Raw genomic sequence first — 60948 nt, 5'->3', positions numbered from 1 at the left:
TTTATTATTTAACCTTAGAGTTTAACCTGAAGGTCCCTTGAGATAGAAATGTATTTTCCTGGCCAAGACGCACATCAGATTCAGTTTAAACTTCCCCGTATTTAATAAATGATCAGGCAGAGATGCTAACACAAGTCTGGCTCGTTTTTCCACCCTGAAAAAAATACGATATATTTGACGTGTGAGCTGTTAAATGGGCTTTTTAACGTGTAACTTTGAAGTCCATAAGCCGTGTACTCAGTTTAGGATGTGACTCTTGGCCTTTGGAAAAATCATTGTTTCCTACTGAATGTGTAAACATGTTATTGTTTTATTTGATACCCAATAAAATATTGGCCTCTGGCACAGACCTGTTTCTTGCAAAATATCTTAAATTTCTTATCTCACATACATGTCATATTTAAATAAGGAAACACTTTTTTTTTACAACAACCAATTGAGATATGGAATATGGATCTGATTACCAGAATAATACATCATTAAAAGAGATTGAGCATTTAAAATGTTGTGTCCAATGCGAGTAACTTTATATTCTTGTCTTTAATTTCTGAGTTGTAAACAGAGCGGCTGTGAGCAAGTCAAACTTTATCTGCCTCTAAAGTCCTGCCAACCAACCAAGCAACTGATTAGTTAATAAACCAACCAACACTTAGGGTGCTAGCCTGACATGGAATGACCAATTCCCAAACATTAATTATTCTGGAACTTCTAACTTCAATTTTATTTTGTTTTTGGATTTTACCAACAGGGGCCGACCAAAATATCAGAAAAACAAAATATGTCACGTGGCAGTGGGTAGCTATAGTTCAAACATCAGTTTTGTATGAGTAAGAGTGCACAACTTCCTGATTATAACTAATGCAATAACTGGCAGCGATCTTGTTTGTTTCTGAACCGACTTGCAATAATGACACTGCCCATATTTGATTAATGGTTCTGATGGGCCCAACTTGTATGAGTCTATGGACGTTTGTCTGGGTGGGGGACAAATGCAACTGCCAGGGCAAATAAAAAAGAACATCTTGTGAATTCCTCTGGTTCCAAGAAAAATTATATAATCTTATGGTAGAGTCAATGTTGAGCCGGTTTATTCCTCACACCTTTCTTTTTGTTAGTTGCAGGAGTTTTAGGAAAGGCTATAAAAGACACCATCCAAACACTCTAAAAAGGAAAACAAGTAACTCCCTTATTCAATTTAACCACTAATCTATGTCACTTCAGCATGGGACAAAATCCAAGCTTCACAGAGCTGCTGTGCCTGGTAATGGTTTTAAAGCTATGATTGGATAATTGGTATCTGGGTAGAGATTTTAGTGAATGTTTAAGAAGCATAAATGACTTCTTTTCCATCCTATAGGCGGCGTTATGTAACATCTGTGTTAAAAGGCTGCCAACTGTTACCATATAGCTGTTATTCTCTAAATTTGGACATTTGGCAATTAAATGTTAAACGCTGTCTTAACCATCTGTGCTCCAGCCTCAGAGCACACTTCAAAATGTGCCCATTGTGCCCACACTTAGTTTAAACCATTTTTACTGTTTGGTCATTCAGTCATTTTATTCCAGTCTTCGTCTCCCAGCCCCCATGTTATATAATAAACTTAGCATGTAGCAGTTTTATATGCTTTGGTCAGATTTATTGATGCTGGGGTTTTCTGGTCTTGTAATTTGTTTCCTTTTTTGTTTTTTTTGGGAGGTATTTTCCTTCCTCTGTTATGTAAAAATACCTTTTTTAACATCAGTCGTAAACACTCTTTGAAGCTCAAACTGCCATAAAGTCACACACCGCACAGCTCAATGATGTGGACTAGGGTTTCTACGGTAACAATAAAAAAGGAGCACATGGAATAAACATTGTGGCTTTGGTGTTATTAAACAAAGCATTTCAATTTTTTTTTTTTGCTCCTATAATGCAAAGGTGCTGAATACGCAACTCTTTCCTTGTGTCACCGAAACATTCAAAGACTCCAGGTTTTTAACCTTTGGGACGCTTCCTGGACACATAAAATGTATCTGGGCATGTCAAAAGCTCATTTATGGAGGATTATCTAATCACCGGGCAAATATTCCTTGAAGTGAACATTGTGGTATCCAGGGGGAAGATTAAAGATTTTGTAGAGGTAAGCCAGTGGCTTCTCTGTTCCACATCGCCGTAAATCTGCAAAGTCTGGCAATGAGAGTAATCCTGAGTTTCTGACACCTATTAAATCTTACTTTTGGCTCAAATTTACAAAAAATCCATGATCTCAAAAAAGTTGCTTTGGGGAAGTGACAGATGTTCCTATTTACCCAAAGGATTACATTACGCTGGTAGCAAACATACTAAGCCACAGAAAGCCTTTATGATGTTGTTGTAACATTATAGGGTTGTTTAAATAAACATATTCAAGTTTCTTCTTTATTTAAATAGCAGTGACCACATTTTTTAAATATTGTTTTCTTTTATGTATAGATTATTTTAACCACTTTCCTTTGACATCCTCTTTGGATAAGGTTTGTATTTTTTGGGCCTTTTCCTGACATTTCTGGATATAAAGACGTCAGCTTTGTTTTTCGATGTTTCTTTAAAGGATGATGCATTATAAGCTTTCAGATTTGAGTCATACGAGTTTTTCTCCCAACATGCAACCTCCAATGAGGTATGTGTGAAAAGTTACTTTTCAACCTGCAAAAACCTGCTTTTAAGTTGGTCCAGATCAGATTTTTTTTCTGTGTATAAACTTTTTTAATTCACTCTGAAACTTGCTTTGGATTACTGTGGATGGAAAGTCTCCTCAGCAGTGATTGCGTTTGGCGCAAAACTTTTTTCATAAAGATTGTAGACGCTGAGATCCAAATGTTTCGACATTGCATTATGTCACCAAAAAACAAAATGCCATGATAAATTAATGATGATAGTAAATGTATTGAATTGAATTCATTTTTGTGGGTAATTCAAAACAGATGTGAGACGGTTTGTGCTCTTTAATTTAGGAGTTTTCCTGATAAGGTAAGATAAGAAGTTATGATGAACTCTTGAACATTTCCAGAACATTTCAGAGCAGCTAATATCCCTGAAATCCTTGTGAGTTGCTTATTAAAATAAGTATGTCTCTAACTCACAGCATGAAGGTTTCACTGTCAGGATGTGGGGGGTCAAAAGAGCCTTTATAGTAGAGATAGGACAGTGGACAGAGTCTGAAACCAGGGAAAGACAGAGTCGGGAATGAGATGAAGGAGAGGAGGCACAGGTCAGATTTGAACCTGGGCTGCCCTCCTGGAGGTCTACAGCCGCTGAACATAGGGAGTGCGAGCATAACCACAAGGCCACCGGAGCCCCACAGGACACGTGATCTAACACTAAAATGACAGGTTTTTTTTTTAGCTTTATATAAGTGCTAGGTAATTGTACATGCTCACAGTATAACTAAACAGGAGCAAAAGAACATACTGGTGAATAGAAAAACTGCTTTTTTACATGCATGACAATTGCACCAGCCGCTCTCTGGTCATGCAAAATGAAAGTAATCAACTGCTTACTTGTGGGGAATTTTTCCTGACATCTACCTGCTACGTTCACACCAGCTCACCCCGAGTTCACACGGAAAGTTTAACATGGAGCCTGCAAAATTTTGGGTAAAGTCAGGGTGAAAAATGTGTCCTGTGTGTTCATACATGCAGCTGAACTCTTATTTGTGTGATTGTGAAAACATTTATGATACTTACAAGTCTTGATGGAAATACTGGATTTGGTTAAAGATGAGAAATAACTTTTTTTCATATTTAAAATTGTGACAGAACAGGGCTTTTCAGTTAAGAGAATGCCTTTGGCACATGTTAAAGACCGTGTAAGGCTTTCTGCCACCAAACGCAATGCAGTCCAAAAAATTAAATGTTATATTTTGTTGCTAATTTGTCAGATTGTTAAGAGGGAAAACGTCATGTACTTGTACTTTTTTTACACAGAGGAAATCAGACAATGACGTATTTGAACACAGTGAATAATGTCACGGATTACACCGAGAAGCTCATTCCAGAGAATCGTTTCCAACACAGATTGAACATACTCAACGTCCAAGAAATGTCAAAGGAGCAATGCTATTAAATCAATGAATTCCATTGTGCATCTTTCAGGATGTTTTTCTCACAGGTCGGATTTTTCTCGTGAGTGATGTGTTTCTGTGCCTGTTTCCTCTTCACTGTCTGTGGGAGTCTGGATTTTAGAGCAGCAGACATTTCTGCTCATGACTGGAGGGTGAAGTCATCTCTGAGGAAGTCTTCAGTTTCTCTGCTCTGCTCCAACAAGGACTGTACTGTCTGCAATACATTATTGAAAAGTCTGAGTCCAAATGATATTTGTCAAATAGAACAACAGAGAGATTGTGAGAAATAAACAGATTGATGTCAGTCCACTGTCAAAAACTCTGCAACAGTATTTATTCATTCAGAGTTTCTGGTGTTGAATATTGTAAGTCATAGATTCATAAATGCGTTTTCTTCCATGATTAAGTTAAAGTAACATGTTGTTAAAACAAAGTTCAACGTCAGCACAGTTTTGCCAAAGACATCCTTTTCCACCTTCAGTCAGACGTGTTTTATTAGGTCAGGATCTGGGAGAAGAGCAAACTAAACACGCTGTAATGTTTCTGGAGTTGTAAGGAGAATCACAACATTGACTCGCGTTGAAAAGTGTGAAGCAGGCTGCACAAAGAGACACTGTTACCTGCAGAAAAAAAAAGAAGGTGTTGGAAAAAATCTGCTCGTCATCCTTCGACACAAGACACACTCAGCTTTAGAAGGAGCGCTGACCTACTTCATATGCTTGTGACATAACTGTAACACAGTCTCAGACTTGCACAGGAGAGCTCTGTCATCATTAGGCACCAAATAGAGTAGAAAAAGCTGTGTTTGTATTTCATTCATTTTCAACAATAACGAGCTGATCTTGACCTCAGATCTAATTTCTTTTTTATGATTTCTTCATCTGTATTTGTCTCAGAATGAATAATGTGCAGTGTATGTTGTTTGGGGATTTTACTGTTATGTGCTTCGGTCTACATTAAAACGGGTTGCTTTTATTGCTTTTCTCTATTAGGCTCAATGTGTGCAGCACAAGTTTGTAGAAATTGTTTATAGCACTGTACCGTATCTTATAGTATCTTATACTTATTTGATGTATCGTAACATGTTGTGCACGTACCCTACAGTAGTGTTGTAGTCAGGACCACATTAACTAAGACTAAGACATGCCAGAGACCAGAGTTCTCCGAGACCAAGACAAGACCAAAACATTTAGGGAACGAGATCTAGTCAAAAATAAGACCAAGGCACATACAGTAGTGTTGCAGTCAAGACCTAACCGAGACCAAGACATACCCAAGACCTGAATGCCCCAAGACAACCGACGGGATTGAGACAAAGTTATCTTGATCATTAAGTCAAAATTCATTTTTAAATAAAGACTTATTTTACCCATCAAACCACTGTGGAAGAACTGTGATTTAAATATTTTTCCTTACTAATCTCTCAATCGACAATTAATTATCTATATACCCCTTTTGTAATTCGTCACCACTATCAATGAGTTCATTTTTTAAATTCTTCTGCCATTCTTTTCCTAAACATTTATGGTAAAATATTTGGCTCACTGCATACTGTGCCCCAACACGCAGCGAGGGTAGAAAAAACTATATTTGTCAAGGGAATATGTGTGAAAACAAAACCTATTTGTGATTTGCCCTCTTTGCTGCTACAGTCACTTTTGGAATATCGGCCATGTTTTATTTATACTCAGAATCCCCTGTGGTAAAGTTTATTTTGACCCTGCTACCCTGCAGTTTTTTAGTCCTTGTATCATATTTCTGTCATTTTATTTCTAGTGCATTGCAGAGCAGCCACTCTGCAGTTCTTTCCAAACTGTCTTTTTCCCCTGCTCCTCTTCCTGATTAAAGTCTTTTCCCAGTAATTTATTTGTCAGTGATTTAGTCATGGTCACTGCCATGCCATTGTGATTTTCAGAAGACCAGTCTATCCTTATCAAACATCTACACGCTGTGATCACAGGTGAAGGTGCTGGTTGATGCTGCCATCTAGTGGTGGAAAACACATCAGCACTGTGTGTTCACTGCTGCAGGGGAAAACAATCACCAAAATAAACAAATTAGTGCTCATAATTGACACAAGATTAGGCAAATGAATCTTAGCTATGTTTTCCTACTCTCCCTGAACTAGTCATTATGTCTCTGGTACCACAGGTGACCGTGAGTCACCTTCAAAATAAAGCCTCCTGTGTTTGTCCTGTCTTTGAATTGAAACATAAAGACAGGAATCTGCATTATTTATGTTTCATTTAGTTAGTGTGACAGTTTATCAAGAACCACAACTTAATTGATTTGACATTTAGACACGGTCATATTTTATTGTAAAACCACAGAGGGCTAAATTAACTTAACATTTGGAAATAAGATTACACATTTATTTGGAAAAAAGAAGACGAGAGTGCCATCCTGAAACCGTTTAAAAAAAAAATCTTGTATGCTTCAAGTTAAGCTATTTCAAGCAAAGTATGTTGCACCAAAATCCCACATTATATTCAATATGGATAAAAAACTTAGTCAAAACAACCGACACCCACCTCTCCTACAGGGAACTGTACACAAGGTAAAAAGCAGGAGCAAAACAAATATAAAGAAAGATCCAGCAGAAGAAGAAGGGGAAACTGCAACAAGAGGAAGTTGCATCATGAAGTCATTAAAAACAGATATAAAACGGACAATAACAAGGTAATTTGTGTCATTTTAGCGAATGTATAAAACAAGAGTTAAAGATGTGCGAATTTGACCCTGCCATAACAACGAGTGTGGGAATGCCTTTTCGTTAAGGATGTTACAGAAAAATATAGAGCAAGAGAGACATTAATCCGTTATAAAGATTCTTCTTTTAAAAGACAAGTTCTCTGTCTTTCTGAGTTTATTGGTTGGGACAGCTGAAGAGAGATGGGAAGAGCAGGCCTGAGAACAATTTGATCAAAAGGAGGATTTGGACAGAGCATGAGCAATGTAGAGACTGCTGAGAGTCTGCAGCAACATAACCAACCAGGCAATCCAACGTTGTATTGTAAAGATTCAGATGAAAGCTATTAAATTATGGTACATTGTATTGTTTTAAAGACTATATTGTCTTTGTAGGAAGCCAGGGCTCTGTTTGCTTTAGATACAAGCTAGTGGGGAAAAAAAAAGGTTTGGAACCACTATTTGAAACCAAATAACTTAAACATTATTATTAATGAGCAGATAATACATTTTCCTGAACTCCAACTTTCACAGTATGTTCTCAAAGGGAATTTTGTTTTTTTCCTCAGTCTGATTTGTCAGATGTTAATAACCCACTTGTTCCCGTGATTTGTTTCCTCATCTTTTTTTTTTTTTTGTCACATCAAAGCCACACAAGTGACAGAAAGCACTTTCAGTTCTCCGCTTCAGAAACTCTGCGGATGGCTTTTTAGATGGTGACAGCTCAATAACTTTAAAGTATCTTTCAACTGTCCTGGGTGTCTCCTTGATAATTCCTCTTTTTGAATTGTGGTTCAAACGCTGTTTGCCTCCATCAGTCAGGGTGAAGATTGCTGTTTGGGGGAAGAATCTACAGATATATGGACTGTAGCCTGTCAAAGTGCAGGTTGGCACCGTGATTCAAAGCCATTATGTTTGCTGTCGGCCGTTTTTCAGAGTCTCAAAGGACAACGGACGATAATCAAACATCACATAATAGCACTGATGTTTTTTTTTAGCCACAGTCACTCAGCGCTCCATGAAACAAATCGCTGAACACGTAATGTAAGGTGTGTCTTTTCTGGCACAGTTGTTCTGGAATTAATTTCGTAGTCAGTGTAAATTCACTTCAGAGGTGCTACTGTAAAGAACATGGGACATGATGTGTGTTTGTGCAAACAAAATCTGCCTCTTATACAGCAGCCATAAATGTGTAGGATATGAGGGCCGATAACAGATATCTAACTGAAAGTTAGCGAAGCTGTCCTGAGACAAAGGTCGACTTTTTATCTCATGAACAGACTGTTTCTGTTTGGTGAAGCTTTTTGAACTCTTGTTGTGATCAAGTTTTCAGCGTGAGCTCCGACATTACCTGGAAGTTTTCCTTCCAGCCCCCCTGGTACATTTTTTTTTTCACGTCAAGTCAAGGTGAGATTTTGTGAGAATGCAGCAGGGAAGATGAACCGTGAACGAGTGGGTGGAGGTGATGATGTTTATGAAATATGACAGGTGCACGACTATGCACACAACCATTGTGATCTTCATGCACTTAATGACACTGTTTCATCATGTTCCCAGTTCCAGTGTCATCTTCTCTGTGTTGATACTCTGACTCTGGTGGACCACATGTAGCACTGATATATTTGTGGCTTTGTTCATCACTTCACTGTCGTTCTCTTTATTTCATGAACTGCCTCCTGAAACCTAAACATTTTTTTAGGGCCATTTTGCCTTTTTTTAGAGAGGACAGCTGAAGAGAGAAAGGAAAGGTTGGGAGGGGAGAGTGCAGCATTACATGCAGCCGCGGTTGGATTTAAATCTGGGTCGCTGTGTTTAAGACTAAAGCCTCTGTGTATGGGACGGACAACATAACCACTAAATGAAGAATGAGAGGACACACGATGTCGGAAGAACGATTTCCCAACTCGGAAACTTGGACCACCCAAGCAGCACCTGAATGCAGCATTATTAGACATTAACTACAATGCACGGCCATTCAAAAATACTACCAGGTTTCTTATGATACAACACTTAATGCAAATGCATTAAGTATCCCTTAAAGATGCTGTTTGAATTCAACCCCGCTTTTATTTTGAAATAAAGTAAGGACCTTCTGCGAGATCCTAAACTGAACAGCTATAAGTAAGGTTACAAATGTTATCCTTATTTCATAGTGATTAACTAGATGAAGAAACACGGCCATTTAAAGGCGCAGCAGCGTGTTTATTTTAATTAAAGGCGATTAACCAGTCAATGCTGACAGCCCTTGATTATTATTTTTTGGAACAATGCCTCATCTCTGGTTACCAATAGAAACAGGTTTTGACTTCAGCTCCTTAAATACTATAGCATGTCATCAGTCAATTAGCTGTAAGAGCTGTCTGTCAGTGTACACATCTGTTTGCACACAGGCTCACACCTGTCACACATCCTGCACTTAAAGTGAAAGAGAACACATGAATGAACAGATGTAGTATTCAGTATTCTGAATTAAAAGTGTAAAAACAAACTTCTGAATAAAATGTAAATAACAACCAAATGTGATGATTTTCAAAACATTAAAACTCCAAAAGCTCTCACATTACCAAGAATGGTAAAACATAAAATTACATGAACTGGTCTCCTCAGCCGCTAAAACACTCAGACTATTTATTTAACAAAATAAATAAAGTGAGGTCATAGAGGGGTACTTTTCACCCAGTCCCAAGTTTTTTAAAAGCATCTTTGGCATCAAAATCATTTTAAACAATGACCTAACTTTTTAGAAACTGGGGATTAACAACATTAATACATGATTAAAGGTCCAATCTGTAAAATATCGACAGAATCCCAAAAATAAAGACGACCACTATATCCTCAGACATTAAGGAAACGTGCTGTGTTAAAGCGCTGACTTCTCTGTCAACAATGCAGCAGCCAGTTTGTGCTCCTCATAAGTTTCGATTCTGGTCATCAACAGGTGTTACAGCGATAGAAGTGGGCAACGAAATTGGTTAAGATATAACTGATTACCTGAAAAGCCTTTTAATTTTTATAATAATCTCCATGAACAGAAAAATAATTAAACTACGATAAATAATGGAGATGCTTCTCATGCAGAGTTGATTCAAGCATCCTCAACAAGGCCCCCACATGCACATCGACTCGAGGGAGGAGGGGGCGATTTAATCAGACTTGGTTGAAATGTTTTGTTTGACACTGACAATGAACACATCACATACACGCACATCAGGAAGCAGCAAAACAGTTAAATAAACTCTGAACGCGCTGATGGCTGAACAAGGAGGAAGAGTCTTACTGTACTTATATTCATCTGGTGAGGTCAAATAAGGCTCTTAAAGAAATGTCTCTGTGTCTTCTGGATGTGTAAAGAAACACTTTTTAGCTAACACATTATCCAAAGCAGATTTATAAATAGATGTGTTTGCAGCTTGTTGAGAAGTTCTGCTCCCTATGGGCAGAGCAAATAAATAAAGGAACAAATGATTCTTTAATAATACATGATCTGACTGCAGGAAAATAACAATTATTCTGAGATGTTTACATGATCATTTCTTGTTCAGTGTTAATGCAAACATGTCCTTTGGCTGCGTGCATGAGATTAACCTCGCTAATCTGGCTGTTCTCCCATTAAGCTGTTTACTTGAACCACGACATCCTTTAACCGAGTCTTTCTAAATAAAACTAGATTATTCTTCTGCCACCTGAAGGACACACCTGCCCACAAGAGGAAAATATGAAATACGCTTTATAATAAGAAGAAATGATTGTTGTCAAGAGAGGCTGTAACTAAGAAAAGCTATCTTACTAAATGAAAGAACATAACATAACATAACGTAAGTGTAAGATGTTTCTGTATCACAACAAATGGGACAGCTAAACCAAATCTGTCAGTACAACTGAGGATCATAACAGCTCTGCACCTGAAATTTGGTAGCAGAGCTGAAAATATTTTCTTCTTTCCACTGAAATTGTAAAAAAAAAATCAAAAAAAAATCTTTCTACTAAAACCTAGAGAAGTTTTTTTTTATTTAATAAAAAATAATAAAAAGAAAGTTACTGAGATTAAAGATCTCTTTTTCAAGAGTGTCCTGGTCAAGACAGACAGCAGCACAATGAACAGAGTTTCACACAACCAACGAGCAGCCAAACATTCAAGTACAAAAACACATCATTAGACATTAAAATACACAAATAACACATCTGAACAGCAAATGTTTGTCAAAATCATCCACCAACACATCAGGGAGAACCGCTACAGCCAGATGTATCCGCCTCCAAGCCATTTAACATCCTCTTAAAAGCATCCAGCAACAAGCCTGTTATGTCTCAGCTCTTTTTGTAAGGCGTTCCAAGTAAAGGGAGCAGCAAACTTTAATTTCTTTTTCCCCCAATTCTGATTTTTGGAACAGATAGTAAGAAAAGCTTGTGAGTGTTTTGCTGATATTAAAGATATTCATAAGTTAAAAAAAAAGAAGCCCAGGAAACTCTGAAGTCGGCTCATAAAGCCTTTATTGACTATTCATAATGAAAAGCTAATAAGCTGCAGCCAATGGGGTTTAAGCCTGTTTCCCTTATGAGCACCATGGGACTTATATATGTGGATCCAAATATAGAAAAAGCGAAAAGAAAGACACTGAGGATGTTGGCCACTGGGAAGTCATTTTGAGTTGATTTGATAACACTGTGTGAAACTTTCTGACCTGCTGAAAGACCAGTGTGCAAAACACAACAAACTCCTGCAATGCAACTTTAAGTCCACATGATCAATCTCCTCTAACACAGTCAGTACCAGGACTGCTTTTCAGGGATACATTAAAATCCAACAATTCAAACGAGTGAAACAGTTGTAAGAGATGCAGATTCAATGTCAAGTTGTCCACATTTACATTTGAAAGAGTCTTTATTCCCTTGTAGATCTGTCAAACAGATAGTGATGCTTGATATTATACTGCAGGCTGCTTTTGAAAGCAGCATTGTCGGTGGAAATTTGGTAAATATGAAATAAATCTTCAACTGTGTACAGCCGGTTTGTGAACGTCCCAATTGATTCCTTTAGTTCACTATAAAGATTGTTTAAAAATGTTCTGCTAGCGAAAATGACCTTATTTGGACAAGAGGGTGGAGAACCATCATTAAATCTTTATTTTTCTTGATCGGCTGAAACAACACCCAAAGCACGCCCTGCTTTGTTACCTTTTTTCACTCTGAATGAGGCTATATTTGACAAAATGAACACCATGCTGTATCTACAAATCATAAAGCTGCTGATAAAAAAAATCATACAATTACCAGGAAAAGGTTTGCTGATGTTAAAAATCAACCAAGAAGTAAGCCTATTTTACCACCTGGTTCTATTCAGTCAGACCCACGTGGATCATTGTGGATTTATTTGGATAAATAATAGTGTTGTGGTACTCGAAATCTTGGTTTTCGTCTCGGAATCGTATTTTTTAAGGGTCTCATCTTGGTCTCAGACTGAACCAGGGGGGACAGAGTGACCTTGTCCATAGGTCCATGTCCATGTCCCCTTCCTCTGGAACTCACTTCCCTTTACATAATCAAGACTCGACTGACCTGTCCACATTCAAATCACAGCTTGAGACCATTTTTAAGCAAGCTCTTATTGTGTGATTATGTTCTTTCTTAAGTGTACTTTATGTTATTCTTTATCTGACCTGTGTGTAGTGTGGCCATGTATGTTATGTTAACGCTCATGTTGTTTTTATCCAACTATTTATTTTCTAATGTACAGTGTCTTGTGAACTTCTAGAGCGCTTTATAAATAAAATGCATTATTATAATAATTTCACAGTAGATGTTCGTGTCAGGTGGGTAAGGAAAGATAAAACATGCCAGCCTGTGGTTTAAAAATAGGAAACATCAGATTGTGTTCAGTTTGTATCTCAGGGTTAAAGCTGACAGATATCAAGCCAGAGCCATTCAGCTCTCTCTCCTGCCTTCTGGGTCTCGCAGGTTTCTGCCAGACAGACAAGAAGATAATTCAACTCTGACAGTGAAGTATCCTCTCCAGACCTGCACAAGAGCATCCTCACATACACAGAGGCTCTCACACACACACACCTACACACACACACACACACACACACACACACACACACACACACACATACACACGCACAAATCACACGCTCCTTTTGGGCTTTAAGCGGGCATCATTAGTCCTTTTTGTGGGAACGCAGTAACGTGACAGTTGGACGTATTCAGTAATCAAGCCCAGAGAGAAAGCTTCAAGCACAGGAATATATAAAGACACAACCTGGCTGTGTCTGAAAACCAGCTTTGAAACATTTATTTTCATGGCTAACCTGCAGCCATGTTCTTCAGTTTGAAGCGCAGGGACTACCTTTTTGTTTTTTTTAATGGAAGCTGACACTCTGCTGCTGAAGTAAACACCCCTGAAAGCCGGCTGAATCAGTGTGCAGGGCTGACCTCTCACTCACAAGCATGTTGTGAAACAGAGAACATCTGGAGTGTGGTAATATGTTGTTTACCTCAGATACAGTAGATGGGCCTTCTGGAGGCTTTTAACTGCTAGATTTCATTTTTACTGACTCTCAGTCAAAAACCATCAAAACCTCCAGAGGCAAATCACAAAGGATACGACTTTACAGGAATGATCTACTTTTTTTATAATCAACGGAGGAAATAAGCAAGGGTTTGCGCAGTTTGGGTTTTTCATTATCTCTCAAAAGATTTGCAAAGTGTTTTCTGCTCAGACTAAGCTGCAGCGTCTTTAGCATACTGGGAAAACAGTCATCAAATCTAATGTTTATGCAGAGCGTCTGAGAGCTTCATTTTAGAGAATTTACTACACTGAGAAAAAAAAATCATTTCAGTTCTTGGCATGAGACTTTAATTCAAAATCATAATTGTGAGTTGGAAAAGTCAATTAAAACAACTGGATACGCTGTTTAAATAATTAAAAAAAAGAATAAAAAATGTCTCGATATTAATAATTCCCAAACAAGATGCTCACAAACTTCCACATTGTGATCTAATTTTATGCTTGTTTGAATCCAATGAGAGGGAAATTACCTTAGATACATAATAGCTCAAAGTGGGCTTCATAAGAGCCACATACTGTATCTACTACCCCCCATTATGGCTGTTATATGTTCCCTCTTGCAGCCATTTTCCAAATAGTCCCCATCATACAGTCATGACGGCAGTAGATCTCTGCTCAGGCTCGCCCATGTTATTAACTCTCATTTTCCTCAATGTCCTGTTGGGGATATTTCACAAGATATCAGAGTGTGCATATCTTAATTTCAATAAATCATTAAGCTTACATGGCAAATCTTATCCCTGGACCCTGAAAATGAGTATAGAGTTGTTGAGTAGTGATTTAAACACTTCTTTGTTATCGGTTTCATCAGTGAGTCACTCAGTCAGGAAGAAATAGTCAAGGGATAAGAATAGTCAAAAGGAATTTCAAGCATCACCGACTAACATTTTAGATTCATTTTGTTGGCATATATTTAAAAAAGAACTGTTTTAGTTATATATAGATGCCATCATTTTGATTTTCTGTAAACTGTGTCAATATTAAAGCAATGTTTATGCATTTTGTTGCTGTTGGATATCACAAAGAACTCACGTGAGCCCTACGTGCATGGATGAAGGAGTAATTTAAGTGCTGTATGTAAGGAGCCAGTGTGCATGGCTGCACAACACATAAAGCATGGACCAGATTTATTAGATAACGTCCTCTCCACACACCCCTCATTATTCACACGACCAAGGTTGTTCTTGACATGTCTTTTTTTTTATGAACAAGGATCGTCACATGCATGTATTTACCTGCATTATATGTATGTATGCACGCTGTGAGGCTGCTTATATACAACCTTAGTGTTTCCTTCATTTCATTAAGAAAACACATTACACCTACATACGTAGAGGAGGTGGGGTTTGCAATGGATGATTAGAAACTTTGATTGTTTTCAGCAAATTAAAATGTTGAACAAACAGATTCTTTATCCTCCTGCTGATTTAATTAAGATTTAATTAATGTGTTTGGATGGATAATAAAACACTCGTATTTGTTTGTGCTTAATAAATCAACTCTATGTTAAAAACGTCCAAGCTTCAAGCTTTTGATACAATAATTAGAATAAACAAAGGCAACATTTAAATGAGCATTATATCATAGGGCTTAAGAATCCCTTTGTAAAATGTAACAGGATTAAATGTCAAATATGGATTAACATTCACAAGAGCTGTTTTATCTTAAATATCAGCTCACAGTATGTATTTTTTTGTGCTGTTGTTGCCTTAACTGAGCTCCCTCCCTCTCTATCTATGCACAGTATACATATATAGAAGGAGAATATTATTCGTTCTACTGAGAGGAGGAGCAGGCAAAACATTTGATGGAGAGAGGGACTTCCAGAAGTTTTCTTCAAGTTTCAGAGCCAGTATAGTTTTTCCTACTCCTGTTAATGACCTGAAAATGTTCTTTGTTTCTGCATGTTGTCTCTGAAAAAGGAAAAGCAGACGTAGAGCTGGCGTTGATACTTCTATTGTCAAATTTGAAGTGAAGGCTGACGTCAAAACTCGATTCAGTGTTCATGAATGTGACATGCTGTTGTTATGAAGCTTTTCATTATGTATTTCCCAGGTTCCAAAGTGCCACACCTTTGTACTTGTTATGCCTCTTGTACACTTCTGTCTGTTCACCAACTGTTCAAGGTTTAAGACGTTTCTATTATTCACGTCCCCAATGAAGCAACGCAATCCCATTGGTCTCAAACGCTGGTGAGCCAAGTGAGATGTCAGAGACTCTGTGAGCTCAGAACAGGGAGAAACAGATCGCTGGTTTATGGCTGCATATCAACAAATCACCTGCAGACTGTGGTACCATTACTGCAATACTTTGAATAAAGGTCATTTAGATAGGACTTCAGAGCACATGGGCACACTACACAGGACTGTCTGGATGCATATTTTTATTTGGAGGTTATAATAAAAAAAAACTAGCCAAGCTAAAGATAAACTGAACTAAAGTAATGTTACTTTCAGATGTTCATTTGTAAATTTGTTGTTTTTTTCTTTTTTTGCTCTCAAGACTTTGACACAAGAACGACCGTAAGAACAACTTAACGAAAGGGTGAAATAAGTTATCGTGCAACTCGGAGATGGACTGTTAAAACTTAAGACAACTTTACCTTCAAAAGATAACTCAAACTTTGGCTCAAAACAAACCAGTCATGCACTCATATCTGTCTTTTCTTCTTGTGTCCCTTCTGCGCTGTTAATTAGCTAACTGTGTGTCAATCATTTCTAATGTGACAATTTTGTCCTTTTTGTAAGTAAAATTGTTTGTGACTTCTTTTGTGTGTTGTTCTGTAAACTGTCCTTGGAGGTGTGCTGTCATAGTACATTTGTATTATGTTCTTTTAGTTCCTAGTTTGAGGGCAAGGATGAAATTCAGCTGTTGCGCAAACTCCATTTTCTCTCCTGTGTTTTTGTGTTATAACTTCGCCTCACTTATTTCGTTGGGGTTTCTGTTCTTTAATTCCTGTCCTTTTGCATCCTACATTTGCTTTGGCCTGTGAGTGAAATTTGTTAATTCTATTGAAAGAAAACTTGTTTTTCTCATTGTGTCAGATTTTGATGTTGTTTGTTGCACATGTGTGAATTGTCTTAATGAAGTCTGAATTCCAGTTTGCTGTCTCAGTCCTGCTATTGCTCCTGCTGACTCACAGTGAACACTGTCATGACTTATTTGTACACCTATGTAAAAAACAAATAATGTTTTGTGTTTTTTAGTAACACGGGGAATGTTTTGAAAAAGGACTGAACGCACTGTTCACTCGGGTACTTTTGGAAAGTTGGAATTCAACGTCACAGCGTGAAGCTTTTGTTCCTTTTAAAATTCATTAACAAAACAAGCACAGCCACTTGTCGTTCATGACTCACCAAAGCTCAAATGCAGCTCAATCCAACACACAAACACTTCAACATGAGTTCAGGTGCTGCGTGACTCAGTTAACTGAGGAATGAGTCAAAAAACTAATCCTGGATCGTTTGACGCAGTAACCTGCCAGTTCACAAAGTCACACGTCACTTTGTAGCCTGATATAGACTTGAGACAAAGGTGTGGATGAAACCCGAGCTTGCCTGCCTCCTTTATGTTGCCATGACGACAGCAGCCATTACCAATGCCTCTTTGAGAGGAAGAAAAAAACCCCCCTCAGAGGACCTGAAGAGGCTCCGCCCACTTTGGGAATTCACAGATCCTCCCTTGCAACCAAAAGTCAATACAATCAGTTTATTAAGATGAGAAAATGAGCTGGTTACAAAATAATGATCAGTTCTTTAAACCTGCTTCTTCTTCTCTTGTTTTGTATTATTCCCATCCCTGTCCTGTGAAACCTTTTGTTTAGTGTGCAACTGGACGTGGTTCAGGGCGTGTTGCCTTCGCTGGCAGGTGTAGAAGCAGGTTGAGCAGGTTGTTCCCTGAATGCCACTCGGCCAGGCCCTCCTCCTTCATTCTCTGACTCTCTCTTTCTGTCCGTCTGTCTGTCTGTCTCTCTCTCTCTCTCCATCCACAGGCCGCTTGATGATTCACTCTCAAACGCTGGCAGCTCAGGGAAGAGATTTTGTTGCCTGCGCACCTGTTCTCATCTGATATAGCCTAAGAATAAGGTAAGGATTTACTGGAGAAGGATCTTATTCTTTGTCTTGTTTTTTTCCTCAGGAAATGTGTGCGGCTGTAAAATGGATGGAAGGGTTTTAGTCTAAATATGTGTAACAAGATTTGAGTCACTGTTGTATTTAAGAATCCAAAATAACCTGATCTAATTTCATAAAAAATCTTTCTGTAAAGACCTCCTCTGAAGTAATTCTTAAACCTAGAAACAGTGAAACATTCTCCTTTAAATGTTCTAGATGCTTCAAATTTGGCTTTAGCCTTTCATCTTAACTTCTATTTCATGTCTTTAAAGATTCAAAATAGAGCGTTGGAAGCAGAAGTGCTTTTCATTCTCTTGTGAATGTGTAAAGAGTTTGGTTTTTGGTGTCAAAACATCCCAACAATGAGTGGCACATATACTTTGAGACCTTACATAACTCAAACAGGGGAATTCATGACCCACTTTAACATATGCCTTTGTCAGCGTCACAGTAATAAAGACGCAAACATGAGGCCATTGAGTCAACTGACCTGTGAAGGTAAATGTTGGAAGTAAAGTTCAGACAACTGAAGTGAATAATTCATTACAAATACAAACTCTGGAGTCAAAATATATTCAAGGAAATAAACATGAAAACATAGAGAGTGTTGAATTGCAAAAGTGCTCGGTTAATCATTTAGATAATAATTTAAAAAACATATAAAAACTCATGCTGTGAGCCTGAGAGAGAATCACTCCCATGAATGAACCCGCAAGCTTTAATATCATCTTTTGTTAATGCTCTGATTGACAGCCCCCTGATGGCAGAACTTGCGTCCTGTTTGTTTAACTATATTTTGGACTTTGCTACATTAAATAAAAAGCATCCATAACTGAGGAACATTTTTGAAACAAATTAAAAAAGGTACCAAAGGAGAACCAAGTTTTCTGTCCCACAACGTTAAACTGCAGGCCAGTACATCGGCCCGAGATTATGTAGTCCTCGTTAGAGAAAATGTTATAGTCGACAGTAGAGCTGTCTACAACCTTTATTTTTAAAACACTCTATATACTGCATGTTAAAATGCAGGGGATCATTGCGAGAGCAATAATTACACATCACAGCCATAGATTTGCTCAGGCATTGAACAACCTGGAGATTCTTTCGTACTAGACAGGAAAGACAGTAGGTTATATTTTACATTTCAAGAGCATCCTTAGCTCCTTTAGGTATAATAAGACCTATGTTATGTGAATTACTTTTTAAGATTTGATCTGAGTAAAAGTGAAGCAGCCAACTCTCTGTACAGTACAGTGTTCTTGAACTCTGCAAATAACATAATTGACATTATATTGAAAAGCAAAAATCACGGCGGTGAACTTGAACCAACTAAGAAGTTTACAGTGTCAGGCTGTTGGCATCTGTGTGTGGGCTGCAGGAGTTTACAGTGTTTACAGGATGTGTGTTTGTGTTTGTGCAGGACTAGACCTTTGTAAAGTCACGGCTGACAGAGCCGTTGAGGTGAGAGCTGCTACAGACTCTGACAGACCAGCAGAGTGGGAACGATTTTCAACAGGCCGCTCTCTCTGAGTGCACAGGGTCAGAAGTGATCTCTGCCTGCATCTTAGACCGGCTGTGGTCTGCAGGGCAGAGGTGGGACGCTTCAGGCCAAACACTCTCTCACCTGTTGTCATGTCATGAGAACAGATGGAGAGTTGGTTCGCACAGCTATGCTCAGTGTGATGAGGGATGGAAGGATATTTTTTTTAAACAGAAAAAAAGTGACGTGTTGTGAAGTTTCCACCAAACAGGATTGACTTGTTTGAAAAATGTAAAGGACAACATATCATATCAGGTAATAATGGTGCTGTTGATCTCTAGCAGATATAAATAGATACATGTCACCTGAGACATTTCTGAGTTAAATTTTCTTTCTGTAGGATCTGACATTGTTCTCTGTTTGTTATGCACACATTAAAAATCTGAACTAAAAACAAAACCTTTCCTGATGAACTGGTTTTAAAATATCTTGCCAGATTTACACTCCAGCGTCATTGTTCTTGAATTCTCCTCAGGGTGTAGGTATTATAAGGATCCACACCTAGACATGCTCTGCCTGTTAAGAACTGTGAAGTTAATGCGAGGAGAGAGGAGTGGAAGAAACGAGCAAAGGTCATTGCAGTTAACGAGGGTCCTTATACCGAACAACAGTATATGCTGATGATGTGAATGATTCCTATAATATTAGTACACGACTGTTGGAGAGAACAAGCGTCAGGTACAGGCCAAATCTCCACACTCACAATCTAACAGACCTCGAAGAACATTCCTGGGAGTATTGGGCTTTCCCACAGTCAAACCATAAACTCACTGAGAGCTCTGAAGCAGTCTGAACAAAGCCAGATGATGCACATTGTGAAGTGAAGAACTTGATTGTCCAGCCCCCCACTGAATGTGAAAAAAGAGTTTGAAAAAAGCATGGATGGGATGTGAAAACCACAAATAATTGAATCTGTAAGAAACAACATGTAGGTAATCTCTATTGGGACCATTTATAGAGTGCTGAGTTTATGTAGAATTAAATATTCGCCAAAGATTTAAATCATGGCTCTCCTGGCGAGAAAGTTGCAAGGAAGAATGTAAGACGAACAAATACTGGATACTGGAGGTTAGCTGAGATTGATTCACATAATGCACACCTGACATAAACCCATGAGGTTTAGTCCTTTGGCCTAATGGAAGAGCCAAGTATTGGTCCATGAAGGACGAACAGGGATCAGTTAAGAATCAAACTGTAGTCGGTTAATAACGGGGGTAAAACACCTGAAAACATGTTTAGCTACACAGAGGACACACACACTGGTCTACTGTATGGAGTTCTTATGTTCGTTTCACTCATCCATCTCCCTCAGCCTCTCGGCCTCACAGACTTCTGTAGGTATCACTGTGACCACATAAAGTCCCAGACGAAATGTCGATTGAAATTTTGAGTACAAACTGCTTGCACGGACAATAAATCACAGAAAATAAGTCTGTTCAGAGCTTCTTCCCTTCATAACGCCACACCAACAAGTAAAATGACTGTAGTGGAACTGGTGACAGCTATAATCCTTAAACACAATAAACATGGAGGTAACTTCAACAAAGTATTGACCAGGATTTATTTTATTTTTTTTACAAAATAAACTCTGTTTGACATGAAATGATGTCTTCACTTTTTCAGTTTGGCCAGTAGAAATGGTTTTAATACTGAAGGAGCTTACGTTCTTTTGTAGTAATGGCAGCATGCAGTGAGACAGATTTGAACTGCAGCAGAATCGTACACGGTGAAATCATTGTTGCCTCTGTGAACATAACGCAGCTTGCTTGTTATTAAATGAAACCTGAAACATATTAAAACTGTACATTTTAGTATCAGGTCTCCGCTGAGTGTAAACATGAGATCCTGCTCGCCATACTAGTTCAGGCTGGGGAATTTGAGGCACTGGTTGGATGTTTCTAACCGAAAACAGCTCTATTTTGTCTGCTGACAGCTTGGCAGAGGAGTCGAAACACTAACCTTTAACTTGAGAGTGCTTTGGATGTTAAAAGGTAATTTTCGTTCGAGTTCACAGCTGTGGACTTCAATCTTTAGGTGCGGAAGAAATGGTCAGTTTAATCCTGAAAGTTATTTTGACTCTTGCAGTGTAATGCACTCTAAATCATTTACCACCTCCACCTATCTCGAGCCATTTCTTTAATAATGTGCTCTAAGTGTGGGATAATCACTAGACTTACATGAGTCCTCTGAGTGATCGTGCGTTCACACAGCAGGCTGCTGCATCAACAGCCCACAGCTTTTTCCATTTATTTCACACAGAGCAGAAAAACACAGACACACGGCTGATGTGTGGATGATAAACAAGCCTGGTGAGAAACTGAGCACAGATGAACACACCCTGCTTATTGGTACTTGACAATCAACACGGCTGAACATTTTCACACGTACTACAGAACAGCAGTTTCACCTTTTCGAGGTGCTAAATTGGTATGAAGTTGCTCGCACCTTTTAAGGAATCCTAATGTCATTTTTTAAAGAATATGGAATATTTCAGATTGAAAAAAAGACAAATTATCCCGGAGTTGATGAGTATTACAGAAATGTACTTCTTTTTAATTCATTTGCAGTAGTTTCATCCTCATTGACTTGTTTAAAAAGCATTAAAATGGTATGACAGCAATGTGAAAACTCTAGATTTGCATATCCAAAACCCAGGCGCTGCAGGCCACAACATTACTCTCTGTAGACGGGTCCTTTTTTCCCTGCTCGTTTCAAGAATGAGCTCAGAACAAAGAAGCCGATCAACAAAGTGAGTCGCAGAGAGAGGGCCCTGCAGGGAATACAACTAGCGCTGCAGTCATCTGAGTTGTTGGAGTGAAGCCGAGGGGAGAACACATAGCTAAGAGGGCACCTATGTGAATTCACGCTGCCAGGAAGGGCACAGATCCCAACGGAGATTCTGCTGAACTGCTGCAACTCGCTGTGTGACAGTGCAAGCATGACTGCGTTCATGTCCCTCGTTCAACACAACATCATCTAAACAGTTACCTTCAAACATAAGGTGGGGAAGAGCGAGTTGTTTGAGAGTTTTTTATCTTGACTTGTGTCAGTGCAGATGACCCGCGCAGGTGATTTTTCCACGCCTGGAAAATGGGAACAGACCGAGATGTCGTGTTGCACACTGAGTCTTTGCGTGTGGTCAGGCAGAGTTTGAAGGCAGTGACAAACACAAGCTTAACACCTGTGGCTCCTTCCTGATGGTGTTTATCCCGGGCAGGTTGTAAACAGACTCCACAGGCCCCCAGGAAACAGAAAATAGCCAGAAAAATACACTTTTTAGTTTTGAGTGGAGGTGTTGATGCATGTATGTCTAAACCTGATTAATTTCTGCTTTGACTCATCATAACAAGTGAACGACTTGTAATTATATAATTTCATATGATTGCACTTTGAAACTGTTCCCAAGGTTATCTATGAGTGCAGAGGAAACAAACACTCAGTAAATGCATCTATGAATGGTTGGAAGCAGGATAGAATTCATATTTAGAAAATAATAATATTATTTATTGTTTTGTTTTTGCAAACAAAGGACTTTTATATTTGATATTTTTGAATTAATACTCTGTAGTGATTTTGATACAATGACTGAAACCTGTATTTAGACATTATGATATTGACATCCTTATTATGATAAACATTGAAAACAAATATATCAGTATAATAAAAGGCGTTGTCATGGAAATGCCAATTATTTTCTTGTTCAAATAGTGTAAAACAAAACACACATAATCATCACATTATGTGATTAGATCAGGCTACCCAGTTGAGGTTTTTATCCAAATGCAAACAAAACTTTGTCCCTGAAAAATAATTCTTAATATTTGCATCAATATCAAAACGAAAAAAAATACATTTAAAGCAGCTGCACTTCGGCGTCCCCTGTGGATAAACTATGCGGTATAAAATCCCATTGAGAGTAATACAGATTTGGTAAATCTGGATCAGGTTGTTTAAATCAAGGTTTGCTTTGAAAGAAAAAAGACAAAAAAGATGGATTATTTGATCCTGACTTAAAAAACCGAACAGGATAATTCTGATCTTGATTAAACTTTTGGACGTCCTTTAGGAAATGAGATGAAACGTTTTCTTAGCCAATGTAGACCTGACAATGTTCAAACTAAATATTACTAAACCCTTTTTATGACTTCTTGGAGTACCTTGCAGCCCCCTTTGTTAGATGAGCTTTCAACCTTTAACCTTAGCTTTAAGGATGATGTTGATATAATTTCTGAAAGAGACAATACTGAACATATATGACTATTTCACTGTCATTATAGTTGCTAATATTAATATCTGTTCAGTCAGACAACTAAGTTTGCCTTCGTTTGTAGTATTCATTGCAGCAGCAGAACATAGCTTCTGTTTGGAGTCTATAGGCTCTGACCTCATCTCTCCTCGCAGTTATATTTTACATGCTGAAATATAACGAGTGATGAGATGATATCTCAAACCCCCCCAGTCGGAGCCTCAGAGGGGATGCTGAGGCTGAGCCACAGTGCAGTACTGGTGCAGGTCAGAGCTGGCAATGAAAGAGCCGGGGGAGAGACCTGAAGTCTTACAGCTTAAATAGACAGCCTATTGGAAGGAGCCAGGTGAAAACTCAAAATGCAGCTCGAGATGTCCACCTGAAAAAGCTCGCTGACATCCCCTCATTATGATGTCCGTTACAATATTATTCATTGTTGCTACTGGTAATACTACTGTAACTGGCATTATGGCAATAAATCTGTTTTATTTGTTGTTGTTTGTCTCTATACATCTCTTTCTTTGTGCATCTATCTCTAATCCACTTTCAAATGACAAATGCCCGTTACAAAGCTGCTTTTCTTACCACTTTAGATGCGGCCAAGGGCTGTGTTCATGGTGGATTAATGATAGGTCTTTCTAAAAACACAAAAAAAGAACAACCTGTTTCTGTTAAGTGTCTTAACATGTGTTATGTGTTGGCACTATATAAAAACGAACATTTAATTGATTTGACAGCTCAATAAACTGACTTTTAATTTTGCTCTGTTTCATTCGTCACATCAGGGGAACAATCTGCTGGTAATTATGCATCTATAAGAAAAACAACATTTTCTTCTAGCTCTACATTTAAAAGTTCTATCACAGTGTTTACTTCTGGCACTCTGAAAAGAACAATGGCCTCTATTTATTTCACAAAATAAAATGTTTTGTGCTCTCTCTTGTGTTTCAGAGTATAACCAAAGGGCTGAGAATGAAACTGTGTTTGAAAATCACAGCAGGTCTCCTTCTGCTCGCCCAAGCTTTCAGCCTGGCATCGCTCCAAACCACAACTGACTCTCCGGGACGGACAATTGATAGAAAGTGGCAGCGTGAATTTCCAAAAAAATTAGTTGGAAGTCTAAACATTTCACTTTCTGAAGAGAAGGACTTTGAGCAGGATAACGATGGGAATGCTATGGAGTCGACTAGCGATTACAGTGGGATAGCATCTGGCTCCATAGCAGTGTCTAATGAGGAAGAGGAGAACGTGGCCAGCAAAGATAAGGATGCTAATGAATCTGATGATACGGTTGTTTTCACCACCACTATGCCTTTAGATGTAACACTCGAGCAGCACGAGCTTGAAGACATGGATTTTTCCCAAACCACTGAGACTACGGATCAAACAAACTTGACAGACGCCGAGGAAGATTTTTATCGCTCAACAACGACTCCTCAGAACTCCACAACTCTTCCAAGTGGGCAAAATGCAACAAGCTTTCCAGATTACTCCAATCAAACTGATTTGAATATGACAACTTTGGAACCAGAGATCAATGCAACGCAAGAATCAACAACCACACGAGAGGGAGATTCAACAACTGAAACAACTACAACAACTGTAACAACTACAACAACTGAAACAACTACAACAACTGAAACAACTACATCAACTGAAACAACTACAACAACTGAAACAACTACACCCACCACAGTAACAACAGAGGTCACCAATACACCCACTTTCCTCTTAACAACAACACTGTCTGATTCATGGACAACAGTGACAAACCCTGAGACCACAACAACAACAGTCGCTACCATGATGACATCTGAGAGGGGCAATGAGACAGACAAAGCTGGAGCTTCAGGCAGCGACTCAGAAAGAGGTAAAGCTGCACTTTCAGGTGTCACAGTAACTGGTACAAGTCTACATGTCGTCACAACTGTTCGAGATGTGTCTCTGTTAGAGCTTGGTTTCAATTTATAGAAAGATCGAAAACAAACAAAAAAACCAACCTGTTCAACTCAAAGGTCTCCTAGCTGATTGGACAACACAGTGGCCAACCCAAAATCCTTAACAGTGATTGGCTGTTGTGTCTTTCAGAGGCAGGACTTTAATATCAACTACTATCTTTGGTTTCTATTTGGACATTTTAACAGGGCATTGTAACATATTTTAGAAACTAAAATTTAATTGGCTAACACAATATCCTTTCCAAACACACCTATGCCTCCCGACATGAGAAAATGCCATAATGCCAACCCCCGTCAAAAAATGTTTCTCAAGTTTAATCTTGATAGGCAGTTACGGAGATACAATTTAGGACACTCAAAAGTACATAACAAAAGGTGTTAAATGCAAGGTAGTTTTTCAGTCAAACATCCATTTTTCTGTTGTTGTGCGTGGAAACATGTAAAATTTCTCCAGACATAGTCATAAGAAAATGTTGAGTCCCTTCTAAAAATTAAAACGTACTTCAATGGATCTTGTTGTAACAGCAAAATTATATATTTTCTTGACTATTTGTTTTTAAATGGATATGAAGACTTTAATGTCCAAGCAAAAGGCATCATAACATCATATCAGGCAGAACTTCCTTAACAGATCAACTGTAAAGACCTGGTTTTACTGTAACAAAATCCCTGTAGCGTAGAAGCATATATCACCTTTTCCTGTTTTTTACACATTGCTTTTTCCGCCCTTTTGCTGACCCACATTTACCTGCTTCTATTTTCCCACTGGCAGAGGACAAACAGCCCTTCTTTCAAAGGAAAAGGCTGGATTGGGTTTCAGGCGCTATCGATGTGGCTGCTTTGAGCAAAGGGGTCTATTACAACCACCCTCCTTGCAGGACAATGAAACCCTGTTTTTAGTGGATAGAAAACCTGAAAGAGCTGGTCAGGGAGTGAGGTCAAAGATACTTACTCTATCTCTGAGCAGGGCGTGAGACTACCGTTTGGTTTTAGGAGATAGTTCTATAAAAGGGTTCCTTTAATGATCATACTACTGCAAAAAAAAAAAAAACGGTTTATTTAATGATCATACTAGTGCATACTAGGGCAAATCTTTCTGTCGATTTCATCTGTCTATTTATCCATTCAGAAAGATACCTTAACTGCTATAAAAAAGAGAGGATAAACAATTTTTAGTGGGAAATATGTGGGTGAGCTCACTTCTAACACATTGGCAAAATGCAAAAAAAGCCCTGCAGAGAGCTGGCGCAAGATTTGGATTAAATAAAAACTCACATCACACGGACAGATGTGACAGCAGGACATAACACTAACAGATGATGACAATAAACAGAGGGAACATGTTGTGAAACTGCAGGCAACGCAGAAAGAAAACTATCCTCCACAGTTACAATGACAGGCACAGCGTGTATACAGAAACGACAAGAACACAGGCGGCTGACTGCAGATTTGTCTATAAGTATGAGCCTACAACACAACTTTTCTTCACAGACTTTAATCAAAACATCTTATCTTTCCAGCTGCCTGACCTTACTCGGCTCAGGGAAAATAGAATGGCCACATTGTGAAAGTTTTTCAGGATGTTTGAGTTTTATATTTTAACCAATTAATGCTCACGTTATAGTTTTCAGATATGATCATAATATGATGTAACATGCTGATGTGTAACATCACTTAATGAATGTGTTAGCATGCTCATATTAGCAAAGTATTACAGAAACAGTCATGAAACTGAGAATGAAACTTTCAGAATTTTTTTTCCCTTTTTAACTGATGACTCTTAAAAGGATTCATTCACTCTGACTTTAGATTTGACTTTAGACCTTTTTATAAGGATTTGAGTACAGTGTGAATCCTGTTAACTGCTGTTAATCAAAAAGTAATCTTTGAACCCATCTGCCAACATCTGGCCAACTTTGCTGAGGAGTTTGCAAAAAGGACTTTGGGCCAAGGGGTCTTTGCCATGCATTTTAAATGTTCAAGTTGTACTATCAACTTGAAAAAAACAAAAACCCAAGGTCCAAGAGCAGATTATTAGCTTGTGCATGGAGATCTTGGTTTGTTAGTGCCAGTTAAAAACTACATCACCATCAGGTTAATGAAATCCAGCATTGTATAAAAGCCCTTTGGTTTATTGTTTTTTATTTCCACATGGTGATTATGAAAGCTGGTTCAAAACCCAGTGGGTAATTATACTCAGACAACAAATTTTACCTTCAACAAAAACATGTTATTTGAATCTATATTTATAAAACTGGTTATATCTGATAACAACAAAAACAAAATCACCTTCCATTTAATATCTACGAGACATTTAGAATGGGTTGATAATGGTTTCATCAATATTTTTTTTATTGCTGAATTCATATCAAACCCACATGACAAAAAAAGTGGCAAAATTATTTTAAAACTTTTTTTAGTTTTCAGTCAATCCCCTTAAGTAACATTTGGTAGAGAACATATTGTAGTCATTCATCTGGGTACAACATATCATCTTTACTAAAATGCTTCCAATGCAAGAGAAAAAAAAACAAACTCACGAACTGAACTGAACGGAAAACAGAAAGTGATACTCAGAGAATGAAAAAGGGTCTTTTTGTTTAACCTGTCTCAGGTGATGGGGTAAATTGATCCTCACAAGTGGGTAAACTGAGCCATTTGTAGATAAACAGAGCTGCTGAATTATTTATGTGTGAGTTCTGACAAAATACAGATGAAATATTTCTATGTCAAAGGATATGGAAAACAATTGGGTCTCTGTTACAATCTTTCTGTTTTCCACCTACTGCTGTTATAGTCAATAAAAAAACAAGAGTAAAGTTCAGTCAGTGACATCGACAATCACACTTTATGAGCTAGAACTTTTTCACACTGACACACTGATTGTTCGATGAGGAAAGGTTACTAAATGTCAGTCTTGTTTAAAGATGCGTATCTCATCTTGTCAAATATTTTGAACTCTCCAAATAGATGTGGCATCCACATTGTTATTTTCACACCTTTCCACAGACTCTAACGAGCGTACACAATAACCTCTGTGCTACAATTACATGACATTAGAACAATTATGTGATGAATGCATTACTCTAAAGGTCAGCTGATGTGATGGAAAGTGGAGAAATATTTACTCCTGTTTCACATTTTTCGACGTGATGAGCAGAGTCTCATCAAAATATTTAAATATATTCAAGAAATGATCATGATTTGGGGATGTTAATTGCATTAATTGCTGCTGCGTCAATTAAACAAATCTGTACAGCTGACTAATTGGGATGTGTGTCGATGCAGAGTGCTGCCAGTGGAAACACGATTTAGGAAAGCTCATTTCAGCCGTAATTACCTGACAATTAACCCTCAAAGACGGCAGCAGATATGAATAATTTTGCTGTTGACAATTTAATTCTAACCCTGACTCTTATTTCTCCAATAAAGGTTTGGCGTCGGATCCAAACAATCAGAGACGCTCAACGTGGGGAACTATTCTGGGGACAATGGTAGTTGTGGTCTGTGTGGGACTGGTGGCCTTCGTCATCCTGAAACACAAACACCAGAAAGGATTCTCTCACAGGAAACTGGTGGAAGAGTTCCCTTCAGATCCAGGTATGTTAGCTAATGTGCAGCAAATGCTAATCCTTGTCAGCATTTTAAAGGAAATATTACTCTTGCGTTTAGGGCGTTAAGGGCAACAGCGACAGTACGTCCACTCGTCCTTCAAATCAGCAATGCCACAAGTTATTAAAATGTGTGTATCAGTCTTAACCTTAATGGACATAAAACAGAGGATAAATTGATCCCCATGCACAGTGTGTATTAATCAAGAAATTAGCCATTCAGACTGAAATGGTTTTCAGTACCAGGCTGTAAACATTCCCTGGTTCTTGGAGACAGCGTCAAGTGGACACTTGAGGAATTGCAGTTTTTTTTTTGCACTCCACATTGGCTTCATTTGGAGGTTGCCACTTGCGTTCAGCCATGAAGCCATTTAACATTTTAAAATCTGTTAAGGTCTTCCCCGGAAAGTAGGCTACATGTCAGACACAGCTGTTTTTGTAACAGCTATATTTATTTCTCATTTTCAACTATCATATCACCACAATGGGGGAAAATGTACAGAACATATATCTAAACAAATCGATTTTATGGATGAAGTGTTTCATTCTGTGCTGGGCAGCTAGAAACCATCCTTCCACACAGATTTAAAAACTCTATAGAGGAAGTCTATTGAGATTCAAAATAGAAGTTTTGAATTGCCCCCCAAAATAAAGTTTTTTTTAATTGAATTGATTGAATTAAATGTCCATAAAGTTAAAAAGTAGCACAGCTAACCTCCTGACTCTTACAATATCCCGATTTACATCCCCTCTTAAAAACAACAACAGATTAATATTTTTTATTAGTGAGCTTCAGGGGTATTGTTCAATAAATCTTTTCCTTCATTTTTTTACACAAAGATTCTTTATGAGCTGGCTGTAGCTCGATAAAAATGTAAATGTGGACCCTCTGTCTCGCACTCCTCATTTAAATGAAAACTGTATTTTGTTTTCATGGTTTTTCCACCTTGCCTAATTTTTAACCTTCCTGTTAAAGTGTTTCTAAAATTAGGTTCGGCTGCAGCAGACAGGTATGGTAGCATATTTAAGATGAGTCAGATCTCATCTTAAAGGTAAGGCTTTTGGCTCATTATATGCAGTACATTCTGAAACACTGGAAGAGCAACAGGATGCAATTCAACGAGTATTGATCCCTGAAAAACATCAAGAAGACGCCCGAAAGCAATCTTGTAAAAAAAAATGGAGGAAAGCTCTGCTGTAGTAAACAGAGCCGCAATTTTACACAACGTACCTTCAACAATGTGGTGAGGGGAATTGGACTGCAACGGCTCCACTCTGAATTTTAACTCCCAGTGTACCATTTCATATTCAACACGAGAAGCAAATGCACACTCACAGCCAAGCTCTTAAATGACATGCTCAACACAAGAAGTTTTTTTGCTTAGAAAGAAGTATAAAAAGTTTTTTTTGTCTAACCAAGAGAGAGCCTGCCCTTTTAGTTTTTCAGCATTAATATTCACTTGAGTGCCACAATCATCTGCAAAGGTTTTCAGGCTTTAATGCAAAAAGAGAGCTCTTTTTTGTCACCATGTGACTCAAGTTTATACAGTGTACTTTAGCTAAAACATGAGTTTTATACTTTCATTTGTGAATGCTGGACTGATTGCAGCCGTTCTCAAACAAACCTGCTTTACCCGCAGCCAACTACCAACGGGGGCTTTTAGGGGGAGTTATCTATATCTTTACCAAGAGTCAAGACAGAGGAAAATAAGGTGTTTCTATAATGAGACAAATCAGGACTCCTGATTTTCACAAAAGGATTGATCTGACTATTTATATGTAAAAAAAAAATTGTTTTCCTTGGGTTTTTCCAATCTGCATAACATTTGCCAACGGACAATGGTTCACAGTTTCAGAGTTTTAAATCACCACAGTTTAGAAAAGGTATTTACCATAAATCAACCATACTGTATTACTTCTGTCAACCTCTGTACTTCAATCAACTTGTCAAAGAATTAGTTAGAAATCATTTACTCTTCTTCTTATAATTGAGGCAAAATCTCCTGAGTAGTTTCTGTTTCTTCCCTAACAACCCTCTCCATGTGTTGTGTCAGTTGTTATTTAAAGTTAAGTGTAGGTAACTTCCTTAGTGTCCCCTCTTTCTTCAGCCTGCCTTGTTTACTCCCAGCGCTGTTAGGTGTAGTGATTTCCCACTTTTCCCAAAAGACTTTCAAACAGCTCCATGTAATGGGCGCGAGCCTGACTCTGCTGTATTCGAAGCTGCAGAGGACAACAAAGGAAATGTTTGTAAAATGAAGAAAGATCTTCTGGGATTGATTCAATTCAATTTCAGCATACAATGGAGGCAGAGAAGTACATTTTGACTGAGGCTTGAAGAGTAAAACTGGGATACTACTGTAAAAAATGGGACAGTAAATGTGTCAATGTGCCGTTGCACTATAGATAGTCAAGTACAAGTGGGAAAAGGAACATTACAACCCAATACCAACAACATGTAGACCTTCAGTTGTTTCAAATACATTTCATTTATAATTGTAGAAGTAATTATTCAAGTATTTCAGTTTGTAACGTTTACCTCTTTATCAAATTTACTGCAAAATATACAACATACAACTTCAATTCCACTGAAAAACAACGTCCAGCATTTAGAGGAGAACTGTTAGGTTACTTCTTTTTTTTTTTTGCAAAATAAAATATGATAAAAGGTTTAAGATTACACATGTTTTAAATGTCAACTTTTCTTTTTCTAGTTCTCAGATTGGACAACAGTGAACCCTTGGACTTGAACTTTGGAGGTTCAGCCTATTACAACCCGACTCTCCAGGGCGACAACATCCAAATGACCAACTTTCCATGAAGCCGATAAAAACTGAAAAGACCCCATAAACCAATGATGAACTCCCTGTGAGGAAAGTCTGCCAGTCCTGCTCATTGGTGTTTGATGGACGACCTATAATGTGGAGTTTTGTAAATAAGACTGTCTGAACGTGGCATTTGAGGAGGGAAATTAGCGAGCAGATTGTAAAGGTCTGTTGTCAGCCACCACAAATGCCACTTATGTTAGATTATGCATTGTGCTGAGTAGATTTATTACAATGAAATAGAGGGATTGCTGAAGGCAATCTGTCTGAACTAGACGGCACCAGCCAAAATAACTGTCAGCCATTTGTGTATGTTGCCAAAGGGAATCAAATTAAGTCTTTTTTGAATGTAAAATCTGCTCTGCAGTCGATGAAGGAGACTATAAATTAATACTTGTTACAGTTTTTAGTTTCATTTTCATTATATCCGTGTGAATAATAGCAACAAAATTTTGTCGAAGACATGCACAGAGAGGCATGACCATGAAATCAGATCAACTGAAGGGAAATGGTTGCGACTTGTGCTGAAGGGAAATATTTGAAAGGCAAGGAGTGCTGATGTTCTCTAGCTTTAAAAAAAAACAAACATGCCAGCTGAGGCGTTTGCAACAAAACTCAGAAGCCATGATGAACAATAACACCATCCATATCAATAATTACCTGCTGTTAGAGCCTAAAGGAAGCAATAAGAAGTTAAAATTGAACAGCACTTTCTGATTATCCACAATTGGTAGGCACAGCCAGTGTGTGAGGATTGAACCGTCAAACTAAGACTTGAGTTTGTTTTTTTCGTACACCAGGGAGGGAGGGCGGTGAAGTGAGGCGGGGAGGCTGTTTTGTTATTCATAGACAGAGGTTTTGGTATTCAGGACGGGAGTTGTGTTATTTGGTCTTAGCAGCACTCAGTAGCAACAACTATATCATCCTAATATCCTGCTTAAATCTTCTGACCTCCAAGTGTCCAGACAGATTTTAGTACGTCATAGCGACAGCGTGCCCCTTGGAGATTTACATAGCGGTACTTGATGTGTACCTGGAGTGAACTTACAACATATATGAAGAATCATAGTAATCTTTTTTTGTTGTTATATTTACAGCTGATGTTCCTTTTTTTTTTCATTGGTTGACAACCTGTAAGATAATCAAGAAGGGGAAAGGGTGGTATTCATCTTTATTCTTTATGCATTGTGTGCCTTTGTGCAATAAAGTCTAACTAAATTTCACAATTGCTATTTCTAAAACATTCTTACTTTTCTGTTAAATTAAAAAAAAAAAACACACACTTTCATAACTGTATATAAGGGGAAAATCCATCCTGACAATCAATCATTCAGCCCTGCTCAGTCCTTTCACTCATCATTACCTGTGAAGCCAGCACTCGATCAATACACTTCATGATTATGATTGATATGTGCCTCCGCTCGGCCTAAACACCCAACAATAACTCTGTGATGTGTGATTTCTTTTTTTTTTTTTTTTTTTGCTCAGATGGTTCGCCGGCACTAACAGCAAGTCTATACTTCCTTCCCCGCTGTAATTTTAGACATCAATCAGAGCGAGAAGCATTCTGTGTGAGTGAGCGAGGGGAGTTTTTGTGTCGCAGTGTTAAAGAATCGCAGTGATTACTGCAGGAACAATGCAGGCCAGATGGATAATGGGACACTTTTACATCAGTTAGCACTGTTTGTGAGCTCTAATGTAACTTAATGATCCCTTAATAAAAAACTAAACACCCAAAATGTTGTCTTCTTGTTTTGATACTCTCTCATGAGTTGTCCTAAAGGAGACAGGGCAAATATTCTACCAGAAAATAACTATTGTGTTCATTATACACACACTGAAGCGTGCAGATAAACAAGCATGCTACTGTAAGGATCGGTGTCTTTTATTCATCACAAAAACATGATCCACGGAGAGATGCAAGCCTGTTTCAATTAAGCGCAACAAGTTAGGATGTTTGGCAGGATGCTAAAATCAATTAACTGACTTTGAGTCCTCGCTTAAGAATGTACATATTTCATTAGGAAGGTTAATTTACACTTCCAGCTCAGCCGAAATCTATTCAAATGAAATTAAATGATTGGGATCTAAATCGAGGCTATGTCAAAGTTATTATTGGCAAAATTAAATTTCTTTTTCCTCACGTTAAGTTGCCAGAAATTAGTTTAACCTATGAGATTAGCCTGATGTAATAATCCCAAATCACAGGGTCTTTATCAGATGATGAGCGTGTACAACAATTAAACGTTCACACGGAGCATCATGCGTGTTTTCTAATTAATGTGCAGACTTTCAGTCAGCTGTTGGACATTTTCAGCTGTTAGTAAAACACTCAGACACAGAGTGTTTGACTTCACAGATCAGTCTGCTACAAACATCCATCCATCCATCAATCCACCGTCTGTTCTGTTTGTCCTGTTTGGTGTTGCTGGAGCTGACCTCAGCTGACACTGGGCGAGAGGAGAGATACAACCTGGACTGGTAGCCAGTCAATCACAGGACTAATACACAGAGACAGAAAAAACTTTCACACTTACACTACAGGCCATTTAGGGTAGCGATTAACTTCCTGGGCACGTCATTGTAATAGAAAGAAGCAAAGAACCAACTCATGAACAGGGAGAACATACAAAGGCCACACAGAAAGGCCTTGACCTACGGGGAGAACATTTTGCGTCAAACAGTCATTATGTAAATTACTGTTTTAAATCTTCATATAACATTAAAGTTTGAATTTTGACAACTTAAGTTCTTAAATTCTTTTCTTTTATTCATCCAAACCCCAGCCTTGAAAAAAGCATCAAGGCTGCCTTCATTTACAATTCAAGATAAAGACAAAGCACAACAATAAATAAATAATTCACAAGAGCAGACGTACAAGTCACTTATTCTTCAATGAATCAACAACAGAACAGATCTGAAAACAGGACTGCTGCAGACATAAGTCTTGAGGGTTTGCTCCTTTAACCCATACCCATTTTTCTTAACAGGTAGTCTCCAAGCCTAAAAGCAATAAGAGGTGAACATGGTGAAGTGACAAATGTCGTCATGAAATAGTTTATGGACAGTTATGAATATTTTTTTCTGGCTGAGTCAACAGAAATAAAATGGACCTGCAGCTTTTTTTTACGGCTCAATTTCATTGTTGAGGGACATTTCAAACTCCTGAGGCACAGAGTTGTACCACTGACACAAATGTACAGTAAATTTAGAGTGCGAGCCTGCAGCCGTATAGCTCAGCAGGGCACAAACACTGGAAACATGAGATGGCCTGGCTCCATTCAATGGTAACTCAAAGGAGAGCATCTGTACAGCTTCCTCATACATTAACCAAATTGTAAAAATGTCAGCTTGCCCTTTCACAAGCTGACGTGTTGGACTATTTCTGGGCCAGATCTGGGAAGATATCTATCCAAGTAGATCCACCCTCAATTGTCAGCCAGCCACACCCAGGAGAAACAACCCCAAGAGACTTCAAGCCTCGAAGCTTTTTTACACAAACATGTCCCACAAGTGTGCAATTATTCTTTTGAAAATAGAAAAGCATACACAACAGCTGGGATAACATCAATGCTGCTGCTTGGTGACATCAAAAAATGCGGAAAATTCAGATTTCAGTTTTACTTTTATGTGTCTGATGCTGTGCTTTTGCATAATGATGCTATTTGTCTGAATAAGTATATTGTCTGACATGAGTTAACATCATGGGAACAGTCTGTTCTTCTTTCATTGATGAGCCACATTAAACTTAATGAACAACATACGATGAAAAGGAGCACATCAGGATTATGAATAAAAAATCAGCATGTCCTCAAAGACCTCAAGTCCCCAAGTTTTAGTTAATAACTAGGAGGCATGCAGGAAGCTGCAGCATATGGAGGCTGATGTGCAGCTGCTGTTTCAGCCTCTTGTGAAACCTGCCAAAGCAATCCACAGAGAACAATTCACGGGAAGCGAGGGAACAGCTGGAAACACCTGAACAGATACAGAGTTTGATACTCTCAGGAAATATTCATGTGTCTTTATGACTTCATTCAATTCATTTATGACTTTTTTTTTTTATGGGCGCGTTAATAATTGAAATGTCACTTGTGAGCCCAATTCTAGCTTTTATAATCAAACGATTGCATGTTGTTTAACATTTTCCACAAACCTTTCATATCAGGAGACTGAAAAAAACAAACCTTTAAGTAGCTCTTACTTTGTTTGCTTCCATTTCTTCTAGCTTAGCACAAATGCTATACAGAAAACTGCGAAAAACTTCAACAAACACTTATTGGCTCACACTTTTATAACGCAGAGAGTTCACTAGAGCGCTGGCGGATGGAGTTGAGGTGAAATTTGCCGATGTGCCTTCACTCGTGTAGCTCGCTCCAAAAATGTCCCTAAAGTGAAAGACCTGGTCCTGTTGCTCAATCAGCGGCTGGGTCAGCTGCCACCAGTGTGTGAATGAGTATAAATGTGTAGGTGTGACCTCGATGGTAAACTCTTCCAGTAGTTAGAAAACTAGAAAGGCTTTTTACAAGCTGAAGTCCATTTACCATTTACCATGAATACAGAAAATGAGAACATCAGTACATCAGTTTGAATACAGTATTTTGGGGGGAAACATTATGAGTCACAAAACTAGTGTTACATATTTTGTGTCAGTGCACAAGTATTCAAAATGATCAACACTGGATTTTGCCTTAATTGGGCAAACTGGGACAGGCCTACAGGGAATAAGCAGAGTGAATGTTTAATATTCCTCAAAGTATTCTACTACACAGTGTGTGCTGCGGTTAAAGGTAATGCTCAGCATATAAAAAAGTACACCTACAGCTCAGACTGTTGTGACTTAAATGAGGTTTCTGGGGTGTTTTTAAAAGCTTGCTCAATAGGATTTGACAGAGAAAGAGAAATGAGGCCAAACAGCAGGTTAACATTCTCTCTCTGTCACTTTCTGGGGGCACAGGTCACCCACTCTCTGAAGCTAATACATTACCCATGTGTCTGACAGCGGATTGTCTGTCAGGGATCTTTCCACACCAGTTGCTGCTGCTGTTGGGTCACTGGGGTGGATCTGAAAGGTCAGCGTTCACCTTTGACTGAGCCCGTTATGGGCAAGATAAACAAAGACGAAAGGATTCCAAATATACAGACGAGACGGGGGAGTGATATTTGCATACACAGGCAATGCATACTAAAGAGCTCCATGTAAACTGAGCAGGGTTTCTGCTATCAGTTATGCAAAGTAAGACACCTGTAAACTTGTGGGAAGATGGGGGAAGTATTCAAAGCACGACAAAGGTTTTTTTTTCTTTCAATGCTTAAAATAAACCCTCTGGGAGTAATCGCAAGTGATAGTTAAGACAGTCTAACTTTCTCATAGTTTTTCCGTACTTAACTCACTGACATCAATTTGCAATAACAGTATAAAGCATAAGGAAAGAGCTGGGAAAAGTAACTTAATACATAAATACAATGCATAAAACACGTTTTACATAAAACAATATCGTCATGGTGTTCCTGTACGCTTTTTTTTGTATGTTCTTACCTTTGATAATTGATATGTGCCTCTTTGTTTATGTGTGGGTGCAGTTGGTTTACTGTTTTTATTTATCGATTGAGTGGAAGAAGCAGAATGTTCGCAGCACTTTGAGTCCAAGACAAATTTCCCCCAAGGGGATAGTAAAGTGTTGTATCGTATTTGCATTGTAACAAAGCTGCTAAGCGAAAAGAAACAAAGAGCCTTAGTTTGTGTCATTTACCCAAAGGACCTTGGCAGTAAGAGATTTGAATTGCACACTTTGGTGTTAGTATGTTAACACTTACTCATTTCTATAAATGTTGTTTTTTATTTGTTTGTGCCTGAAATGTTTGTTTCTGCATTTTTCAATAAAGCCTATGTTTTGAGGTTCTTTTAATTTATAAGGTCCTGGCAGTGGCCACATAAAGTATAGAATGTGTAATGTTAATATTTCCAGATGTTTTATTGCATCTACCAAAGCTGGACATTGTCCAGTAATGCCCTGTCAGGAAACTCTGACAGGGCATTGCCTTGGTTAGATGATGGTTAGATGATGGTTGGCATGATGCGTACAGCATGCAAATCATGTACAGAGGACTTCTTAGTCATGATGACAGCTGTTACACTCTTATCACTACATGTATACTGATTCTGTTTCTGCAGTTTCAATAAAATAATGGAACACAATACAAAGGCAATAAGAAAAGAATACAAGCAACTACATTACTATTTGTGCCACATCATCAACATCATGGACACGCCCACTCGCTAGCTGTGAACTGCTGTGTTCAAAGGCAGTTTGGCTTAGACGGACATTACCTGGATGAGGCTGACTGGGTAATGCAGGCTTAATGTCCGGTTCACTGACTTGGATATTATAACTCTGGTGTATGTCAGTAATTTAGAAGCAGAAATTAATTGACCGTCTGCTTAAATTCCCACATTAAGTTGACTTCTATCAACCTGACCTCTCTCTATATGGTCATTGTTGCTTTAACACTGAAACTGATCTGATGCATAAGAGAATTTGCCTCTGTTCATTTTGTGCCGTAAACGGACGATTTGCTGCTCAAACATCCTGGCATACTTAGCAAAACAGACAAGGCTGGCAGAACTACTGTCTAACAGATTTTTCTCTTAATATACTTGCGATATACTTAAAAGTAGATAAACCTTATGGGCTGCTTATGTAATTGAAATGACTCCTCAAATCATGCCAACAAGTGACCAGTGAGGCTAGGCTTCACAAGTTAGCTTCACGCAGCGGGTTCACAGTGTAAGACGACTTCGGGTTACTTTCTTTTTTGCCACAAGAATTAAACACGTTTCATTTTTCTATCCCTCTGCTGCTATAATGCTCTGCCACAGTGAAATAAACAATGTCAACTTTGGGCATCTGCTCAAACAGTGTCGCTTGAGAAAGGACAGTTTGGACGTGACTGTTGTTGCACTGATGGCATTAGTGCTGCTGTGGGAGTAAACTTTGTCCAGATTTGATCAAGATAAAAGGTAAACATGAGCATTGCTTTAACTGTTTGAAATGCTATACCACATAAAAACATCACATTGAAAAGGCTGGGTAACCTAAACAACATGACCAACAAAGAAAGATACTTTGCAAATGCATAAAAGGAAATAATCAAGGCCCTTTGTGAGGTTAATACATTCTCCAAATGACGCATATATCCAGAATTCATTATGTGGTAACATCCAACTAAGAGTATTTTTAAAGTCCTTTTATCCAGCTACACATGGTATTTAAGTCAAATGGATAATATATGAAAGTAATTTGATTGTAACATTAACCAGAATTTAGACCAGAATAATTCCAGAGATTTAACAGAAAATGGGCCATGAATGGTCTTATAAATAAAAGCACAGCAGTGGATGTTCTACTAAAAGGAACCTGGAGAGAAAAAGTGACTTTCTTGTATAAAAGGTACTTTGATAAGTGGCCTTTCAATTCCATTAAAAGATGCAAGGACCTATAATAAAGCCTTGCAGCCAAAGATGATGACTTCATGCTTTCATCAAGCTCTTATAATCAATCAGGCATAAAAAGAGATGATTATAGGAAAAAAATGGGTCTCCTTTTTGGTCATTTATTTTGCCTGCTTTCAGAACAAGTCAGATTATGTTTCACACAATGGAACTGTGACAATGTTAATGTCCCAGTAAAGCAGGTTTTAGACTTGGTGCTTGTAAGTTTTCACAAGTGGAAGTCTGCTGAAAAGGACTGAGCTGGTCTGCAGGGTCCAACTAAGTCATGACAACATGAAGATCTTTGTTTCAGTCCTCTGAGTGAAGTACTTGCCAAGTCTCAAGTCTTCACACACATGCTGGTCTCCAAGGAATCTTAATTTGGTCTGTGTTTGTCTAAGACAGTGATGTCCAAACTTTTTTTCTTGCGGGCCAAAATTGTCGCGTTAGAATCGTTCACGGGCCACAGGGTTTTTTTTTTTTTTTTTTTAATATTGGAAGGAACTTTTTGTATTTTGACCTCTTCAAAAAATAATGTAAATACACAATAACTAATTGCAGTGGGAAACTGTTGTGTTCTAATTTTTTGGAAAGAATAGTCAGGGTTTTATGTCTCCCTCGCTAACATGAAAAAGAAAAAAAGAACGAAATATGCCATCTGATGAGGCCTGGGGCCAAAATCTTCTGATTCTTCGAATGAAGTCAAGGGCCACAAAAAATCCACTCAAGGGCCACAAATGGCCCCCGAGCCGCACTTTGGACACCCCTGGTCTAAGACATATCTTTGTGGCATTCAACACGGTAGGTGGCTACATACCCCTTTCGGATAGTTTTTATTGGACCTCCTTCTGGTTGACCTTTTACATCACACACTAATTCATCAAGTTAGCAAGCAGCAAACTGCTTCACTTATATCCATGTACTTCATGGTGGATGTTTGGCCCTTATTGATTGGACAGTGGGCAGAGCAGACAGAGGGACCAATGGGAAATGACATGAGGGAAAGGAGCAACAGGCTTGACCTAAACCAGAGGACCACCCGTCCGTAGGACCACAGCCTCTACACATGGGGCGTGACTGAGCCATTTGACCATCTGCGCTCTTGAAATACTTTCTGACAGTTTTTCTCTGTGCAAGAAAACAATTCTTACAATTCAATTCTCTAAAATATAAACTAGAATATGATCCATAAATTCAATTGAACAGCTTGTGCAGAATAATCCCAGTGTTTTGTGGACAGATGTTTGCACAGTGGGTCTAAATACCCTAATATTTACTTCATCACTGTTTGGGTTTTCCACAATGTAAATGCCAAAAACAATCTGGAGGAAGTCTTAAGAATGTTAATTTAGGATTATATGGATAAGATTAAAAAAAAAGGTGCTAGTGTGATATATAATGACCACAGTGTGATGTGGATGGAGACTGGGATGAATGTTTTGGTTTCATCTGAACTGGATTCTGGCATGCACTTATAATCGTCACTATTGTCACTACCATGAATAATAAGTCATGACGGGAGTGGCTACTGCTTATTAATTCTATCTGAACAGGAAGTACCAGTTTACCTGGGCGAAACATCAAACTATGAGGCTATTATCTTTGCAACAAGAACAAAAAGGAACGTATGTTTAGGAATATGTTGACATACTGAGTCATCTTGTGAAATGTTGATTAAAAAAACAATAGATTTATAGAAGCTAAATTGAATGGATTACAGGGGAATGTTTTCACAGACAGAATGGTCGACTCACATTAACTCTATGTGGTAAACCTGTTGTTTTGGAGGCTTTCCAGTTAATATGCAGAAAAACAATTCTCATAAGAGGAAGTAGTAATTCTACTGTGTAGAATGTAGTATTATGAAAAGATGTCACCTGCAACTCTCATCGGGAAATCCAGTCTCCAACTGTTTGACTTGTAAATGAATTATCTTTACATAAAGTCTGTAAATATTACTTTGACATGACGTTTAATAATACAATTAGTGATGAAATCAGTGTGGCTGACTGTGTTGTTTTGCCATTGCTTGCTCTTTTCAGGGAGGAAGCTTTGTACAAAGCAATGAAACTTCCCTCTTAGCTTTTCATGTCTTTTGACTAAACTGCACCGTCAGAAAGAGAGCTCATCTCTGTGCAGAATAAAGGTGTAGATGACATTTTTCCTCATTCAAACATAACAAGAGCAGACGGAGCGGGATAACGTTTTGGGTGTGTTTGTGCCTGACTATCAGTAGCAGTTAGTGCTTTGTAAACAAGCCCTTGAGACATAGGAGACAGTGGGAGCAAACAATGCCCAACTTTTGGAGCTAATAACGGCTGCAACTCAATATTAGCGAAACACGCACTACTTTGAAAGAAATGTGGGAGTTTTTTGCCTTTACTTGATAGGAAAGCTTAAGAGAGACAGGAAATAATGCAAAAGAAAGTCAGAGATTATATGCAGTAAATAGTGACAGGACTGGAAGTCCAACCTGTGACCTTGTGAAAAGGAGCATATCATCTACCAAAGGGCCTGCTCTACCAAAAACTTGGAGATTTATATATTCTTTTTGAGAAAATCTCCACACCTGATGGGCCATTTAACAGCAGTTTGGGTGTCTTTTTGCTCACAATGTGAACCTCATCAGAAGGAGTTTGCCTGGCTGCCATTCAAATTTGATTAAATGAACAAGGATGACAAGTCCTGGAAGTACAAAGATAAAAGGGAAACTTGAACATCAATAATTCCACTTCTTCATACTCCATGCATTAGGATCCCTGTTAGCGTTATGAAAACAGACCCTAGCCTTTTAGCTCTCCACACACATCTCAATAAAGATACCCTGTGCAATATCTATTCTGACCACATCAAACGTTTTTTTTGGAGGACCGCGATTTACTTGGCCAAAGCTTTACATCCGGGCGTTGGTTTTGACTTAGATCACTGATGGTGGTTATAGTAACAATGGCCATAGATGGTAATGAAATAAAATGCTAGGTTTTTAGATCTTAAGGATTCACACAACATCTGGTGAGAAAACAGAACTTTAGAAAAAATAACTCTACAGGGAGTCTCGAACAGTCGCCTAAAAACACATTCAACACACAACAACAACTCACAACAAAAATGTGGCTGTGATAAATAAAGGTCATATTACATAAAAAGGATCAGGAGGCCTTTGTAATCCTCGAAACAGTTAATATCTCCAGTTGGAATATGAAAACGTGTTAATATCTTGTTAAAAACACACCACGAGGACAGACGGAGTGAGTCAGGTGAATCTTTTGAAGTTAAAAAATCAAAGTGGCAACAGAGGTAGCTCCATCTGCCGACAAATAAGCTATGAAATGATCAAAACATGGAGATCAGGTAGTGCAGAAAATAGACCTTGAGGTGGGATTGCTTTGTCAAATAGTCCCTTGTTGAAAGATGCATGAAAGAGGCTGAAATCTGCATAATATAGCTGAACACATTGCTGATTGATAACTCCGTGCTGATTACACCCCTCACTGAGTAAATACATTTTAAACAGAGATAAAAGTGACCTTCATCATTTCAAACAGAGTTCCAGAGAGACTGTTGGCAAATGTGTCCAAGCCAACTTATTTACACCTTGAAATGACTCAATGTGAGCTCACTCATGAGACTGCGGTTGTCGGTGGTGTTTACTGTCTGCTGGCTCGAAGCGTGAGCACTTCTCTGCTTCTTTAAATCTCGCCCTCCTGACAGTGTTTTGCGGTTTTTGGCAGATAAACAAGCAACAGAAAACAGAATAAAACAACAGATGATTTGTGCCAGTCAAAGTGTCTCTTCAAGAGCTAAATGTTATTTCTCCACTTTCCCACTTTTATTCCTGCCTCCACACACACACACACACATGCATGCACACACAGTTCATAAACAAACACACAAGCAGGCTGACACACAGAAGATCTGAGGCGGGAGAAGTGCAAGGCAAGCAGAAAGTTTGCCTCTGGTCCTCTTCATCTTCGTCTCCTCAGCAGCACAGCTGAATCCAGAATCTCACATCAGAGCAGCTTGAATATGTTGTTTATTTTATTTATTCAACCTTGAGCGCAATTTTGTTGTCTGCCAATTAAAGTGAAAAAACAATTGCATTAATGATTACATTTTTAGTAAAATTTTATCTCAGGTTAAGTAGGTTCACGATGTAATGTTTTTTTTCCAGGGTTTTGCAGAGTGATACTGTTAACTTTTTTTATGGGTTTGTGGACATCATCATCCACAAATATCTGTTTCATTACATTCCAAGATAAACGTCATGGATAGCTCTGTGACCTCTTTAATGAATTCACACTGCAGGCTTTTGATTGAGTGTAAAGTTAAACTCTTTTAGTATTTCCATATAGGAAGTAGTTTAACTGTGAGGAGTTTTTAAAGTAGTTTTGAAACAGCCTGATACTAAAACTGATATATGATACTCTATATGACCTCGTACAGCATGTGACCAGCAGCGAGAAGAACGACTTTATCTATGGTTTTATTTAATGCTTGCAGATCGGTGTCTAAAGAAGTTTTAAACATTATGCAGCTCGAGATGCCTATGTTGAAAAAGTTTCACATTGTGTGGTGCATGAATTCAACATGTCAAAGCAAAAAGAACTAATGTTTACACAGGACAGGATCAGCAGATAGATTGGGTTAGTCCCCAAAATGAGAGTACATTATATTTGTTTTTTCCCCCCAATTTTTTCACAATTTACTACCCAAACCATCACAATCCAAGAACTAAGGTAAGAAATAACTATAAAACACTTACTGACGGACTGAGGAATAATTGACATTGAAACAAACTCGTCACATAAACTCAACCAGTCTTAGCACCTACTGTTTATTTTGTAATGTATTTCCTATTATTTCTGCATTCTCAAACGCATGGTCTATTTGATCATCATTTACTGAGTTGTTTAAGGAGCTGTAGATAATCAAACCAGATTTCTCCTCTGGGTAACTTTGATTTACTTCTACTGCTTTTTGTGTGAATTGATAGCTTTTAAATCTGTGCCTTAAAGAAGCTTTTACATCCATGACGACGAGGAGGAAATGTGGCTCCGTGTTGTGGCACCATATCTCCAATGTTGTAAATACAAACTTAAGAGGGTAGAAAGCAAACAGATCTGCATTTCTGCACGAAGATTTAAGCCAGACAGGCCTCAGAGGTTGACCCAGCAAGATTTGCACCAAAGTAAACATCTCAGCAGAGGAGAGTTATATCTTGGTATCGGCTCTTACCAAATGTGATGCATGGAAGGTGCACAGCTCAGCATCTCGTGAACAGCTCAATGAAAAATGCGGCTGCGTATCGCACTGAGTGAACTCACTGGGGAAAATGCAGAGCAAAAGTAATCAATTATCACACCTCCCACCACATTCCCATCTCAGAGGCCCCTTGATTGTTTAAGAGAATTAGCTATCGATCAGCTAAGTGAGTCAGCGAGACAGCGAGCGGCAGCAAGCTAGCCGGTCAGCATTACCACCTGCGCCGCTAAACTGCCGTCTGCAACAAAGGGAAGGCTGCTTACGTACTTGGCACCTGGCTGAACATGACTGGGGAGGAATGCAGAAATTAACAGGTACTAATTATGTATGGGAGGCAGGAAGGCTCAAATGAAGGTCAACAAATGTTGAAGAGGAATGGAAATCTCCTGCCATATGCCAGACTGCAGCAGAGGAGGGAAGTGCTGAGCTGAGGTTCTGCATGCTCCCAGTTCATTATCACCATTATCATCCAGGATGTCTGCGTTCTCACTGTGGAGTTCACTCATTAAAAGAATACATTGTGCGACACACAAGTGCTCTGGCTGAACACTTTACAATCTTACACATGCAAAGAGGCAGGCGTTCTCAGTGGATCCCATTATCTGTCCAGCCGAGCCGCTGCCTGAGTGAATCTGCAGGGAGGCGACTCACAGCGTCTTGATTTTTGATGGCTTCTATTCGTGGGTTTTCAAAAAAAAGAAAGAAAAGAAAATCTGTCTTTTTCAAAAACCAACATTATTATCACAAAGGAAAAGGAGATGAAATGAAAAATGCTAAAAATAAAACTGAAAAAACGACATCTGCATAAGACAATGATCATCGCTGACACTTTAGAGTGTGCATCTTCTTTGATGATCATAAAGTACACAACATGAGGCTATAAAAACGGGCTAAGATTATGTAAATATTTGAAAGAAATAACATTCAACCTCAACACGGCTAAAACAAAACCTGTTTTCTGTGGTTTCAATGAGCTGTGTTCTGCAGCTTTATAATTTTTCTGACATTTAAGAGAAGGAGCTTTAAGCTCTTTCTTGTTAACACTAATTATGTACAATATCATTTCCATTTAAACTGTCTCAAACATAATGAGACTGAGCACACAACTCTGCAGATCTACAGAGTTTTTCAGCCTCTTTGAGTTCAGTGCTTCGGTTTCAGATCAAGCTGTTTCCCCAATAGAGATTCTTCACATCAGCAAGGACAGAAAAACCTTCGAAGTACGAAAGCTTTCAGGTTAATTCAGGTTTGTTTTAACACCAGTAATTTTTTTTCTTCTTCCATAGTTTGGGATCTAAATCATTATCAAATCAATGGTACATAAAGTTTTTGAAATATCAAGTAATCCTTGCAGGCAATTACACCTGATTAAAGTAATTCCACTAACAGGGCTTGTTTTGATAACAGACTCTAATTGTTAATCGAGGTGTCTGACAGCATTTCAAAGAGATCAATACACAGATGTGCCTTGTGGTTAAAGAGTCAGATCCTTTCTGTTGAACTACAAACAAAAGTCAAACCCAAGGAGAGGTGAGTTCATTTGGGCAGATGAGGGTGTTTAAGACTGTTGTGGTCATGGGGTAGGTGGGATGCTTTATTTTTCCATCCTCTAGATTTGGTCCAACACTTGGAACAACAAATTGACACTTTTGTGACAAAAACGGAACAACTTAAACAGTGAAAGTACATTCAACCAAGGACATACTGTATGTTGCAGCATGCTTCACGATCGCTGGCTGACATCTTCTCCCCCTATTCCAAAACTTCTTGTACCTATAAATCACTCAGACACTAAACTATATTCAGATAGAAGCCAGGTTTAAACAATCAAAAAAATGCCCTTTAAGTTGAAATGATTACCAGTAATCAAATTAACGGAATATAATATATTTGCAGGCTAGTTTACTTCCTGGCAGAGCAGGGTTAATGAAAGGTGAAAATGAAAGGTATGACACAGCTAATATAAAATCATTACCCTCTGCTTTGTCTGTTCTCTGAAAGGTCAGAACTGCCAAGACAGTTTTCAGCTGATTAACAGCGTGGATTTGGGATGTGCCTCAGAAATTGTAATCTGAACATCGAGCTATGTGTATGGCTTTTAAGGAAGGCCAAATGTGGCTAAATGTATAGATGTATGACTTAATGAGAAATTTTGGTTTTCGGTCAGGCTTTCAGTAAAGTGGAAATTGTTTCACAAGACGTAGAAATGAGCCCACAGCAACCAAACAACAGACATACATCTACAACTGAAAAGATGGGAACAGGCTTCAATGTTAAATTAGTCTTTAGGTCATTAGCTGTACATGACACTCACACATCCACATTTAAAATAATATGTACTTCCCATACACTTAACCTTTCTGGTTGCACTGGCACATTCATCTTTAACTATAATATACAACATACAGTATTTCTTACTTTTAATTTGTCATTTCTTGAGGTTTTGCAGAAACATTTCACTACACATTTTATTATATGTAAACCTGGACTAACTTAAAATGAATATGAATTAATTTGAAGTTAGCCTATTTAAGTACTATTTTTTTTAATTTGAGTAAGCAATGAAAGAAAAAACAGCTGTCGGATTCTTGTCATCTATTTAATTAGCAAATAGGAATTTGAGTTTCCAATCCTGAGTTTGTCATCACAGAATCATGGCCTATATGATCTATTAATGCAGCTGTAAAGAAATATGCATAATTTTCCACCCCTGCAATAAAGGTCAAATGTCTTACAACATATTGCAAATGGAGGGGGAGCAACAGTTTCCTATTGTTGCAATCTTGCAGTTTTAGCTGGTGAGCCTCAGCGGTCAGTAACTGATTCAGCTCTAACTGTGTTCATAGCGTTCAATGCTTTGTGATTCCTGTGCTGATACCCCCATAAGAAAAGTCTGAGACAGGCAGCAGCCATCCTCCATTTATCATTTGAATGCTGAAAGCCCGTCTTGTGTGGCAACTGCCCGCACAGACGCTGACACTCTGAGCTGATTGCAAAGCAGCCACTGCAGCAAACGCTGACACCACAAGACGAGTGTGACGGCTCCTAGCGCGGCTACATGTCCCCGGCAGTACACAATTCACGCGAGCAGTTGCAGCTAATTAGTGTTTGATAGTTTTATTTTAAACTCATCCTGCTGTATCGTGGCCACAGTGCTCAAATATTAAAGATAAAGTGTGTGACAAACACGATTACAGCTTCTGCTTGTACAGCCACTGAAATCCTTTCTTACACTCGCTCTGCACGAGTGGAAATAAATACACATACTTATTGAAGTGCTCCTGTGGTTTGAGATGCCACACAGTTAACAATCAGTGTTTGCACTGTGCCTCTATTGATAATTGATGTCCGGCATTATTAGCCACTTTCAGTGCCATTAAGAGCAGTGTGTGTCAGTGGTGTGTGTGTCTGGCTCCCACAGCTCCCGTGGTGCGTATCATCCTGTGTCGGAGACAAGGAGCTGATTAAAATCTGCCACAGCCCAGTGCACCCAGGACACTCGCAGCTATTTGGGGCCTGCAATGCAGAGGATGATACTCCTTTTCCCCTCGCTCTCTCCCTCGCTGTCATCAAACCAATTGCACCTTGTTTTATACTCCTTCCTCCCTCGATATTCATGCCTCTGTAACTGAATAAGGGGAGAGAAATGCCTTTGAACGACTTCAAAGTTTGAGCTGCTAAGGCTGAATCTATTTCAGCACCAAATACTTAAAGAAAGGTATATCTAGACACCCAGGCAAACAGAAGAGCATTTTTTTCTTCAGACGGGATGTGATTATATGCTACATTACAATGCAACTCATTACTGCTTATGGCGAATTAATTACATGCCTCTCAGCTGAACTAAATTAAAACCTGGTTGGTCGTGATACACAACAGAAGACTGATGAACAAGGCTATGTTTGATGATCCGCCGTCTGAAAAACTAAAGGATGGTCAAAAAACCAAAGGAGGCATTAGTCACACTTAAATGAAAAAAGGGAGTAGTTTACTTTCTTTTTCAGAAAGTTTCTTGCCTCTGTCAGTTCTACCTAAATACTGCTAGTCTTTTATAACTTCTCTTGATACCCTTTAATTTCCTCTTAATTCTTAATCGTTATCTTTTAACACATTTTATTGGGCTAACACAATAAATCAACTTTTTTTTAAATATATGATATACAGTATTGACTGATAAGAGGTTTTGTGCTGTACATGCAAAAAAAAAAAAAAACAAGCCATGAGATACCGACATGAGCTCGGAGGATTCTCTGAGTTCAGGGGTTTTTTGGTATTGTGTTTTCAAGTGACTTATCTGAATTTAACCCAGAACCAGAACAGTTTACAATAGATAGGCACAATAGATAATAAAAGAACTAAATTCAGCATTTTAAAGATTTATAATATCAGTGCAACTAAGAACACAACTTCATTATTCTTTAGGCATTGGCGTAAATGCAAATATTGTTATTGTTAATATTGTGTTAGAAAAATCATGGTAATGTGTGGTTTGCAAAAATGTGACCTTTAAAAAATTTAACTTTAGTCTGAAATTAATTTAACACACAACGGCATGTTTTACTGTGACGTTAACTCGATAAATTACAATTATTTCATTTAAATTTTTGCTCTAGGCTTATTAGACTTTGCAGCTTTTTCCTCCCTAATTGGTCCATTATTATTATAAAAGTGCTGCTTTAATGTTAAACTATCAATGCATTTATTTTCATTGTGTTTTGTGTCATTTTTTGGACCTAATGAATAACTTTGTATCAGTTTCTGGTCTTTGTCAAAGGTTGATTTCTGCTCCTCTGGTTTGTCTCAAGGGGCAGATCAAGGACATTTTTTTCCATGCAGTTGTTGCAGGATAATGAAGCAGAAACACCAACTTTCAATTCTAAATCTGTATCCAGCTCTTTGTGTGCTCTGTTAACCAAGCTGATGTTTCACTGCTGTCAACACAGAGCCAGCTCCTGCTGGATTGTGCACGCTTTCTCTGAGATCCAAGGCTTCTTATTTCTATAGCAACAAGGGCATCAAGACTGGACTGCGGAGAAGATTAAAATAAACACAAAATAAATTAGCAAAAATGAGAAAAGTGACTATAAAAAGGAGAAAAATAGACTATAGTGTTGCATTATCACATTTAATTTAACTGATCAAGAAGAAATAGAATCAGAATTACTCACTAAGTTAATGTCAACATTCATTGAATTTATCTCTGTGCTGTTGAAAATAAGAAACATAGCGGCAAAATTACAACATTTTTTTAAGTATAATGTCATAAACAAAACAAATATTTGACATATACCGTAAATTCCGGACTATAAACCGCTACTTTTTTCTCACACTTCGAGCACTGCGGCTTTTACTCCGGTGCGGCTAATGCATGGATTTTTTATGGGGGACAATGAGCTTCTGCCGCAAAAACATTTGACTTCGTCACGTCGGATCTTAATATCAGTCATTTTGCGCTTCATGCACGCACCCTCATGATGGAAAACACACGGAGAAATACATATGATGCAGCTTTCAAGTTAAAGGCGATCGAGCTGGCTGTCAAAGAAGCTAACAGAGCTGCTGCACGTTAAGATGACACTGACAGCGACAACAGAGACTGAGGAAGTGAGTAATGAAGTCATTCTGAGGCAGTGAATGGATGGACTTTTTCTTGTGAAATATATTACGGTCATCTTTTTCATCAGCCGTGTTACAGACACCGTCGGCTAGGCTTCGTATTGTAACGGTTCATGTTGTAAAGTCAGTAGTTGATAATGTGTTCATAATTCCGATTATGTGGAGAGTCAGTGAATGCACCAGCGAGAACGTGTTGAGTGGCTGTATGAGAGAACGCTGGGGGAGAGAGTTGGATTGTTACATAGACTGTAAAAATAATTGTTACGGCAAGTTATGGTGTTGCTCTCTGCTGTAAACGGCGTGGTCACGGCCGACAGTGATCGGGTTATTAAAAGTTATTATTTGAACGCTCTCGTCGTCCTTTAACGTCCGTACGGACGCTACAGTATTTGCGGATGTTACCGGTAGCCTACGTCTGTGTAAATAGCTCTTGTTATAGCGTGGACACCTGCGGCTTATAATCAAGTGCGGCTTATATATGTACAAATACATTTATTTACTTATTTTTAGCCGGTGCGGCTTATATCCAGGTGCGCTCAATAGTACGGAATTTACGGTACTTATTTTAAATAGCACACACTTAAAAAGAGTGTGTTACAAACACATAACATACGCTCTCTCTTTTTGTGTGAGGTATTAATGGAGAGGTGTTTCAGTGGGGAATTTTTAACAACATAAGGTTGAAATGTTGGATGTTTTGGTGGATACCCGTTTAGTTTATAATATATAATTTGAATGAATTAAATCTAAAAGAGTCCAGATGCTTTGATTTTTTTTATTTTACCTTCCAAGGTATCCAATATTTTTTTTCAATCCAATTAAGAAACGATTTTTTGAGGCTGTTGCTCTGTGCATCAGCTATTTATAACCAGTTGGATGAGTTTCTGGCATGTTTGAAGTTTTGGTTAACGACTACACTTGATGGGTTTTTTTTCCCCCAAAGCATTGACGATCACCATGGCAACAGCAGGCATGCCTGTTGTATCTGTCTTCCCCCTCAGACCATAAAAGAAACGTTGGGAGGAACCGTCTATGGACCTCAAGCCAACAGCAAACATTTGTTATGTCAACTGTTATGATTTAGCTGCTAATGGTGATTGGTGTGTGTGTGTGTGTGTGTGTGTGTGTGTGTGATAGAGAGAGAGAGAGAGAGAGAGAGAGAGAGAGAGAGAGATTATCAGTATGTGTTTGAATCTCACATATAGAGCACCTGAAATACACAGATCTGACTTCTTTAATTGACAGTTGTCAAAGCCCCATTCCAGATTTATCTACCCTGACTTTCTACTTGTTTTTCTACAGAAAGCAAACATTTGAAGAACTACATGGCACTGAAGCAAAAAGAGACGAGTCCAAACCAAACTAAAATCCCATTAGTTCAGACATTTTAGCAATCATTTGAGAGTAACCTTCTTTTGCAGCCAGTACATCAAGCAGCAATGCAGCCCAGCTGTCTGAAACACTGACATTTCACTGTGGCTTCAGCATATCTTTTCCTCCGGCTAACACTGACTGACTGCTGCATTCTTGACAAGGAATCATTTAATAATTGTTGTAAAATAGATTGTGTCCATGTCAGTCCCAGCCAGCGTGCTCTGCTCACATCGATTGAAATTGTTGGATTACTTGTATTGTTCTCCAGAAGGGACCTGGGGTTAAGTTTTCACTGAAAATCTGGTTTGCAAGTGGAGGAAAATTCTTCTGGTATCTGACATCCTTCTGGCATGTCTGTACAGTGTTTTTCATTTAGAATGACACTGAATCAATACAGATCACTACAAATATCCTATGAGACCAGCCAGTGTGTGGGTATGAATATAACATTGCATAACTGGATATTCTGTTCGTCTTCATCATGTGAAAACTCTTGGATAACATTTGCTGCATAGAAACACATCATGGGATGAAGTCAAAAGGTAATCAGGAACATTGTATAATTTATCTCTTGTTTAAAACAAGTTTTGACTTTGCAGAAAGTTGAAGAGAAGTCAGATTTGAACACTTGGAATATAAAGTTATTTAATCAACTAACTCCAGCTAAGATTTGTGTCTTAAACATAGACAGTATAAATTAAATAAACTGGACATGCTTTATCAAATTAACTTAAATTAAATTTAGTAACAGGCAAGAAGTGGAAGAGAGGGTGGGCTTTAACCGCCTGATTTATCAACCACCTGCCAATCAGATCATCCATTCCCCTGATTATGCAAATGACTTCCAGGGACTTTAGCACGTCTCTATTTCTTATCTCTGGATGTCGTTGCTCTGTCATTGCATTGTAATGAACTTTTTAAATACGTAGTAATTGTAGGGGTGTTTCAGGAAATCGTAGCTACCCATCTCTCTCACCGAAAAAAATAAAGACAAGTGTGTCATCTGTTGCATTAGCCCCTCTGGTATACTGAACACTGCTGGTAATGTGAAATGCATCACTTTTCTCTGCATGTGAAATCTCTATGGCCCAGTTGTTAACACTTTAAATAAAAATGTGTCTAGACCTATTTAACTGAGGTTGCCCACCTGGGGCACTGACATGCAGGGGTGGCATGATGTTTCTACACATGCAAATTAATCATATTTTTTTACCACTCCCATCCCCACTAATATCAATGTGCAATTTCAATGACTTAGAAAATTGTGTGCCAACTCTTAAACATTTTCTAATAGCAAAATTAGACTTATTGGCATGTTAGTTTATTGCAAGTTAGCCAGTTTTGAACGTATTGATTTACAACTGAAAGCACTATCATTAGCTTGTTGAAAATAAACAGAATATTTAATTTGTACATAAACCCCACCGATGATTTGGCAAATAGCCAATCATATATTTCTTTCCACACTTTGAGAACACTTAGATAGAGATAGATAGATGGATTGATAGATAGATACTTTATTGATCCTGATGGAAATTCTTTTGTGGCATTACATGAATAATACATCTGCCTTTCTTTAACCAACACAATGTACCCTTATATCCGTTGTTTCACTTTCAAACCTCTGCATTTTCTTCTCCTGCCCTCACCTAATCCTAGTGACGGGGTGCATGCATGCTTTTCATTCATTTATGTACGGAGCATGTGTTTGAATTTAACAAGAAGTAATGTTATTATTTCCAGGAGCCTGGTCAGTTAGACTTCGTACCACAGGGCACAGTACAAGTGGCACGAGGCCCTACTGCCTTTATTCAACGATTTGATACTGTCTGGGGCAGAACACAACCTGCACTGTCCTGTTTAAGAATAAGGACACTTTTGCTGAGGTAACATATTAAAAGAGCTTAAGGTACATTGAAGAATACATTTAACAATATTCAACCTGCAAACCATGCAGGTATTGAAAGCATGCAGAAGTGCTTGGGTTAATGTTTAATCCTTTGAGGTTGTCTTATTTCTGTCTTTTATTATTTTGTTTATTTATTGCCTTGATTTCTCATGATTGTATTCCTGCCATTGTTTTTGATCTACTGCGAGGCTTTTACTTCTCCAACCCTGTTTGTGACTGAGTTGAAATGTCCAGCCCATTGCTGTGTTCTGAGTGTTGCCCTGTGGTATTTATGAGTTGTTGTTCTTGCCTTTTATTGTTATGTTCTATTAATAATTCATCTTTTGTAAAGCACTCTGGTTGCAATGGAAAAACTACCGATGAATCAAATGAATGACTAACTTCATCATCACAGGGCGTGGTAGGAATTTTCATTGTTTTCCTTCTCTTGAAGAGGAATGTTAACACAGGATAAACTGGTGTCTTTTCCCTCCCAAACAAGGTTAATATTAATGCTTCGGACACTATAATATATGTAACTGTTCTTTTAATGTTTTTTTTATTAGTTCAGCAAGTCTCATGTGGCACGGTAAGCGTATGTGTGGCCTCCAGTGTTTGCAGAGGAAAACTTGTCTGTGTTACAGTTAAAGAAAATGTCAGTCCCGTTCCCATTTCTTACGAGTCAGATATTCTTACATTGCTGCTGACCTCTTTCCCCACCAATCCATGAAGTATAGATTTATGATTTTTCTTTTTCAGCTCCAAGGCAGCCTGCGCTTTGTGTTGCATTTGCATTTGTTTAAGGTGTGAAGATTAGCGTGCAGAGCCTTGAAACTTGCTTGAATAACCATAGGTAATCCATTGCAGAGCAAATCTTGTCTGCTTTTGTGTTTCTACGACTTACTGTTGTGTTAGATAATGCGGCCAAGATTGCTACATCAATTTATGCTGATGGGCAAGGCCACACAGCAATAATGGAGGAAGCAACAAAAAGAGCTGTTATGAATTCAATGATTATATCTCAAGCATCATCTCTGTGTGTTGATGTTCTAATCAATGTTTAGTGGGTTTTAAAAAAAAAGCAAAAATAGAGGACTGAAAATAATTAAAACAAAGTCTTAAACAAAAGAAGCTCTGATCGTAAGGGTCAAAACTATGGCATCAATGAAAAATCCAAGTAAATCAGAGTCCTGAATTCAATAAGAACACTTTAAAAATACATTGCATTTTAGGTGGCTGACACCAATGTGCTTCCACTGAAAGCCTTTGTTTGGATAACAACGTTAAATAGAAAACATGACTCTAAAGAAGCTGAAGACTTGACACTGCGTTTCAAGGGTTTGTTTACAAAGCAATATGATTTAGCATCCAAATTCAGGCACAGAGGCAGAACTTGTAAAAAGAAAAAGGACTCAACCAAACAGTGTTCTAATCCACAAGCTTTTAGTCAGGCATGAGACGACAGACTGAGCAAGCCCACTGTTCAAGAGAGTCAAGGCAGCCAGCTATACTTTTACACAATGTAAAAAAAACAAAAAACAAAACAAAAACAGAAAGAGGCATTTTAAGTCAAGGTAAACACGAGGAAGCCCCTCAGCCTTTTGTATAAACTGAAGGGGTTATATGAGAATGAGAGGCAGGTAAGTCCACAGGTGAGGAAAAGCGCGTCTACACAGGTGAGCCGCATTGGCGTTAGAGTCGGATGACACCTGGTGGGCAGGTGGCCAATTACAGGTGTAGATTTATTATAGATGAATGCTCACAGTGTAAGTGGGCTGAGCCAGCACAGAAGTGAGAACTGAGGAAACAACTCTGGGATGCCATCTCAGTAAGTTAACCTCTGAGCTTGTTCCTTCAGTCTTAAGCCATGTGTTTGAGTCTCCTAGAAAATGTAACATTTTAAACATTAAAACTTTTGTTTTAATTGAATTTGGATCTCCTGGGTTAAGAAGCGGCTTAAAAAAAACAACTCTATATATTCGCCTTTATACCATTCTATATAAAGTGTAGTTCAATGGAAGGACAATATCAACAAATGAGCAGAGAACAACATACTGGCAAACAGAAATGTAATTATGTGCATGGAGATCGTAGTGGTTGCATACAGACACTCTATGCACTGTGCAACAGTCACAATACAAAAACGTCACTCCCCCTCCTATTGGTGGAAAATATGCAGTTGGTCATTTTTTGGTCTGTTGTTTGCAGTGATATAATTTTTGTATTTAATCTTATTCAAAAGAAGTCATAATATGTAATGTTTTGTGTTCAATGATTTTTCAGAAACACCTCCTACTATTGGAGTGCTCTGCTGTTGAACTAAAACACACTAAACTACACCCTCATGCTGTAAATCGTCATGACCTTCACTCTAACAGGTGACGCCTCAAAACTGTTTATGAAACATTTTCAGAATCAACTGTGCCTAAAGGTACAGTGGCTTTTAATGTGAAACTCATGTTAGTAACTTCAGACGCCCACACACAGTCAAACTGACTCTGACAAGATGTGTTCTTGCTCAAAGAGATTAAAGTGTTTCAGAAATCTCAAGAATACACAGAGAGAGTGCAAAAAGTCAAAATCAGCCCAGCAGGGTAGTTATCATGGTGCCAACCCGTCTATCTGAGCACACTGGGCTGTCATTGAAACATAAGAAGAAAAAAAAGACTGTCCATAATGGTGAGGTTTTATATGCAAAGGCCTCATCCAGCAACATGAACAACAATTGCTTGGCGCTTTCTTTTAAGGGTGAAATGATGCTGCTGGGTAGAAGTGGGTGTTTTCATCACACAGTGCTGCACATCGTCTTGGCCTGTAGGCCTGTCGCTCCAATGATTGAGCTTTTTTTAACTCGGAGGCCTGAAGTTTGGAATGACAGGCAGATGTAAAAACTGTGATAAGAGCATCACACGCTGGGCAGACGCATTAATGGAAGCGCATCAGAAAAAAAAAATAGCTTGTGGCCATTTCAGAGATGATTTGGAGTTCGAAAGAGAAAAGGACAGAAATGACCTTGAAAAGATTATAGTCCAAATAGCACCTTCATTTGTATTCTTATTTCAGGTATTATTGTAAGGTGCTGTCAAATATTTTCCACTGAACTACGTATTAGCTTTGGCCTGTCAAATTGTGTCTCTCAGCTATGTTCCACGTTTATTTTCACTTTAGCCGCAGAGCAAAATGCTTACACAAAAAAACTAATTTGAACAACAAATATGCTTCTGATTTTGTCCTCGCAAAAACCTATTTCATTTTCCTCCCATGTAGGAAAATGCAACCCCAGAGAAGGTACTTTCGAGAGAGAAAAAAACTTTCTTTCTTGTTAGTTCTAGTCATGTGTAGTTCAATATTGCAATCATTACACATTATGCTACTCTCTGCTGTGCCGAGCCAGGACTGCACACAAAGCAGGAAGCGCCTAAACCTGCCGTGGGATTAAAAAGCAAGCTTTGCATAGCTAAACAGTGGGATCCCTTGAAGCTGTTACTCTTTTTCTGTGTGCCATCCTCATGAATCAATACTGACATCAAATGTGACAGCTATAGATTTAACAACTTTGCAGCATCTCAAAGAAGAAAGTTGACTTCAATGTAGTTATCTGACTTTCCTGCTCGGTGTTTCAGCCCAGCGAGGAGCTATTGACTGTGTCGACTCAGTGTGAACTGGAATTGCTATTCTTTCCCTAATCTTTGTTCTCTGCTGCTTTTTTGAAATCATCAGCACTTACAACACCTGCAGCTCCTTCTCCTAGTCTCTTAGTTAATATTATAAACACGTTATCTATTGGAAATCTCTTTCACACGCTCTTTCTCTCACTCCCTCCATTTCCTCAAAGTTGAATCATTCTGTAATAAATATGGTAAGAGTGAACGGAGTCCAGCGGGAGGAGAGGAGAAGGAGGAGACTGAGAGCAGATTACCAGAGCTGCTTGTAGAATTTTAAAGATCCATTATCTCAAACCAACCTGATTTAATAAGCACTAGGGACAGTGGCGTATTAAATCTATTCTTGCTTAAATCAAAAATTCACTGAAATTATCTCGTTTTCAACTGAGAGTCTTCCTCGAGTTGCACAGGATACATCCTGAATAAGCTGAAGTTAATCAGCCTATAGGAGGCACAGAGTTATGAGAAATTTCCACATCTGAGAGAAACGACAGATTCTTTCTGCTGATTCAGCTGATGTGAAGCCGAGATGATTTTATAAGGATCTGATTCTCCGTGTGAGCCTGTGTCAGCAAAGGTGGAGACCATAAAATAATTGCTCCAATCCTTCATGGTTGTCTGTGTCGAAACTTACATTTCTTTGCATCAGTGACAAATTTTGCGACTTGTCGCCTGTGAAACATTTAAATCATACACTAGTCAAACAGGCACTTCCTGGCTGGCTGGTATGCTGTCACATCTTTTTCCTGCTTTTCTTCCTCAGCCTTCAAACCTACAAAATTACTGCAGAGGAATGGACTGTACGCCCACACTCCTTTACATAAAAGAAATAGTCCTGTCTTCAGGCCCCGTGGCTGACAAGCCATCAGCTTCTGGATTTACATTGCTGCTTCCGAGAGGATATAGCCAGCCATCGGAGAAACAGAAGTTACTCAAATGTTGCCATTTAAAGCTGCAATAAAAAACAATTTATGAGTAAAACAATTTTAATATGAACTTGTCCCTTGAAACAGATATTAAAATGAACCAATATATTTCCACTTTCAAATTTATGGCTAAGTCTTGGGATGCCAACAAATAGAAAGAGCTGTAAAATGAAAGGTATTATGTGTTTGTATGATGTGTTTGCATTGACTTTTAGGACCCAGTATGAGATGCAACGGTCGTTAAACTAAAGCGAATAACATGCACCATTTTGTTTTCCTGAAAGGTGATGACCGAAACCAAATGGGACTAAAGGACAGCGAAACCTCTGGATCTGAATTTGGAGGTGCATCCAAGAGAGCCTACAGTTTTTCTAATTGCTAGCATCGGGCGACAATGATAGCATAAGAAAATGAGTAAGCCTTGATATATTAACTCAGTGAACTTTGTCATTAGCGAATATGGTTTTGATGAAAAGCTCCAAGTCTGTATCAATACTAACATCCTATTAATTAAAACAATGTTGATGCAGTTTTTACAGTGTATTTTGTATTTCAGTGTATTTCACATTTAGTCTGCAGCTCTGGTTGAGTCCAGTCTTCATCGCAGAACAAATAAGAACTGATGTTCTATTTATTATCTCCACCTGCTGTGGGCTCACAGATTTCTTTACCTGCCAGCGAAGTGAGTGTGTTTCAGCCTGTAATTGGTTGAGGAGACTTTCTAACCACTGTTGCCTGTTGCTGAATTACAGACTTTGATGTAACAGAGACAGAAAAGAGACTTTGGGTGTGGATTAAAAAAACTGGGTGTGCCACATTTATTGTTATATTAATGTGCACCTCTACAAATAGGCTCACAATAGACTACCTCTCCACCTTGCATTTTTTCCTAAGCGCCAGCATCTTTTTTCAGTCCAAAGAGTAGACAGCCGAATGCGGCCGCCTGGCTTAAAAACCTTAGCGCCCAGCGTCTTTTTCACGAGCGCTCTGCCATTTATTTGCGGCCGCTCCGAGTGCTCAAACTGAAAATGTTTTCGACTCCAGCAACTACAGCTGCTAACACAACAATTCAGACTACAGGAAGCTCAATCCGAGGACAATTTTGTCCACCGCTTGCGCTAGACTCCTTCGGGTGAACACGAGTGGGGGAGGATTTTAGGGGTGTTTCTGAAGGGGGGCAGAGGTGTCGCCAAACAGCAGTTTGTTTCTTGTTTCACACTGTAGACCGAAGGTGACATCTACTGGTTAACAAAGTTTCATTTCGTTCCTTTAAGCAAGCGGAGGAGTCAGCCGACGGGACTTATGCTTCTCACTCATTGTTGACAGTACTGGCAGGTCCTACCTCATATCTATTATCCCCTGGAGAGACATAACAGCAATTTAAATCACTGACAAACCCAGAATCCGCTCGTTATTCATATCTTCTGAAATGTACACTCAGATTATTGGGCAATTGTTTAAGCACCATAAGACCATTTCAAGACTGACATTTCATTCTACAGTCTAATGTCGTTCGTCTGCAGGGATTGCCTCGACGAGTGAAGCGCTCTCAAGTCCTCTGCCCTCTTGATACAGAGAAGTCAAAAATAACTTAAGTACAGGATAATAATGTTCTGCACTCAGATAAAGTGTTCTCTTGTTTCCTGTTCTTTGAGTGCAATATCTTAGAAATAATTGTCCATCTGCGTGTGATCACTACACGTACTATTGCTCTTTATTGCCAACCTAATTAAAGTAATATAATGTTCCAATGGTTGAGAGAATTCTAATGTTAAGAGAAAAATCTTGGTGAGGAGTAGACCAACAGCACAATGCTTTAAATGACGAGGGAAATAAAGATTTTAAGGGCTCTCATGGGTGAGATGATGTTTATGTGTGAGCCAGAAAATGAGAAAGAAAAAAAGACGTATGTAAACATTGAAAAGCAGGGAGAGCTAGATGTTCATGATGAGTATTATCTGCTAAATAATCATTCGCTGATTTGGTTGAATAATTGGATCTCAAGTCCATCATTTCAATTAATTAAAATGCGGGCTCTCAGTATTAATTCATAAAAAAAAATCACAATAAAGTAAGGTCTTCAATGAATACATTGGTTTTTAAAATCTTGATTAATCACATTCTGTTTCGTCTCGTTAAGTTTCACTGTGACTAAGCCTCCACAGTGGCTCCCTGTAGTCACGGTGATGACACTTCTGCATCTTTAATGTCTCATTTCACTTCAATTCAAACAGCTCAGCTGACGAGTCAAAGGGGATATCCATCTTACGACTTCAAACATATCACCTTTTTTATTGTCTCTGTTTTCATTTTGTTTTTATCTTTCACTTCCGTGTTGGCCAGGCGCACTATCCTTTTCAAATGGAAATTTTGTCTTCTCTGACTCACAATTGATGGGTACAGGACGGTTTACGTTGCTTACAACTGAAGAAGTGTAAGGTTCTCACAGAAGGGAGCTCTGACATTGCTCTATAAGACATGGTCTATAAGACATAGTATGAAAATACAAAATGAGGTGCATTCAAAAGTTATTATTTAAGACCTCAGACGAGAGAAGTTTGAAAATCATGACCACGCAAAGAACCCCATGATCTTCGATGACGTCATAGGTAAGTTATGGTGAAATAGATGTAAACAAAGCAGAGGCAGACGACATCAGCAAACTACAACAACATAAGAAGCTAAAGGAGTCCAGATGACAAGAAGTCCCACAAGTCGCTGCAAAGACTACTTTTCTTCAGGAGTTGAGGCTGTTCTTTTTTTTGTCAATCCAACAAGTGTACAGGTCACTGCAGGGGGCTGGGAATCCCACGGATGGCTGTCCTCATGATGGAAAAGGTAACTTTCAGTCATCCTAACAACAAGCTGGAGCTGAGGCGAGTTTACGCCTCCTGACAAACTGTTTCACTGCGCCACCTGTCAGTCAGGTCAGCTACACACTTTATTATGAATAACGCTTACCCTGCATAAAAATCAAAATGGATGAATTGGACTGTGTGCAACTCAAGACATGAGCTAATCAGACCTATTTCATTTTATTTACCAGGCTGTGAACATGTTCATTTCGACTGTCTTTTTGTGGAGTGAGTAAGCTATTTGTG

At 38.5% G+C, this 60948-nt stretch overlaps 1 protein-coding gene across 2 annotated transcripts; it reads left to right on the top strand.

Moving 5' to 3' along the window:
- The first annotated feature begins 17298 nt into the window (after positions 1-17298).
- Positions 17299-33360, top strand: LOC306821698 (uncharacterized protein). Of its 2 annotated transcripts, XM_079340253.1 has the most exons (5): positions 17299-17423; positions 24188-24346; positions 24383-25106; positions 28627-28794; positions 31517-33360. In XM_079340253.1, exons 2-5 carry the CDS (start codon positions 24209-24211, stop codon positions 31621-31623), a joined length of 1137 nt encoding a protein of 378 aa, XP_079196379.1. In that variant the 5' UTR covers positions 17299-17423; positions 24188-24208; the 3' UTR covers positions 31624-33360. The 2 variants fall into 2 exon arrangements, with proteins under 2 accessions (XP_079196379.1, XP_079196378.1); XM_079340252.1 differs by having other exon boundaries at positions 24188-25106.
- The last annotated feature ends 27588 nt before the right edge of the window (positions 33361-60948 follow it).

The sequence above is a fragment of the Symphodus melops genome (genome assembly GCF_947650265.1).
Source record: "Symphodus melops genome assembly, chromosome: 3".
NCBI lineage: Eukaryota > Metazoa > Chordata > Actinopteri > Labriformes > Labridae > Symphodus > Symphodus melops.
This window is presented reverse-complemented; position numbering and strand designations above follow the sequence as displayed.

Bases quoted from the DNA above. Each gene is read 5' to 3' on its own strand.
- LOC306821698 (XM_079340252.1), top strand. From the start codon at position 24,209: ATGAAACTGTGTTTGAAAATCACAGCAGGTCTCCTTCTGCTCGCCCAA. The intron at 25,107-28,626 runs GTAAAGCTGCAC...TCTCCAATAAAG, and splicing joins AGGCAGCGACTCAGAAAGAG to GTTTGGCGTCGGATCCAAAC. The intron at 28,795-31,516 runs GTATGTTAGCTA...TTCTTTTTCTAG, and splicing joins AGAGTTCCCTTCAGATCCAG to TTCTCAGATTGGACAACAGT.